Here is a 72,089-nt window from a genome sequence, read left to right on the forward strand (position 1 = left end):
TTTTTGTGTCAGTCTAAACTGAATTATACCGTTCTATATATATCATCACCATTGGCGTATATGTGACCTTCTTTATTTATTATTCAATTAATTACATTGCACAAAGTGCCACTGATTAATATTACTTCAATCAGAGCCCTTGAACACTCAAAACATTTTACTGTGTTTCAAGTTTAGAACTAGAGGCAGAAATTTTTAATCTTGTAACACATGAATATTTGGCTTTATATGACAATGATGGACTTCTCTTCAACTAGATTATCAGTTTCTTGTTTCCCAGTCGGTTATGAAAGCATACATCAATTTCTAATATCCTAAGTGATATGCTGCTCTTTACCTTTGGCATCATAGTGCTATTATAATGGTTATTAATTTTTGCCACTTGCATAGGAAAATATGGGGGTCACACTGTTACGTTGATTTCCATTTGTGTGACTGCTACTGATAAGACGCTTGGTCGGTTTGATGCTCCCTTTGGCCTAGATGTCTACTGTCTTACTTGTCACTTAGTTCTTCTGTGCCAGTGACTCTACTGTTTGATTTGGCAAATGCACAGTGAAGAATCATACTGAGAGCTTAAGAAATTCCATTTTAATATGTTAAGGAAGAGTACAGTCATCAGTCACATTGTCTATGTTTTTATTAAAAATGTGTAAAACCACAGCACAATCTTCACACTTTATTTCCATTCTTATTACTTTTTTATTTAAATTGAAAGACACAGTTGCATGTACTTGTCATATGCAATGTGGTTTTGAAGTATATATACTTTTTAGAAGTAATTAAGAGATGTATTATCTCACAGTTATTTTTAAGTGGCAGTTCTTTACAGTCACTCTTAGGATCATTCAAGAATATAATAAATTGTTACTGTACTCAGCACAATGTACAATAGATTCCATAAAATCATTTCTCCTGTCAACTGCTGTTGGGTGTTCTATGACTAGTGTCACTCCAGTCCTTCTCAGTCCTTGCTAACCATCACTCTACTCTGTTTCTATAAGGTCAGCGCTTTTATATCTGACATGTAAGTGAAGTCATAGAGCATTTTTGTCTTCCTGTGCTTGGCTTATGTGACTTAACATAATACATTCTAAGAGGTTCACTTACCACATTTTCTGGATCCATTCGTGCACTGATAGACACTGAAGTTGATTCCGTGTCTTGACTATTGCCAAGAAAGGCAAAATGGATGTCGACACGCAGATGCCCCTGTCACATACAGTTTTCTTTCTTTCAAAAGCTGTGGGATTGCGGGGGTCACACAGTAGCTTTATTAAGTTTTCCAAGTTCCCCTACACTGTTCTCCACAGTGGTTATGATAACCACCATTCTCATTAATGGCACACGAGACTGTCTTAAGTGAGTCTAAGATGACCCCCACATGTTTGTATTTAGGAATTGGGACAAAGCAATAATTAGTCCAGGTCAAGGAGAAGAAGCAGTTTAAATGGCAAATGTGTTCAGAATTTGAAGACCAACGGTAGAATTGTGAAATTAGTTTAAAGGGCTTTCTGAAAGCACAGAGTGGAGTTTGTTTAAGAGATTGAATGCCATTAATGAAACATTTTTTAGACATGAACTTATGATGTTAATGGAAATATAAATTTATTTTCATGTCTCTACTATTAGTGACAAAACCTTTCATTTTACATATTCCCTAAATGTATTTTATTGATAGCTTCATAAAATAAGAAATAAAATCGAAATGGATTAGCAGAAAGTTTGGTTAACTCAAATTCTACTGGAGACACTGCAAATTAAAGCTTCATTCTGGAAAGATTGTACAGAGAAAACAGTAACTTTAAATACAATGACATGATTTCACCAAGTATTCATCTTCTAAATTATTAAAGGATCAGACCAGATTACATTACTGAAAAAACAACCTTATACATAAGATTTATGTAGCAATCAGAGTGTTAAACGTTATGTGTGGAGACTTTTGCAAAGTAGAAAAGTGAAGATGGAAGAAACATGAGAAGTTATTGAAATTGATGTTAAAACAGCATCATAATGATCATAATTGTATGTTGTGGAATCTTATTTTAACTAGGCAAAGATGTGTTAAGTTTGTTTATACTGTGGAATATTACTTTATTTGAAAGTGTGTTACATTTGTTTCTGCTGCCTTTGTTTTTTTATAATTTTTATTTTTATTTGTTTTTTTAAATTGTTTTTATTCAGCTACATATTTTTTTCCATTCCCCTCCCCTCCTACCTTCTCTCATGGTCCCCATGCTCCCAATTTACTCAGGAGATCTTGTCTTTTTCTACTTCCCATGTAGATTAGATCTATGTATGTCTCTCTTAGGGTCCTCATTGTTGTCAAGCTTCTCTGGGATTGTGAATTTATAGGCTGCCTTTTCTATTTTCTTTTTGTCTAAAAGTCAATTGTGAGTACTGTAACTCTGTAGTAAAGTTTGAAGTCAGGGATTGTGATGCTCCCAGAAGCTCTTTTATTGTAAAGGATTGTTTTGACTATCCTGTTTTTTTTTTTCTTTTCCATATGAAGTTTAATACCACTCTTTCGAGGTCTGTGAAGAATTTTGCTGGGTATTGTACTAAATCTGTATATAGATTTTGGTAAGATTGCCATTTTTACTATGTTAATTGTACCTACCCAAGAGCATGAGAGATCTTTTCACTTTCTGGTGTCTTCTTCAATTTTTTCTTCAAAGATATAAAGTTCTTGTCATACAGGTCTTCCACTTGTTTGGTTAGAGCTACTCAAAGATATTTTATGTTATTTGTAGCTATGGCCAAGGATGATGGTTCTCTGACTTCTTTCTCAGCCCATTTATCATCTGTGTGAACAAGGGTGTCGCTAGCACTACTGAGTGGGCCTTCTGGCCTTACTTGGAGGTCTGCAAGTAAATGACACTCAGGATTGCAGTTCTCTGCTTTGTCCAAGCTAAGTTTATTGTATAGGCACTTCAAGATCTTACAATCATTCTGGCACAGCCAATAAGCGAGTATCACTATCACAAACAAAAATGTAATATCACACAAGTACATACTCACTTCCACTTCAGTCCTATCACACCAAGGTGACATTCCTCAGCCAGTATATATTTCTAAATCCTAGGCAAGGCATTACTATATTCTATCTAATAAGGCATTGGGGTATACGACCTGATGGTGGTTTGTGGCTCGCAAAGTAGATCTCTGGATCAGCAAGTCTTGACCCGCAGGCAAGAGCTAGTTCTCTGGCTCTTGGAAGATCTCTGATTCAGTGTCTCATTGATTGATTGATTGATTGATTGATTGATTCTCGATGCTGTAGAGGTTCTCCGGCGCCTCTCCGACAGAGTCTCTAGCAGATCATCTTGAGAATGTCTTCTGGTCGTTTCTGCCCCATATTTATACTACTCTTCAGCATTACCTCACTCTTGTTTTCGTCAGACTTTTGATTAGCACTCCTGTCTGCCTATCTATATTACTACGTCACTCTTATCATCACTGCACACATTTCTACTAGTGTCGTTTCTCCTGGACTTGTCCTAGACTTGTCCTTCAGACTCATCACAAAGGGCTATGGATTTTTTTTTGTGTGTGTATTAATCTTGTATCCTCTTACATTACTGAAGGTGTTTATGAGTTACAGACATTCCTTGGTAGAGTTTTTGGGGGTCCCTTATGTAAACTATCATATCATCAGCAAATAATGAGAATTTGACTTTTTCTTTTTCAATTTGTATCCCCTTCATCTCTCTCTCTCTCTTTTTTTGTCTTATTGCTCTAGCTAGAAACTCAAGTACTATATTGAATACACATGGAGAGAGTGGACAACCTTGTCTTCTTGTTCCTGATTTCAGTGGGATCGCTTTGAGTTTCTCTCCATTTAGTCTGATGTTGGTTATTGGCTTGCTGTATATTGTCTTTATCGTGTTTAGGTATATTCCTTATATCCCTGCTGTCTCCAAGACCTTTATCATGAAGGAATGATGCGTTTTGTCAAAGGCTTCTTCAGCAATTAATGAGAAGATTGTTGGTTTTTTTTTTCAGTTTGTTTATATGATGGACTACATTGACAGATTTTCATATGTTGAACCACCTCTGCATCTCTGGGATGACCTGATCATGGTGGATAATTTTTCTGAAGTGTTCTTGGATTCGGTTTGTCAGTATTATATTGAGTATTTTTGCATCAATGTTCATGAGTGAGATTTGTCTGCTATTCTCTTTCTTAGTAATGTCTTTGTAGTTTGGGTATCAGGGTAATTGTAGCCTCATCAAAAGAGTTTGGCAATGTTTCTTCTGTTTCTATTGTGTGGAACAATTTGAGGAGTATAGGTATTAGTTCTTCTTTGAAAATCTTGTAGAATTCTGTGCTGAAACCATCTAGCCCTGTTTTTTTTTTGTGTGTTGGGAGACTTTTGATGACTGTTTCTATTTCTTTAGCAGTTATAGGTCTATTTAATTTGCTTATTTGGTCTTGATTTAATTTTAGTAAGTGATATTTATCCAGAAAATTGTCTATTTCCTTTAAATTTTCCAATGTTGTGGAGTATAGGTTTTTGAAATATGACCTAATTGTTCTCTGAATTTCCTTCATGTCTATTGTTATGTCTCTCTTTTCATTTCTGATTTTGTTAATTTGGATATTCTCTCTTTGCCTTTTGGTTATTTTGCATAAATGTTTATCTATTTTGTTGATTTTCTCGAAGAACCAACTCTTGGTCTCATTGTTTCTTTGTATTATTTTCTTTGCTTCTGTTTTGACGATTTTTGCTCTCAGCTCTCAACTCGATTATTTCCTGCCAGCTACTTTTCCTGGGTTCTGTGGCCTTTGTTAATGATGTAAAGATGTGTTACATTTGTTTGTGCTGCATTTGTTTTAATTATGTAATAATGTGCTGTCTTTATTTCACCTTGTCTGCCTAAGGCACCTCATTGTTCTTATAAAGAGCTGAAGGGCTAAGAGTAGGCAGAAGAAGGATGGGCAGGGCTGACAGGCAGAAAGGGAAGTAGAAGAAATCTAGGCTTGGGGAGAAAAAAGGAGAAAAGGAGAGAAAGAGGGAGGAAGAGAGGGGCACTCCTGTAGGGCCTGGGTCTGCTCCTGCTCTTGGGGTGCATCTTGAGGACAGGTTCTGGTCAGCCAGTTAAAACATTCTGTTTGTTCCTGTGCTCCCTCTGCCCAGCCTGGTGATTAGCTGTAGGGCATTGTTTACTCCATCTTTGATGTGGTAATTTCCCACCTGCGGGGGTGGGGGGGTGAGGGGGGTGGGGGGGAGGGGCGGGGTGCAGCAGCTGAGGTGCCTGAGGATTTCCCCAAGGTTACATAAAGGGCATTCCGCTGATCTCCTTTAGAATGACAAAGGTCTCTTGTGTGTTCTTTCCATCTCCAGGCCCTTGCCTGGCTAGCCGGCAGTACGGTGACACGCAAATTGTACCAAGAGGGTAACACAGAATAGTGTGTTACATACTCCCAGAGCCAGAAGCCAGGCAACCACCAGTCAGACATGAGAAGCAGTGAATGTTAGATATACAGAAGGAAAGACAGGTTAAGAAGCCCCAAAGAAAACATAGATGAAGAGGAACAGGTTAAGTTATAAGAGCTACTGAGACAAGCATAAGATAAAGCTGAGAATACATAGCTAATAAGAAGTCTCCTTGTCATGATTTGGGAGCTGGTTGGTGGCCCAAAAGGAAAAAGGCTGCTACAATTTTGTGAACATATGAATACAAATAAAAGGAAAGCTATTGGAATTTTAATTTTATTTTTTTATCTGTAGGTGCATCTACTCACACACCTGTGTTCAAGTACTCATGGAGGTCAGAAGAGGACATCCGATTCCCTGGAGCTGGAATTACACGTGGTTGTGGACCACACGACTTGGGTGCTGGGAGTGAAACTCTCTGTTAAAAATGCTGCAAGATTCCTGGAGGCAGTAGGCAGGAGGCCCACAGAGCAGTTACTCCCAGAGACGGCAGCCCAGCCGGGTCCCTGAGTGGTGGGCTGGTCCCAGACAGGGAGATGCATGGCGGGCGGGCTGGTCCTAGCGAGCTGGGGGTGTGAGCAGGCGGCAGGTAGATGGCACATGGATAGACACATTGTACAGAATGGAACTGGATATTTATTACGGGGGGGGGGGGGAGAAGAAGAGGAGAGAGACAAAGAAGGGAGCAGGAGAGAGGGAGCGAGTGTGCGCAAAAGGGAACAGTGAGAGTCAACATGGCGAGAGGAGGGCAGAGGGCGCCGGGGAGTGGGCGTGGCTTGTCTCTTTTTTATTTTTTATTTATTTTTTAATTAATTAATTTATTTATTAAAAATTTCCACCTTTTCCCCCCCGCTTCTCTTTCCCCTCCCCCTTCCCACCTCCCCCTCCCTCTCTAGTCTTAAGAGCAGTCAGGGTTCCCTGCCCCGTGGGAAGTCCAAGGTCCTCCCCCCTCCATGCAGGTCTATAAAGGTGAGCATCCAAACAAACCAGGCTCCCACAAAGTCAGTCCATGGAGTAGAATAAAAACCCAGTGCCATTGTCCTTGGCTTCTCAGTCAGCCTTCATTGCCAGCCACATTCAGAGTGTCCATTTTGATCACATGCTCCATCACTCCCAGCGTGGCTTGTCTCTTAAAGTGACAATTAACCATAACACGCTCATCTTTTGAAAGAGCAGCAAGTACACTTACGCAGAGATCCATCCCTCCAGCCCCCTTGAAAGTGCTAGTATTCTCTCACGTTCTTTAAAATAAAACTGTAAAACGAGTTTTCAATAAGCTTAAATATATTTGTATGTGTTTCCCCCAAACAGCAAACATGCATAGAGACATGTCATAAACACTTATTTAAATGTTCCTCCTCCAGTAGTTCGAAGTTGAAGAAATGGGGGTAAACTGAGTCAGGGCAGAGGAGAAGAATGAGGAGAAAAGGCAGGTGAATCCAGGGTAGCTGCAGTGTTCTTTTGCTTTCCTGGGGAGTCAGGCAGGGCACCGGGAGCTGCTGATCTGTGGTTGGAGAAGCTTTCTGTCACCGGAGGCAGGTGGGCTGGACCACAGTGACCACACCACCTCATTTCCTTTTCCCTGTTATCACACTGAGCCGTGTCACTGGCTAGCCTTTGGGACGGAAGATCTGACTTTAGACCCACCACCGCTGTGAAAGATACAAGAACATTTCGTCTCATGCACACATTTGTCACATTAACCACATGGGGGGAGGAAAAGGCCACAAAGTATCATGTTAGTATGAGCACAGCCAAGGTACTTGTGTTTAAAGAAAAAAATATATATCATTAGTGTTGCAAAGACTTTCCACGATTCCACACCCGCCCTGAAAGCCCCCTTTCACCACAGGAAGTGTGCTGACCAATGGGGGCAAATAAAAGGGGTTCCTGGGGAGTCTGGTCCACACTCCTGCACAGCGCAGCAAGACCTCAGCCATGAGACTTCTCCTCCTGACTTTCCTGGGAGCCTGCTGCCTCACCACGTACTCTGTGGAAGGTAAGTTGAGCAGCTGTTGACGGGACAAGGACCAGGTGGGCTCAGATACTAGGTATGATTGACTTGGGTTTTGATTAGAATAAGCTCCTTTGTCCAGGGAAGCCTCAAACTTCCCATATGCACAAAAGGAATGCTAGTTTCAATTCTCAGCCATTCCAGGCGTATGCTTATTTACTTAAAATTGAGTATTATATTCTGTCTATACACTGAGCACTGTGAACTGGAATTAAAATGGAATAAATCTGATATTTTTTACTGATGACTATTTAAGCGCATCCAATCTCCTTATAATGATATTTTATTAATGCTGGCAATGATTACAAATGGGTTGCTTGCTTTTGTTTACTTCATTTTGATCTGATAAATTCTCAGACTCTTTAAGTTTCATCACACTGGGGAATGAGGTCAAGACGGTGTGTTTGGAAGCAAATCTATGTTTTCTACTTGAAAACATCAAGCATAAAGTGATCAGGAGCTCATATTTTCATATTAAGAAAATCAATATTATCTTCAACTAAATAGAGGAGTCTGCCAATATTGCTGTGAATATTACCATTTATGATAGACTCCTTGAGTTTGTAAGACAGCCTCTGATACTGAGTGGAACAGATAATCCACACTCTGTTGACTAACGAACCTGGAAGATATGTCCAGGTGGGATGCAGATGCACGGAGCTGTAGCTAAACGTTTCAGCTCGTGTTTCCTAAAGGGTCACCTTTTCCTTCTGGCTGGAGTTAATTTATAGACCTATTTGTATTCTGTTCTGCACACTTAGACTTTAATACCTTAACTTCATCATAGATTCTACAAGCATAAAGGGAATAAAGGGAACACATTCTGGAAATCCTTGACATTGGGCAAAAGAAGAAATATTGATGCAGGGGAAAAAAAAACTTCAAGAATATTCAGTTAGGTCTCATGCTGCTAAAAGGCTGGCATTTTTTGCTGAGATGGGAGGTGTAGCTCTCCCCTGATTTTGCTTGTTTGTTTTCTGAGAGCTGCTGGGGCTCAGGCCAGGGCTGGCTTGATGGCAGTCTGCAGAAGCTAGGGAACTGGAGACTTGCTCTAAGATTCCCAAGCTTTCTCCTTGCAGGAGTTTTAAAAACCTTGCTGGTGTCTTAGTGATGTCAAAACGGGCAAAAATGCATCTTTGCTTTGACTTAATCCTGCAGCAGGTGTGAAGCAATGCTTTGTCTTCCCCCCCCCCCCCCCACACACACAAGCGCTGCTGAGAAGCTGTAGAAGTCCTGGTGAGGACAATAGGGTTCTGCTGGCCCTTGGCATCCATGTACACTCGGCTCAGAGACATGTTGTTCTTAAACGGTGAAAGAAAGCTAAAAGAGGCCAGATTTTCTCTGAGTCCAGAGAAGTTCAGCATAAAATGATATTGGCAGAGGGCAAAGAATGGACAAGTTGGCACTGAGAACAAAGCAAAGGAGCCTTGAAGAAAAGAGGTGTGAGCACCCAGCCTCTAGTTCCATATTGTAGACAAAGGCCTTCCTGTGGCGGCAGCGCCCAGTTCAGACTTGATCGTTATCAGGATGACTTGAGGTCTCCTCTCAGCAGCTGTGGGGCACACAGCAATAGCTCCAGCTACTAAGGGAATTAGCACATAGAAACTTTGCCTATTTAGATGTTACCAACTCCTTAGTCTCCTTGACTCTCCCGGGAGAGTTTTCCTTGTGCAATGGAGGGTAGTGTTAAGAACTCCAAGAGTTTAATCCCCCCTCGGTTGGGTCCTTTAATGGCAAATCCTGAGGAAACTCTTCCATCCCATGTCTCAAGTGTGACTATTACAAATGAGAACATGTATATTTGTTCAGGCAAAAATGTACTGGGTTCTTCCCTTGACTATAACTTGCTCAGATCACCCTTTATTGCAACACTCTTATCTAATTTACAGCAAAGTTAGCATTTGACATGATTTCCTTTGTCTCTGTTTTCCTGGCTACCTTACTATAATGTGGACTCCATTAAACAGGGTCAGTGCCCATCTGAATTAGTGCCTTTGACTTTTGGGACACAAAGGACACCTCTAAGTAAGTAGCTGTTGAGAGTGTCCCGGAGTACTCTGCTGTCATAGCTATCTTAATGGAAATATACAAAGATGGATACCACCCTGTTACTATGTATTTATTTTTGAGACAATGCCTCCGGGACACAGTTCTCACTCTGTAGACCACACAGAGAGTCACCCACCCACCTCTAACCCCCATTGCTGGGACTAGAGGAGTGCACCACCACGCAAGGCCACCTTGTTACTTTTGCTAAGAAATTCCTGAAACAATACTACTGATCTCTTAAAATCAGCCAGACATTTACCTCAATATGTAGTGAACAAGAGACCCAGGATGCCAATGGGAATTATTTCTTCCCCAAAAGAACAAGCCATTTTATACTCCTGGTATATTTTAGAGTAATCTAATAAGTGACTCTGAACTTGATACTTGTCGAGTTGCAGTTTTATTTATGTTTTCATTTTCTTTTTCTAGGCGTGGGGACCGAAGCCCTGGAAGAGAGTTTCTGTGTGAGCTTAAGGACCCAGCCGCTGCCCGTTCAGAGAATCAAGGCCTACACCATCAGGGAGGGCATACTGAAAGCAGTTATGTGAGTGTCTACTCAAAGATGTTCCTATCTAGAAATGCAATAGGAAGAAGTGTTGCCCCCCCCTCCAGGAAAAATAGAGCACCATGGAGGAACGCTCAGCATAGCCAATAGCCCATTCTGTTTATATTAATCTTGTTTTTCACTGTCCTGTCCAATGATGATTATTGAAAAAAATAAAAGAACACACATCCCCTTTTTCCTCTTTTGCTCACCAGATGAGTCTGACTAGAAAATAGATGGACACTATGTCCAGTTCTGATAGTCAGCCCAGGCTAGGACTTGCTCAAAGAGCCAGACTAATGTAAGATACTTACTGTGTAGAACGGCGTACCTTATATGTGGCTACACCCTAAGGGAACACATCCAGAACTTTCCTACACTGCCTTCCAGAGTCCCGTGCTCAGAGGGAGCAGCTTTCTCTCTGATGCATGCTTAGAGTTTTTCTCTTAGAAACTCATGGACATTATCTCTAATTCCCCCAAGGAGGTGAATAGTTCCAGGCTGGAAAAGGAAGGAGGTATGGATCAGCTGAACTAATTGGTCCTAGGAGTCCACTTTAGCTCCAGTGTTTGGTTACACCCGTGAATGACAGCCGCCAACAGCTGGCTGTCACCTGGAGATTTCCCTCCCTTTCCTAAAACAAATGACGGAAGGAAGGTGCTCATGGGTTGTTTCGGGGTTTGAAAGATGGTTTCTTCGGCTGACTTCCGTCCAGATCTTCTTTCATTGGACAGTACGGCTAACATTATCTTTTCCTTGCTTCCTAGCTTTGTCACCAGACGAGGGGTGAAAATCTGTGCTGATCCACATGCCAAATGGGTGAAAGCAGCGATCAAAACTGTGGATAAAAGGACCCGTGACAGAAAGAACATGACTGAAACTAGTCCCACGAGAGTCCAGCGGTCCACCAGCTCAACCATGACCCTGTCTGGGTAGTGGTCTCTGGGACAGTGTTCCCTCAACAGCCGAGTAGCTCGTCTCAGTTCGCAGGCTCATGGACTAATTGTGCTACATTTAGTTTTTACGAAATGTTGCATGAATAAAGTTGTTTTATTTTATTTTTTATGGCATTCATTTTAAATGTTATAAGTAATAAATATTTATTATTGAGGATGGTTCTATATTTCATTTATTATACAAAGGGAAAGGTAATATATCATCTATTTCTGTCTCTTTGGCCTCTGTCCCTCCTGCTCTTTGTCTCTTGTTCCTCTGGTTTCCATGATGGGAGACATTTGGGCAGTGTCTATTGGAGATGAAAGCCGTCTTCATCACTCTTGGATTCAGCGCACAGTAGTTCTCTGCCAGTGAGTTACAAATCGTAGTGTGCCAGTGACAGTCACCATCCAGTTCAGTCTCATAGTAGTGGTGTTTATCAAAGTTGTGAGAAGCCATCCAGCTGTCCTCACATTACCATTCTGAGGTCTCACAGCTCAGAAAGTGGCTCCACTCTGCCTTAACCTGAGCAAATTCCCTTACCTCTTGGTAGGTTGATCAAGCAAAAGCCGATGTATTGTAAAGTAGGCAATTATCTCACTACCTTATGATTGGTTCTCTTGTTGGCACTCTGCTTACCATTGTCTAAGCTCTGCATTCCTACCCATGGGCTCTCAATTCTCCCAATCCTTGTCACGTGGGATCTCTCTCTCTTTCAATGGGATCACAATTTACAGATCACTCAATACCCCCAAACTATGCTCTTCTGTGTCCTCATTAAATGACTGATTTGATTCCAGCTTATGGTTCTGGCATCCAAGAAGCCAATGATTTACACTGTGTTTGTTAAGCTGTCTGAAGAGCAAGAACTGACTTTATCCTGGTAGTTGAGTTGAAGAAGAATTGCTGAGAGATGCTGTGCAGTATTAAGACCTTAGGACATTGCCTGAGGACATCTTGCTGGGCCACTTTATTTCTGTCTATACAGAGACCCAGAGTAGAAGCCACTAAACTGTCGCCTCCCAGTGGAGATCCAGCCACCTACTCTTTCCCATTGCCAGTAGTTCATAGTGATTTTCAAACGTGTGTTAGACTGATGTGGGAGAATTGTCTGTATTCTGTCAATCATATTTTAATAAAACGCCGATTGGCCAGGCAGGCAGTATAGGCGGGAAAACCAGACAGGAAGTAGAGGTGATGCAATGAGAACAGGAGAATTCTAGGAAGCAGGGAGGTTCCTCTGCCATTCATGCGCAGACCACCGAAGAGGCAACATGTAAGCTGTCACACTGAGAAAGGTACTGAGCCCGTGTTGCTAACATAGATAAGGATAATGGGGTAATATATGTTATAAGAGTTAACAAGAAGCCTGACCTAATGGGCCAATCAGTTTATAACCTTATGGAGTCCTGTGTGTGATTTTTCTTTGTTGCTTGCCGGTTGTTGGGGTACCAGGAGGGACAGAAACCCCAACAAGCCGGCCCTCATGTTACATTAGACAAGACAAGGCCTTAGTAAGCAGCAACAGCTTCCTTAGGAGATTGAAAACCAAGCATCTCAGACAATATACAGTACTGTTTTGATCTTTAAAAATAGTTTATCAATCATTTTTAATTTATGTATACAAGTGTGTGGGTTTTGTGAGTTTATGTGAACCACATGTGTGCAGAGGCCTAAGGAGAACAGAGGGCATCAGATTCCCTGGAAGTGAAGTTGTAGGCAGGGCTGAGACACCTGATGAGGGTGCTTGTCAATGAACCCAGGTCCTCCAGAAGAGCAGCAAGGTCTTCACCAAGCACTACACCACTGTACCATCTCTCAGCCCTTGATTTTTCTGATTTAATTATATATGTGTGCTTCCCAAATGACTCCCAGGCCCTAGGGGATCATAGTGGTAATGAGATGAATGAAGAAGATGGATTAATATTTGCTTTCTCAGTTTTAAAGAATTTTAACAAACACTTTATTTTTTTATTAAGCAATGGAGGGTACTTTTCTTGCTTAGCTAGTGATGGAGCACCTGGGCACATGACAAATCTCAATTAAAGACAAAACAATAGACATGAAATATTCATTAGTTTTCTTAAGGGCCATTGCTCATTAATAGGCAGAATTCAGATTCAGCAGTTGGAAGCAAGGCTTCAGGTATGGCCTCTTGAGCTGTTGAAGCTGCCTTCTCCTCAGAAGTCACTTCTCCCATGACTATCCTATACAGGAGGGCATAACAACCAGGTGACTCAAGTAAACACAATACTCTTATGCATCCTGCTGCTTATTTTATAAGTGAATTCATTTGATAATCACTTACTGAGGCTCTTATATGCGCCAGAGCTGAAAAAGTCCTCTTTTATCCTCATGAGTTCTCCCCTCTTTCCCTTCACTCTGGAATAGGAGGCTTCCTCATCCAGCTACCCATTAGCTTGTGCATCCCAGGGCTTTCCTGAGCACAGCAATGCAGAACTTAAACAAGACATCTTGTCCTTGTGCCCCAAACTGCCATAGGCTTGCAGTGGGGAAAACATTAAAGTATGCAGGATAATATGTGAACTTGTAGAAAAAGCAGAGCCTTGGGCGCACAGCAGCAAATCTGTTTAGGTGTTGCCGTGTAGGGGATGTCTGGACAGCTTTCACCTTGAAGATAATCTGATACCAGAAGGACGAGCCAGAGTTGTTCCGTTCCCTCACCTTCCAGGCAAGGAAAACGAGCATCATGTATGAAAGATTGCGGAGGAGAAAGACCTTGATGTGCTAAGAAAGTGGAAGCATTTACTACACCTGAGAGACAACATGGAGGCAGCAAAGCAATGCAAAGGGGCAAAGGGAGGTTGGAGAGACCCTGGAGACCCGGGAAGATCCTGTCTTCCAGACCCGTGAGTATATATTTCATTTTAAAGTCACTGGGGAACTCTACTGACTGATCAGTTTACAAGACAAGGGCCAAGAAGCCAATTAGCAGGCGACTATGGACTTAGTGACCTTTGAACTTGGCCCGGCAGGCTCAGCTGTCCATGCCAAGTGCCCAGGTCAACAAACTCCTCTTCACTTTCTTCTGCTGCATATGACCAGGATCAGGATACAAGAAAATCGCACATACGGGTTCTTAGGATTTGCATTACTTACTGGTTATGATCAGATCTGCAAGAAAAAATTGAAGCTAACTACCCGGGGGAAGTAGCAGTTAAGATTGAGAAGGAAGACACCCAATATCAATGTACTTACAGAGAATCCTCACCTGAGTCTGTTTTGATTTATTCAATTCCTGAATGTTCGTGGAACTCCTACAGAGTATGTGGGACTAGGATCTACTTAGCTGTCATGAAGCAGGTGACTGTCATCAGAGTCATTCCCAGTTGGGTGTTTCAGATAATCTCATCTGATGTCATCTGGCTAGGTGAGGTCCCTCTCAAGTGCCCAATCAGCTCCTAGGCCTCTCTCTGTTACTGCTTGTATTGCCCTGAGCATCATTTTATTTGATTTGTCTTAGTAGTTGAAATTTGAGGCCGTGGACTTGATGTCTAGCTAATACTTGGTAAAACATCTGAACATGATAGGTTTCCAATTAATTTTTATGAACCTCTCTCTCTCTCTCTCTCTCTCTCTCTCTCTCTCTCTCTCTCTCTCACACACACACACACACACACACACACACACACAACTCATACACACATCTATCTAATAAATACTCAATACTCAATTTAGAGTGGTAGAGTGGTTGAAAAAACACAAAAGAACGAGCTGGACCCAAGTCAGGAGGTTGGAATATGACTCAGGTTTTAGTACCGAGAAAATGATGTAGGTCGGATCTCCATAATAACATAAAGGAGAGTTGTTTGGTGTGTGAACTTAAATAAACTCTTGGAAAGTTAAAAAATAAAACCCTGCAAAAGAGGTGACAAAAGAATTGTGCTTTTAAGTCCTAAAAGATACTTGCCAGGAGTAAATGGCAGTGTGGGTATTCTTGCCAGAAGAATCGCATGAAGGAAATCATGGAAGCGCCCAAGGGAAACTGTTTATGGGTGGGTAGGGGTTAGAGAGCTCAGGCAGGAAAGGTGGCTTGAGGCCAGGTCTGAGAGGTCCCGAGCAGAAGGGTAAGAGCAAGATTTAATAGGGGGTGGGGGTCCTCGGGGGGACAACATGATGCATCCAAGTTTAGGGTAGTCACTTAGAGCAGTGGTTCTTAACTTGTGGGTTGCGACACTTCAGGGGTTGAATGGCCTTTCCTCAGGGGTTACCTCAGACCATCAGAAAACACAGACATTCACATTACAATTGAGAACAGTAGCAAAATTACAGTCATGAAGTAGCAATGAAAATGATTTTATGGTTGGGGGCCACCACGACATGAGGAACTGTATTAAAGGGTCATAGCATTAGAAAGGCTGAGAAACCCTGACTTAGAGGCGTGGGTTTATGCACAAGACTGCAACGGTCTGGCTACCTACTGGATATATCATGAACTTGATAAACTGAGACTCCTCTGAAGTCTCAACAGAGAAGTGGCCACAGAGGATTGATAAGATTTTGGTCTAATTGCTGCTGTAGATTCTGTTCTGGTGAATCCATGGCCACCGAAAGAGGGACAGTCACGGGGTGAGAAGCAAGCACCGCAGATCTCCTTGATATGTAAGCAGTTGAGACAAAGCCCAGGCTACATCTTCATTCCCTTTCTCCAGGCAGTCCTTTTCAGAAGAACGGGGCTAGGAAAAGCCTGAGTATCTGTGAAACTCTCTATGCCCTTTGGGGCCTGGGGAAAGGGACATATAATTGGAATAAAATACCCACCACTGAGTCACCAGTGTTATTTTAGAAGGGATTTGTCATACAGCAGTGGGAGGCAGATGGGAGCCAGAGGATGAATCTGTAATGAGAGAAAAGAGAAATGAGGTAAAAGCAAAGGTTTGGAATGGTCACCAGGAATGCCAGGACAGGACTGGAAGGTGGATTTGGTGGGAGGAGGGACATGGGATCCCCCACTTGGTGGGAGGTAGTATACATTAGATCAGAAGGTGAAAGGTGGGGCATGTGTCTTATCTTCCAGTCTGACTGTGTTGCTCGTCACCATTATTGAGACTGCACAATCACCTTTCTCTTTGACTCCAACCTGGCCCCCACAGGCTCATTACGGAAGACTTGGTGGCCGGGTTGTTGGGTTTTGGGAAGTGTTTGTGTTCAGAAGACTGTGACCTAATGAATGGCTTAATCCCTTGATGTGTTTGTGATATGATGGCATTGGAAGGTGTTTAAGACTAGAAGGATACACCCTGTGCCCTGACCCTTGTTTCTGTTTGCTTCCGGATGGCCATGAGGTCATCAGTTCTCTCCCTCTCATTAGCATAATATTCTGCCTCACTTCAGACCCCAGGTCAGGGAGCCAGTGAACCATGAACCGAGACCATAAAACAAAAGTACTTTTCTCGGTCTTCCGAGCCCACGTGTTTCGTGCAGCATGGCGGAGGTGAAGAGTCCCACGAAAGCTGAGCCTGCGTCTTCCGCAGAATCGGCGCAAGATGACCGCCGCGACCTACTGGAGCACAGCCGCGAATTCTTGGACTTCTTCTGGGACATCGCGAAGCCGGAGCAGGAAACGCGGCTCCAGGCCACCGAGAAGTTGCTGGAGTACTTGCGCACAAGGCCGAGTGGTTCGGAGATGAAGTACGCCCTGAAGCGCCTGATCACTGGACTTGGAATGGGCCGAGAAGCCGCTCGGCCTTGCTATAGCCTGGCTCTGGCACAGCTGTTGCAGTCTTTTGAAGACATTCCCTTATGCAGCATCCTGACTCAGATACAAGAAAAATACAATCTGCAAACAGCAAACAAGACGATGCTGAGACCTGCTCTCTTTGCACACCTTTTTGGAGTGCTAGCTCTCTTTCAGTCAGGCCGCCTGGTGAAGGACCAGGAGGCCCTGATGAAGTCAGTGAAATTGCTGAATAGCCTCTGCCATCACAACAACCACTTACAAGGCCAGCCATTGAAGGTCCTGGTGGACATCCTCTCCAAGGTCCCAGAGTCCATGTTCGAGATCCTGCCAAAGGTCCTCAAGGATGACTTGAAAGTGATCCTCGGGTCCCCTAAGTACCTGGAGCTCTTCCTCTTGGCTCAGCAGAGGGTGCCAGCGAAGCTTGAGTCACTGGTGGGCTCAGTTGACCTGTTCTCAGAAGAGACTATCCCCAGCCTAGTGAGCGTGCTGAAGACGGCAGCCAAGTCTGTAAGGAAGGAGCAAAAGCTGCCAGATGTGACTCTGAGCCTCCTCCGCCTGTCACTTAAGGAGAACAAATTCACACTGTTTTGGAAAGAGGTTGTGGAGCAGGGGCTGCTGAAGAAGCTAAGCTGGTCAACCAGCTACATGTGTTTCCGCCTGATGGGTGCATCCCTGCCACTGCTGTCAGAAGAGCAGCCGAAGCTGGTGATGCGGGGAGACTTGATCCGCCATTTTGGGGCACACACGGTGATTTCTAAGCCCCAAAACCTTTTCAGGTTCATGCCAGAGATAACTAAGTATGTGAGTATCTTCCTAGAGGGGTGCCAGGATGACCCCAAGCGACAGTTTGCCATGGTGGTGGCCTTCACATCCATCACCAACCAAGGTCTCCCTGTCATGCCTACCTTCTGGAATGTTACACGGTTATCAAGTAGTGAAGCCCTGCAAAACTATGTGGCCTGGTTGCGGGACATGTTCCTCCAGCCTGACCTGGACTCCTTGGTTGACTTCAGCACTACCAACCAGAAGAGAGCACAGGATGCCTCAATCAATGTGCCAGAGCGATCTGTGTTACGGCTCCGGAAGTGGATCACCCACCGCCTGGTCAGCCTTGTGGACCATCTGCACCTGGAGAAGGATGATGCCGTGGTCGATCAAATAGCCAGGTTTTGCTTGTTCCACGCCTTCTTTAAGACAAAAAAGGCCACCCCCCAGATCCCAGAGACAAAGCAACACTTCTCCTTTCCCTTGGACAACCGGAACCGAAGTGTCATCATTAGTTCCTTCTTCAGCCTGCTACAGACCCTCAGTATGAAGTTTAGGCAGTCTCCAGACTCAAATGAAAGCAGGAAGCCCTGGACTTACTGCCTGGTGCTGTTTGCAGACATGCTGTTGAACCACAGCCGCAATGTGACCCTGGTGACACCCTTCACAACACAGCAGCGCCAGGCCTGGGACCAGATGATGAGTACTTTGAAGGAACTTGAGGCCAATTCTTCAGAAACCAGGTCCATTGCCTTCCAGCACTTGCTGCCTCTGGTGGGCCTCCACCTCTTCAAGTCCCCTACAGAGAGTTGTGATGCCCTGGGTGACATCCAGACCTGCATCAAGAAAAGTATGGAACAGAATCCCCGTCGATCACGCTCTAGGGCCAAAGTTTCCCAGGAACCAGTATGGGTGGATGTGATAGTGGAGATCTTGCTGTCTCTGCTGGCTCAACCCAGCAACTTGATGCGTCAGGTGGTCCAGAATGTATTTGCCCATATCTGTCCCCACCTTACGCCACGTGGTCTGCAGCTAATCCTCGCTGTGCTCATCCCTGAGACAAATGAGGATGAGGATGACAACGTGGTGGTCACCGATGATGCCAATGAGAAGCAGCTGGAACACGGACAGGATGAAGACTCAGATAGTGAGGACGATAAAGATAATAAAAACTCAGATAGTGACGACAGCGATGGTGGAGCAGAGAGTGAAGAGGAAGACCGTGATAAGGATGTGCAGCCAGGCTTTCGCCAGCGGCTAATGGAAGTGTTGCAAGCTGGGAATGCACTGGGTGGAGTAGACAGTGAGGATGAAGAGGAGGAGCTTGGGGATGAGGCTATGATGGCCCTGGACCAGAACCTGTCCAGCCTATTTGCAGAGCAGAAGTTGCATATTGAGGCCAGGCGAGAGGAAAAGAACAAGCTGCAGAAGGAGAAGAAGCTCCGACGGGACTTCCAAATCCGGGTACTAGACCTGATCGAAGTGCTGGTGACCAAGCAGCCTGAGCACCCCCTGGTCCTGGAACTACTTGAGCCACTGCTGAGCATAATCCAGCACAACATGCGCAGCAAAGGCTCCAGCAAGCAGGAGCAGGACCTCCTGCACAAGACCGCCCGCATCTTCATGCACCATCTATGCCGTGCCCGCCACTACTGCCGCGATGTGGGGCCCTGTGCAGAGGCTCTGCATGCCCAGGTGGAGCGCCTTGTGCAGCGTGCTGGCAGTCAGACTGACACCTCTGTCGCCCTTTACTGCTTTAATGCCTCTCTGTATCTACTGCGAGTCCTCAAGGGCAACACTGCTAAGAAGCACCAGGATGGACAGACGCTACAGGGAGCCGACACCAAGTCTGAACCCAAGGACCCAGAGGCTCAGGCTACCAATTGCTTGGACTTGAACTTTGTGACCCGGGTATACTCGGCAGCACTGGAATCTCTTCTGACCAAGCGTAACAGCCCCCTCACTGTCCCCATGTTCCTCAGCCTTTTCTCTCGATATCCGGTGATCTGTAAGAACCTGCTCCCCATCCTGCTCCAGCATGTGGCTGACCCCTTGCGACCCCGCCATCAGGCCCAGGCGTGCACGCTGCTCCAGAAGACCCTATCTGCCCGGGAGCTAAGAGTATGTTTTGAGGATGCTGAGTGGGAGCAGCTGATTGGCCAGGTCTTGGAAAAGGTCGCCCAGACCCTGCACACACTCGGGGAGGCACAGAGCAAGGGAGAGCACCAGAGGGAGCTGTCCACCTTGGAGCTGCTGAACAGTCTCTTCAGGACAGTCAATCATGAGAAGCTGTCTGTGGACCTCACCTCTTTCTTGGGTATGCTGCAGAGCAAGCAGCAGAAGCTGCAGCAAAACCTAAAGCAGGGGAACCACTCCTCTGGTTCCAACCGCCTCTACGACCTCTACTGGCAGGCCATGAGGATGCTAGGAGTCCAGCGTCCCAAGTCAGAAAAGAAGAATGCTAAGGATATTCCTAGCGACTCCCAGAGCCCTATTAGCATGAAGCGGAAGAAAAAGGGATTCTTGCCTGAGACCAAGAAACGAAAGAAACTTAAATCTAAGGACACCACACCAGAAAAGGATGCTGCATCAGGGCAGGATGTAGTGATGGCAGATGCCACACCTGCTGCTGCTGGTAAAGACCAGCCCCCCAGCACAGGCAAGAAGAAAAGGAAGAGAGGGAAGGCCAACACCCCATCCCAGGTGAATGGGACACCTGTCACCAAGAGTCCAGCTCCCAACAACCCCACCCTAATCCCCAGTACCCCTGCTAAGACCCCAAAACTACAAAAGAAAAAAGAGAAGCTGTCACAGGTGAATGGAGCCACTCCTGTGTCCCCCATAGAGCCTGAAGGCAAAAAACATTACCAGAAGGCTCTTCCCACAAAGGAGGTCTTGAGAAAGACCCCCCAGTCTGCTCTGCCACGAAAAAGGGCAAGGCTGTCTCTGATTAGCAGGAGCCCCAGCCTGTTCCAGAGTGGGGTCAAGAAAAGGAAAGTGGCCCGGAGGAAGGTGCAGACACCTTGAGTCCATGGTGTCATCTGTTTTCCCCTGTCTTGAGCATCCCAAGAGACTTCTATTTTTCACCAGTATTTTAATAAATATTGCCATGGTAAAAAAAAAATACTTTTCTCTATTTCAAGGCCTATCTTGTAGCATTCATTTTATTCTGCCCCAAATTATAGATATTTGGGGAATTTTCCTGCCTCAGAAGATTAGAAGCTCTTGGTTTAGTAATCTATACTTACAACAAGGCCGTCCCCATTCTCTGTTCAACACCGTTATTGTATTAGAGATACTAAAAAGACCATAAGAATGTCCCCTGATATGTCATTGTGATAGTAGCTGTATGTGGACATAGACCTAAGCACAAAGGACACTGATACCACATAGTAAGTAAGTGGAATGGACTAAGGATGATAGTACATTTTTTCAAAGAATCTGTTCCTCTTGATTGGTAGTGATTGCCTGACTTTCTGTGTTGCCTGAGATCTTGTGGTTACTTCCTGGCTTAGGGGAAGAATTCTGTGATCAATTGCTGATGCCTGTCTTGAGCTATGAGTTACCTGTGGTGGTGATTGGCACTTTGATCTTTCTGTAAGTTTGGTAGTCATTGATGTATGAGCTCAGCGGAGGTTCAGATCATGGTGGAATGGATGGGTTGGTCAGCATAAATTTAGATAATGAGGTTCTTAGCTGGGTCATGGAAGGTAAGATTTGAACCTAAATAATATGAGAGAAGTAAAAATTGTGATAAAAGAGACCAAGATAGGTATATTGTTTATTTGAACAATTTGCCTCTCAGATTATAGCCTTCATAAGCACAAGGCTCACTTTTTATTTGCTTATGGCACAAGGCAAATTCAGTAAATGTGCACTGAAGGAACACATGGCCAGCAGAATTAAGATGACATCTAGGTAACAATAAATAGCAGACAAGTATGGGATAGAAGCAAGAGTTGTTTAGGGAAATATTTCTGAGATTTAAGTTAACTTTACCTCATAAGCATTTTAAATATTATTCTTAAGTGTGTGTATATGGTGTACCACCTGAGTGTTGAGAACCGAACTCAATTCAAATTCAATACCTTTGCAAGAGCAATACATGCTCTTAATTGCTGAACTATCTCTTCAACTCCAAAGAGTTGAAGTAGTTTAGGGGAAAATTTCAGGTCCATGTTGATGTCAGGGGCAGTTGAGGAGTTAGTCTGTGGATGAAGTACGGTAGGAATGTAGAGTCATTTTTTTGTATGGTTGGCTTCATGATAGAGTCACATGCCTTTGTCTTCAACAATAAGATCCACAGCTGGAAGAAACTGTGGATATCCTGATTTTGCAGACACACAGTGAGGCTGATGTTCCAGATACCCAGGACAATGATGTCTCAGATAAGCAGGCCATTTCCTGATAATCTACAGACCTCAGACATACATTGACTAACAGAGAAACCTAGGACTTGAATTCTGTTTCCTACCCTCACTGACAGAGATGCAGCTCCTTGGAGCAACTTGATGCTGAAATTGTCTATACCGCAGGGCTAGGAGGTGTACGTCACTGTCCTATGTCACTATCTTACTTAGGGTTGTTATTGCTGTAATGAAACACCACAACCAAAAGCAAGTTAGTGAGGAAAGCATTTATTAGGCTTACACTTCCACATCAGAACACATCACTAAAGGCTGTCATGACAAGAACTCAAGCAGGGCTAGAACTTGAAGGCAGGAACTGATGCAGAGGCCATGGAGGGGGGCTGCTCACTGAGTTGCTCGCCATGGTTTCCTCAGTCTGCTTTCTTGTAGAACCCTGAACCACCAGCCCAGAGTTGGTGCCACTCAATCACTAATTAAGAAAATGCCGTTTGCCTACCACTGGATCTGATGGAGGCATTTTCTTGACTGAGATTCCCTCCTCTCAGGTGACTTTAGCATGTGTCAAGTTGACATAAAACTACCCAACACAATCACTAAATGGATGGAGAGGAGAAAGTGCTTGTTTATACACAGGTACTTGACACTTGCCTTAGCATTGTTACAAAACTTGTAGGATAGGAAAGTTGATTATTAGTATAATGCCACATTATCTGACTTATTTTTGTGGTTCTTCTCTTATTCCTTGACTGAGATTTCTCTATGTTGTTAGTATATTATAACACTCACATTTTATGCCATGTTTATTTAGAAGAAGTTGTCTTGAATCTCAAGGAATCAGGATTATCCAAATATTTGGTTGTTAACAGCGGAAGTGTCTCATTCCTGCAACTGTTCAGACCAACAATCCCTTGATATTTGTCCGTGAAGCTGTGCTTTGCATATTTGGTCGATAACTTATATTTACACAGTCAAAAATGAAGATATGGTTCTGTTTTGAATTTAAAATGTTCCCCAAAGCTCACATTGGTGCCAAATGAATGATAAAATCCTGGTCTCGAATGCAGCTGTGTTCAGAGATGAAAACTTTCAGAGGGAAATGGATCCTGAGGGTTCTGATCTCATTAATAGTTAGTCTACTGACAAATAATCAAATGGGACTTTGGGGGGTGCTAGAAACATTGGGAGGTAGGAGCTGAATGGAGGAAGTAGGTAATCGGAGGCATGCCTTTGAAAGGTCTTGGTCACTTATTGGTCATTCTTGGCTTCTAGTTGCTGTGAGATAGACAGCTTTGTCCCACCAAGCACTCCCCACCTTGAAGGCTTTCCATCACACATGTCCCGAAAATAAGGCCCAGTTGCCATGGTGTGAAACCCCTGAAACATGAGCCAAACACACTTTCCTGCTTTAAGTTGATTCCCTCAGATATTTTGCCACAATGGCAGAAAACTGGCCAGCACAATTACAAAAGCTTGCATTTTGTGTGACAGATTTGCATTGGTTGATACGGGAGTTGATGGATGCGAAATCCACAAATGTTGTGGAATATTATTTTAACTATGCAAAGATACGCTATATTTGTTTATGCTGTGGAATAGGACTTTAACTGTGTGAAGCGTGTTACATTGGTTTCTGCTGCATTTGCTTAATTATGTAAAGGTGTATGACATTTGTTTCATCTTGCTTGCTTAAGGCACCTGATTGGTCTAATAAAAAAAACTGAACAGCCAATAGCTAGACAGTAGAGGGATAGGTAGGGATGGCAGGAAGTCAGAATAAATAGGAGAAGAAATAATCTAGGCTCAAAAAGAATGAGAGAAGAAGGAGAGAACCAGGGAGAAAGAGAGGGACACGCCCAGGGCCAGAAACCAGGCAGACACGAAAAGCAGGAATGAATGTAAGATATACAGAAAGAAAGGTAAAAAGCCCCTAGACTAAACAGATAAAGAGAAACAGATTAAAATAAGAACTAAAATCGTGCCAGCCATTCATATTTAATAACAAGTCTCCATATCATGATTTTTGAGCTGTTCTGTGGTCTAAAAGAAAATGCCTGGTACATACAAGTGAACTGCATAATGTGGTTTAAGTTTTGTTTTTGCTCTGAAGCTACTTCCACAGGCCTGTTGATATCATAAGATTCACCTATGCCTGTTATATGCACGCTTTCTGACTTGCGTATTGTATTTTAACAAAAACTCTAAAGGGATTCATTGTCTGATTCACCACATTCTTCCTCATGCTCAAGACTGGAATTCATTAAGCACACAGGAGAGCTGAAGGTGACAAAACTGAGGGACAGGCAATTATTTTCAAGGTGGAGGGGAGTTAGAAATGTAGAGAAGCTAATTTTGAGTCATACTTACTCGGAAAAAATAATTTCATGGAGTCAGTGTGCTATTAATCATAATCACCTCTGCGCTTCAGATAAAGCAGAATTGTGGGTAAAGATGAAAGATTAAGAGTCCTTTTCATTTTACCCGCTGATGTGTTTCTCCATCGATCTTGTCAATATGGAGCAAGGTCAGTAAACAAAAGAAAACTGCACAGGCTCCGACACACCTTGCAGGTCCATTATCTTGACGCCCTGACAGTCAGGACTCCCCCGTGCCCCTGTCTACAAGTGTTTGTTGGACCTGGATTAATTCACCAAAGCTTCCCAGCAAAAGGCAGGCGGGATGAGGTAGGAATAGCAGCAATGGTAGTGTTTACATAGAGAGAAAGAGAGGTGAGCAACTTGTCCCAGGCTAAGGAATCAGGATAAAAACACAGTCATGATGTGTATGAGGGCTTGTATGCTGTAGCATGCACGTGCAGGTCAGGCCAGGCTAGGGGGTGACTTCTGGGAGTCAGTATCTCCTGCCACTTTTACACTGGTTTGGGGATAGAACTCATGTCATTGGGCTTGCAAGTGACAAGTGCCTTTACCCACCGCCATATTGCTGGTCCACAGTTTTTCAATTATACTGCATTAAGTATTTGTTGTGTTTTAAAGATTTATTTATTTTTATGTGTGTAAGTGTTTTGCCTGCATGTATGTAAGTGCCCACTACCAGTGTACGTGGTACTTACGGAGTCCAGAAGGACTGGGGTTACTGCTATGTGAGTATTGGAAACCAAACTCTCTATATCTCTATCTCTGTATTTATTATTTTTATAAATAGAAAAGGTATGTAAGTAAGAGTTGCCTAACAAAACACATCCACACACCTATATAGATCTTCCACTATTTATAAAGGAGAATTCCAGATGCCTTAACATCAGACATAGTCAATAAACCTTTCCTGATGATTTGTGATCTCTTCTTCCATGATAATTTTCTCAGAAATTAGAGTGGGATGGGTTTTGCTAACCATAAGAAAACTGAAATAGCTCTTTGAGATACTGGGAAAAAATTCTGTGTGTGAAACTTGGATGATCCAAGACACAGAAGTTCATGTGCAATGATGGGGAATTACTTAATTACCTCTTAAATAGCACAGCCAGATCAAGTGAGTAGATTAAGGATAACCCAGTTACTGCGAAGAGGCAATGGGTTCTGACAACAGCCACTAACAAGGTTGGTTCCTGGCTTTCTGTCTGAATGTAGTTTCCTTTCTTCTCTTGCTGGGAAAGATTCCATGATGTCAGCCTTTGCCTTCAAAGCAGGCAAACTCTGAGGTGTCCTGAGAGAGGAACCCTAGAAACTCCATGTGAATATTATGTAAAAAGCATAAACCATTTTATAAAGATAGTTGTAGGCTAAGAACAGGAAAAATGATCTCTTTTGGCAAAGAGTTCAGTAACTCTGAAATATATAATCAGTCTTTTCCTCATCAGCTATGATTATGGCATGATGCACATATATAATTAAGCATCGTGTTCGGTTTGTGCCAAATTCTTACTTAAGGGCTGGGATTGGTTGGTTGAAGGATGCTCACTCTTACTCCAGAGGTAACCATAGTGATGACTCTCAGTTTCAGCTCCATTATCTTATCCCTCACTTTATAAATATATACTATTTATTTTAATATATTTAATATATTATATTGCTTTATATATAATATAATATATAATATATTTAAATACGTAAAGAGATGGAGGAAGATTTTGCTTATGTTTCTACAGAGCTGGTGGGTCCTGAAGGCAGACCATTTTCTGTATAAGCCTATATTTGTAGATCCAAGACTTAGTGCAAGCACAGCCATTACACAGAAGCATAGTAATGGATTCTTAAGTGAGTTTTGGGAGGTAGACCATGCTGTGATTGCCATGGGTGCTGTCCTTTTCTTTTCTTTTCCTCCATCACTAAAATGATCAGGCTATCTGAGGATCACTGTGTCCCTGGTATATCTATATATTGTAGCTATTGAAAATACAAAGACACTGGGGATGCAGCTTACCATGCAATCAAGAGGATCCGAAAAGGCCATTCATGAGAGTGATTGATGGGTGTGATCTTGTGATCCTGGCATAGAGGAGAAACAGGAGGATCTTCGAGGCGTGCTGGCTAGACAGCCCAGCCTACTCAGAAAGCACCAGGAAAATGGGAAAACCTGTCTGAGTAAAGAGGATGTGTGGTTCATGAGAAATACCCTCTGGCCTACACACACACACACACACACACACACACACACATACACACACATAACATATAAGAAGACACCGAAGAAAGGAAACCCAGAACAGAGTCTCTTCACACGTAATGAGAGTGGGTCTAAATAACATTATAACTTTCTTGATTACATTTTGTATTTACAGATTTGAGCAAGGATGCAGCTTTGAAAGTGCACTTCTCTTCTCATTACACAAATAAATCACACAGATTGCTATGAAAATATGTGATGTATTAGCCGCTGAAGGGAGAAAAGAATTGTGAGGAACTGTGGTCATATGTCTTTCTCCGCCCATATGACCTTGACGTTCAATTGGACTTGAGAGTGTGTGGAATGTTCAGTGCTTCTGAAGTGTGTTTACTTCAAGCTAAAGGATGATAGGGGCTGGATTCTCAAAAGGGATGGATGTGGGGAAGCTAAGCCATTGCAGTTTCTTTGTGTTCTACACAGATCTTGAAAACGTGCAATGAATCAAGGAATCCAGAATCAGGAATGCCGTTAAGTGTGATTTAACGGGGACAGAACAACAGAACTTTGTTTAGTGGGATCTGGCTTAGCTGATTTTCTTTGCCTGCTGTCTTGGTGTGATGTTCATTGCCCTTGATGCAGTGAGTGTGACTTATGGAGTCAGCTAGCCTGGATCATCACTGGCTGTGTTACTATTAATAGACTGCTTTATGTGCTGGGCCTAGTGCCTTCTGTAAACAAGATGGCCTAACTGCCATGGTGCATACGGGCATCCAATGAGATATGGGTCAAGACAAAAGTCAATGACAGGTAAGACCCTTGTTCTCATGGGACTTTTGTTCTAGAGGAATAGTGAGAAACACACACACACGCACTTGCACACACACATGCCTGCCTCTCACTAAAAATGTTTCTGAAGGTAATGGATGTTACATAGAAAGTGAGAGAGCAGTGGGATAGGGCAGAGATGTCATATGGGGATCTAGCAAGGTGCAGCAGTCTATTAGAAGTAGCATAGAATCAGGATTGATCCTCCGGGAATAATCAGGTTACTAGAATGAAGTGAGAGTGATCACAAAGATATTTCTAGAAGCCAAGTGTTGTGGGAGACAACTGTAATCCTACTATTCAGGAAGGTGAGGCAGGATGATTACCTCAAATTAAAAGTCAGATAAATAGTGAATTTTAGGCTAACCTGGGCTACAGAGTAAGACCTTGTCTCAAAAAGTAATTTCCCAAAAAGGAAAAGGTCTATCTGCAGTAAACTTTCTAGGCAGAGGAAGAATCTGCAAAGGGTCAAGTCAGGCGCCTGGTAGGTAAAGCATGCAGGGCCTCACTGGCCACAGAAAGACTGAGGTTCATTTAGAATGAAATGAGAAACCATTACAAGGGTTTTATATTTTAAAAGTATCCTTCTGCTGATTTTGTGAAGCATAGAGCCTACAGGATAAATAATGGAAGCGGCGACTCTAGCTAGACTATTAAAATAACCTAGGTAAGAAATGGTCATGGATAGGGTGCTTAGCAGGAGACAGAGTCAGGAATGACCATATTCTGGACTTATTTTTGCCCATAATTGAGAATATACTTTGTTGAAATATAATCTATAGATCACAAGACTCATCCACCTTAAATGAAGAATAATGAGTTCAGCAAGTTCATAAGGTCTGTAGTAAGCCTCGCAATTCAGTTGTAGAGCATTTCATCATGCCAAAAGCTAAGCTCATTCCGATATGCACTTAATTTCTACCCCTGCTTCCTATCCAGACAAACATGAATCTCTAGGTTTACCTCTCCTGGGCGTTGCATATAGCTGACTCTGTTGAGTCTTGATTTTTCACTTAGCATTGCATCTTCGAGGTTCAGCCAAGTTGTAGCATGTGGTCATCTACTTTCACCTCTCTATAGTCTGAATAGTATCCAATTGTGCGGATCTGCTAAATTTGTTTAGCTGCTCACCAATTGATCAGCATTTTGATTCTCTTACTCCATGTCTAGCATGACCTCTTCAGTCTCTCAAGAGAGTTCTTAAAACTTGAATGTCTTACTTTTGAAATTCTTTCTGTGTCTTGGTGTTTGCTCTACTCCAAATCCATGGTAAGATTTATTGTTGCTTTTGTATGTTTTGAATGATTCTCAGTCTCTCTTGGAACATGTGAAACATTCACACACACACACACACACACACACACACACACTATTACATACAAACACCACACACACAAAACAACTTAAAAATTAACATTTCCTCTCAGAATTCTCTTCCTGTGACTTTTATTTTCCTTTTGTCTACAATATCACAACCCAGAAGAGGGATGAAGAACCACGGATAACTGATCTTCTCTTTTCTGATGTTGCTTTCTCTGACATCTCAGGCAGAGTCAAGTATTCAGTTCTACTACTGCTCCAGTAGATCGAGGCTGGCTCTTGATCTCACTCATGAAAATAGCACCTGGGACTGCTGCAAAGCTCTTTCTACAGTGATCGCTGCAGCTCTCCAGGGATCCTTTGCAGCACTCCAAAAGCCCAACATGTGTCTTGCTGTGGTCTTTGCTCTGTTCAAACTCAATTATTCTGTGACCAGTTGAAATAATGATTCCATTTGCCCTACAAAGTATGCTCTGACCTGACAGTGGCTTTCTTCTGTTAGCCCTGTCATCTCAAGGTATAAAACTCTCATGGTGATATACCTGGACCTGTGATATCTTTGAGCATGAGAATAAGAATACACACTCCTCTCAGATATGCTTATGTCCTGAAATGGTCAAGGGAAGCCTACTGGGCAGTAGGTTCACTTATAACCTATACTAATAACTTTCGTCATTGCTGTGACCAAATGTCCAAGAGAACCAATTAGAAGGAGAAAGAGCTTGTTTTGGTTCATGGTTTCAGAGGGCTCAATCCATGGGTTTTTGGCTTTATACACTTGGGCAGAGCATCAAAATGGCAGCAATGTGTGGTAGAGGTGATCTTTACTTTTTTAATGGTGGTAGCAGAATAAAGGTCATCTAGATAGAGGACAGTTTGAGTATGGTCCCAAGGAAATTCTGCTTGTGGTCCATTTTCTCCCTCAAGATCTTCCCTTCTAGCCTCTACCACCTCCTAGCAATGTTAAATGTTGAGAATCCTTCAAGGGATTAATCCACTGATCAAGCCAAGAACCTCATGATCTAATTGTCTCTAGTAATGTCATCACCAACTCCACTGACTTCTTTAATACCCTAGGGATTTCTTAATTCAATCAAGCTGACAATCAAAATAAATGACCTTGGAGCCCTTTTCCTACCATATGTGTAACAGGGCTGTGGAGTCAAGACAAGTTCCAAGTGTCAGCCATCACAAAAGGTGTGGAAGTCATGACTCCATTCTCGCTACTCTGGTTGAGTCCAATGTTCCCAATTTCAGATTCTGTCCTATGCCTGCTATTTCTTGCAGCAAGCTGACTTTAGTGCCTGTATTACACCCTCCAAAGCAAAAGTAAAGACTGTTAGCCAGCTTGGCATGCATCTCAATGCAGTGCCACTGGGGGACACATAAGATCCCCCTTCCATTTCTCATTTTTCCTACTTTAGTTCCCTTCAGGTTGGCATTGCCCCAAATCACTGGGTATACATCTATTTGAGAATACCACATCCACAAAGGGCAGTTGCCAGATATACCATTCTGCTTCTGCTACACAAGACCAGATATTACATTTGACTTCAGCACAAACCTACAAACCAATAAAAACACTTAAAATACTAGCATAAAACCCTTTATAGGGAATGGGGTAGAGCCTAGGGATATTTCATTTGACTGAACTACGGTAAGATATTCAGTACTGATACAAATCAGATTCCTTATACTATTAGTTCTTATTGATCACATGCCTCAGTAACTCTGTATTTCCCTAAAGTTTATGGCATTGTGTGTGTGTGTGCTGTGTGTGTGTATGTATGATGAGTGTATACATGAAGGGTTCCCTTACCAGTATGTGTGTGCATGTTGAAGTCAGAGGTAGCTATTGGCTTCCTTCCTTGTTATTATCTACATTATTTTTGAGCCAGGTTTTCTTACTGAACTTGAGCTGGTCATGCCAGCTAAACTGGCCATCCAGTAGAGTCCTTGGGATCTCCCTGTCACTGCCTCCTTGTAGTAATGAGGAGTGGCAGGCTGTGTCCCGCCACCCGGCTCCTGGCTGCCCAGCTAGATTAGCCCCTGAAATAATTACACAGAAACTGTATTCATTTAAACACTGCCTGGCCCATAATATCTAGCCTCTTCTTGGCTAATTCTCACATCCTGCTTTAACCCATATCTAGTAATCTGTATATCACCACGGGGTCATGGCTTACTGGGAAGATTCTAACCTATGTCCGTCTCGGGTTGGAGAATCATATCTAATAATCTGTGTATCACTATGGGGTCATGGCTTACCAGGAAGATTCTAACCTATGTCCATCTAGGGTTGGAGAATCATGGTCTCTGCCTGACTCTGCTCTTCTTCCCAGCATCCTGTTCTGTCTACTCCGCCTACCTAATTTTCTGCCCTATCAAAAGGTCAAGGCAGTCTCTTTACTCAACCAATGAAAGCAACACATAGAAAGAAGACCCTCTTACACCACCTCTTCACACAATCGGCTGCATTAGACTCCTATGTGGGTCCTGAAATTTTCAAATCAGGCCCTCATGCTGCTGTAGTGAACATTTTTATTCGTGGAGCCATCTTTCTAAGCTGAGATTTTATGTTTTTAAAGTACATTTTCTCCCTCATATACTTACAGATTTCGTCCTTTTCCTAGGACACAGAAGTTGAAAGTATCATTATACTAGTAAACCTAAAGAATGTACAACCGTTAAACAAGAATCCTCTAATTCTATCATTTATAGATATCACAGAGTTGCTACTATTTCTATATTGTTATCCTACTACACCTTTGGGATCCTTAAGATAGAATTGGGATCATACTATAGTAGTGCCCCCTTATCCATGGAGATATGTTCTAAGGTAACTAACTAGTAAATGCCCAAACCTCAGGTAGTTTGGATCCTGTACTCAACCCCGGCCATCAGGCAACAGCCAAGCTGATAATCATGATGGTTTTAGGTGACCAGTGGATGAGTAGCATAGACAGGGTGAATTCACAGGACTAAAGGGTAATTCATGTCCCAGGCAGGATGGAGCAGAAGGGCATGAGTTTCATCAAGACACTCAGAAGTATATGCAATTTAAAACTTGTGAATTGTTTATTTTTAGAATTTTTCATTTTGCATTTTTAAACCACGGTTTGCTGGAGGTAACTGAGTCTTCAGAGAGAAAAAGGAGACCACTGCAGTTTTTTTTACTTATTCTAAAAATATTAAATTACAACTACATATTCCTTAAGAAATTAGTATTATTTTGATTGAAGAATTGCAAAGATAAAAAAAAGTAAGATTATACTGGAAATTCAGAACAGCTTTTGCCACTCTTCTCTTGGAAGGAAACCTGGAATCTCCTTCTGAGACTAACTCCTGCCTGGTGAAGAGTCTGACCTACAGCCAGGAGAAAAATAAAAACAATAAAACAAAACTTCTGAGTTGATGTTTTTCAATTTCCATCCGTCCTCAATGTAATGGAAGTCCTTTTCCTTCACTTCTTGTGAGTAAGTGGGCAGTTGCTATGATTGGTGAGGTCTGCATGTCGCTGGAATACAAATCACAACTATCTGTCACTCAATGATTCTGATGTTAGTGAGATTTCTAGCTCTATCCAGAGATGTCTACAAAGTGATTCATGGCTAGCCTGAACTGGCTTGTCCGAATCCTATTTCAAGAGAATTAGGAAAGGGGATTTATGCTGACACCATCTACCTATTTTCCAGGTTGATGGTGACAGCATTTTTATTTTTATTTATTTATTTATTTAGTTTTTTTTTATTTGAGAGCAGCAAGTTTGGCTGCTATTCATTTCCCTGGAAGGCCTTTGACTTTCTTGTGTCAGGATCTCTTCATGTAAGAAATTAGCTAACCGGCTTTATTTTGGCAAGAGATTCAGGCACAAAGATCTGTTGTAATAAGAAACCATTAATGGTAATTTCGCTCAGAAGCATATATTTGCTTTTGGAAATTATATAACAATGCCAATAGGTTTGTTAGATAAAGCATCCTGCACATTGATTCCTTGAACGAATGTGGTCCCACTGACCCTTGACATTTTGCTATTTTAACAACTTCTCTGTACTTAGATTGGGAACAGAAATGTCAAATTAGGCACCACAGGTACAACTATTCATTTGGTTCAGCAGGAGCTGAGGCCAATGGTGCGTTGACAATCTGACAGGGAAAGCTGGCTGCCCTTTTGAGATTTACTGCCCAATTCTTCAGCTCAAATTGGATTGGGTCAAATTTGTACCAAGTTCACTTTGGTAATAACAGGAAAAGTGTCCAGACTGGAGGTGCTCTTCTTGTGACTTGAAGTATTCCATGCATTTTCCCTTCTTTGCCACTCCCAGGCCTCTCACAAGTCAAACTCAGATAAGGCATGTGCACATAAGGAGACAGAGCTACCCCATTCTCTCCTCAAGCCCGCAGGACACACAGTTGGTGTATTTTCAGTCATTTGACTGACACCACATACACACAGACACACACATAGACAGACACACGCACGCACACACATGCACACATGCATGCATACTCTGTTCTATCCTCAAGCTTGAGGCACACAGTTAATGAGTTTGCCATCATATAACTGACATCACACACACACACACACACACACACACACACACACACACACACACGGTGCATCTTAATGCCCCCTGAAAAGTATGTAATTAATGGTTGTTTCTGCTTTGCAATTTCCTACTTAATGTTAATTCCAAGAGCACCTCACCAGGATCCGACATTTCTGCAACCAGTTTGGGCTCTCGTCTCTCTCCTGCTGCTGTTCTCTCCAGGAGCAAAGGCTCCACACTTCTAAGAGCTGTGAGTACCGCTGCCTCACCAGGGAAAGGCACCATCCAGACCTTCGTTCACAAGGCATCCCTTGTTCCACACAAGTCTGTGTGCTTCGTTCAGGATTCAAGCCCCTGGGACTCTTTCCTTCTGTGGTCTGAAGTTGTTCTGCTGTTTCCGTGCCTCATTAGGGGTCCCAGAATTCCTACTGGGTACCAAAGCATCCATCAACATATTGTAACACTTCTCAACAAAACAATCAGGAAGCTCTTCTCAATTTCCAATGTCTAGTTCATATCTCAGGTCCTTCAGGAGTCCTCTCTTGTGACCCTAAAGGCAGTTTGTCTTTTTTTCATTTAAAAAAAGTATAATACTCATCTCTAGCAGTGATTATGCACAGAATTTCTTTCTCTTTCTATGAATCTATGCAGAACATTACAGAAACGAATTTTGTTCTCTTTATATTCAGATTAGCGTTGATTTGTCTACGAATAATCTGGTTCTGTATTTTAACATCAAATTTATTCATGCTTGCTCAGAGAGTTGAAGAAAAGCCACTGCAGATTGTAGGAAGGGTATGTGAAAACATGTCTCTCTCAAACACACACACACTCACACAAACACAACTGCAGGCTGGAGGGAGGGTATGTGAAAACACATCTCTTTCTTGAACACACACACACACACACACACACACACACACACACACACACAATTTCCCTCATAGTATAGCATGGTAAGTCCAAAGGCAGTATTTTTGCAGGCATCTTCCCTTTGTTTCTACCAGCATAAGGTCCACTGGCTCATCTAATGGGTGGTAGCCCTGCTAAATGGTGACCTAATTCCAAAATACAATGAAGATATGAAAAGAAAATTTGAAAAAAAAACTGAACATAAATTCCTATCAAACATCTCTCCTGAAGATGTGATTGGGACACAATGTCATGAAAGTGATTGATGGGTCTGTCCAGAGAGTGGCTGCCCCCATCTTTCCTCCATTAGTAGTCCTTGGTGACAGTTCAACTTGCTCCACCACAAGTTCTTTCCATTTCTACAAACGCTTGCTGCACAGCCTTGAAGATGAAGAGAGCGGGGAGACCTGCTGTGAGGTTCATTTGAAGGTCTTAGAATGGATCAGTGCACGTGCTTGTTAGACGTAGACAGGAGCAGAGAAACCATCATTTTCTCAAAGGCTCCTGTATAAAGGAGGTTCTTGAGAAGATACCCTGGTTGGAGGAAGAAAATAACACCACAGTAGCATCAGCTGGACTGGAAGTAAGCTTCAGCCACTCACGTCAAGACATTCACCAACAGAGACAAAAACAAACCAGCGGCTGTTCATGGGTAGTTAGGGAGCAACAACGTGCAGACTGCTGGATCCAGACATCTATTCAAATCTAGGATCTGGGGGAGAGGGAAGGTAGGGGTCAGCAGGGAGGAGTGGAGGGAATAGAAACTGTGGTCAGGAAGTATTGTATGAGAGAAGAATCTATTTTCAGTATATATATATATATATATATATATATATATATATACACACTCTCTCTCTCTCTCTCTCTCTCTATATATATATATATATATATATAGAGAGAGAGAGAGAGAGAGAGAGAACAGTGCTGAGAACAAAAGCACTATTCATAACTGTGGTGTAACAGACGAAGGTAGGGGTCTGAACATAGGCCACATTAGTCTTTCAGGACCACCAAAGGAATTAGAAAGAATTTAAAGTCTAAAATGTAAAGTCCCAGAACTGTTCCCCAACCTGGGCTTTGCTGTTCCCAGATCTGCAGCAACATTTACTCGCTCTTCCTTCACCTGGTGGGAAAAGTGTTTTATAAAGATGGTAGAATTTCCTTGATGAGGATACAGAATTGGTCGGGTATGTTTCGTTTCAGGAGGCTTTGGGCTTGTGGGAGATTCTGGGGATTGAATTTATACTTGAGTCATTTCTGTAAGCCATTTCCTAACATCACTTGTATGCTTTCTGTAGAGCAGCACTTATATCGTTGTAAATAATGAGAAAAACACAAAGGAATGTACTAAAGAAAATATCATCTGGAAACTCAGTAGTGAGGAACTTAGTTGCTGAAGATGTTGGATATATATTAGTAAGCCCAAGATATTGGTATATTTCCATATGTGTATTTTAGATAGTTAAGATTAGGCTGTATATGTATTTTTTCTCCTTGAATCTGAAGTCATTGTATTTTAATTTTTGTAATGTTCAATTATGACACCTCGTGATTGTTTATGAATGGTCTCATACACACACACACACACACATATTTGATCAGATCCATGTGACAGGCCTGTTAAGTAGGCGCATTTGCCATTTTACATATGAAGGAACTGGGTTAAGTATGATCACATGGGACCTTGCTTAACATTTCATTACAAGTAAATGCAGATATGGTATTTGAACCAAGTCTGAGTAATACTGTGGCTCAGGGCCTTTAGCTTTAGGCAGTGTTGTCTGACTTCAGTTACAAAATCAGACTCCATTTCTTGTCGTTTTCTTTTTAAGCCATGAGTTCATACAGAGAACGGAGGGCTTACGCAATGATTGTGCTTGCCTCCTGTACTATTATTCTCTTAAATGGACATAACAAGAAGCTTCTTAAGCTCTTAGCAGTCTAGCCATAGTTCCACGGATCTCTCAACCCTCATCAGAGAAGTTTATGTTTATTCCATACATGTTGATTGTACAGAGACCCACAACTGGTCAACATACAAAGAAAAAAATACAAAGACTGCATAGTGTTATTATCTAAAATTGACAGCTACATTACAAGGGGGTGGTGATGGTGGCGGAAAGATTATAAGAACCAATGGTAATGGATATGTGTAGCGAAACAGCATTTGCAGGGCATGATAGTGCCGCTGCACACGAGAACTCATGCCAGCTCTGACTGTGTGCAGAAGGCCTGTCAAGACTAAGACAACTGAACTCCCAGCATGGCTGGGAAGGAGCCCTTGAAGCCCTACCCTAGCCCTAGAGAGGAACTATTGGCAGATGTTGGCTGTGGGGTAGAGAAGGAAGTCGATTTTCTTCAGAGATGCAGCCCCTGAGAGGTGACACATGTACCAGTACGTTTCCACATGCCCCTGCGTATGAGTAGCACTGTGAGGACTCAGTGGGCTTAGGAAAAGAGCACGCGGAGTCGGGGAGGACAGAGGAGGAATTGGAGGGAAGGGAAAGGGGTGTGAATTTCATCAGAAAGCATTGTGAAATTCTCAAACAGTAACCAAAGAAGGAAACAATGATCGGGAAGGGCTTAGATTGAAATACATGAATATTTCCAAGAGCTGCTTCTTCAGTTGAGCATAGCTGACTGCTGGCCCTGAAAGCTGTCTAAACCCCAAGTCTGTCCTGCACTGACACCTATACATATGAGTAGATCTTCCAGTAGAAACAGAGGCCCGTTGTACTTCTGCCTGCTGCACCCCACAAAGTACCACTTTCTGAGTGTCCTCAAATGGACATTTGTGCCCTGGAGATGTGAATGATGACAGAACAGGAGAAAGCTGAGAAGAATAGGGAAGGAAACCGAGTTTCTGTAGAAAATGGGATCACAGGTTGTGAGGTAAATTGTGATTCTCTGAGTATCCCCCACTGGCCCGTGGCTTAGCAGAATAGAGCGAGGCTGGGAAAACTAAACTGAATACTGGTAGGAAGAAGGCAATGTCAGGGAGAAGCTATGTAGCCCCGCCTGAGACAGATGCCGGAACTTTACCCGGTAAGCCACAGACTCATGGCAATACACAGATTAATGGAGATGGGTTAATTTAAGATATGAGTTAGCCAGAAATACGCTTAAGCTATTGACCAAACGATATCGCAAATGATGTGGTTTCTGTGTGATTATTTCAGGGCCGAGCAGCCGGGAACAAACATGCGGCTTGCTACAACACCCCACCACAGTATATCTATCTAGGTTATAGCCCCTGTGGCTACACATTTAATTGGCTCATCCCCCTTCCCATCTGCATGCACTGTAGCAACTCATCTTATTTGATTTATAGCAGGAATGATCTGGTTTGTGGCTTCTGGCCCTTTAAACATGTGTGCTGTATGCAGAGCCACTTGGGGGCAGCACCAGCTCACGGCCACTGCAGCGGGGGCCCACCACTGTGACGCTGTCTCCAGGCAGGCATCTTCTTCTCAGAGCTGCAGATCCCCGGGTTGCCTATGGATACCTCCAACCAAGCTTCTTCTCCCAGATGATGACTTCTCTACACTGTCTTCTATTTCAGCCCTGAGCACTGAACAGCATTGCCTTGTTATGGGAATAGCTTCTTTGGCCTCTGGGTAATTCTCTCCCTGTTGTAAGAAGGCTGCACTATGGTGTGGGTGGGAGGCAGGTGCTTTGCTGTCTGCCATTCCCTTATCTCAATCTCCTTTCCATCCTCTCAGAAACCCTTTCTTCATGAAAGCCAACTCATGGGGAAGGAGGATGCCAGCTAACCGCCAATCTCACACTTCTGACAGATGTGTTTATTGACTGAATCCTTCAGTGCAGAAATTGTCTCCCTACCTAGGGCTTCAATGACAGTTTTGAACACCACTCTTTCCCCACATGAGTTCTTTAGAGTGTATCTCTAAAACCTCAATTACTGTAGAACAAAGAATGATGGTTTTAAAATTGCAATGTGTATTATTAGCAAGCTGATCCCCAAAGTCGCATTGGTTTATATTTTAGCAGTCAGTGACAGTTCTTGAATTTATTCCTTGGATTGCTATACTCTATGCTGCATAGTACCTTACCTATCTATCTAGACATCATAGTGTGTGTGTGTACGTATTTCTCAGTCTGCTTTTCTAACCACACTAGAATGAGTCATGCCTCAATTGTTACATAAGTGTATCCCTGAGAATCTAAAACACTGTACCTTCCATATATATGTGAGAAAGACAGCATGCCTGACATACTTTCTCAGTTGACTATAATTGTTATCATTGCAACTGTTGGATGAATGAAAACCTTTCTTCCAGAGACTGAAGGGATTCAGCACCAAGGAATAGGTTTGTCTGTAAATTACTGTAAGTCCAGAGTTATAGTTTGTTTTGCTTTTTTCTCCTTGGAAATATATGTCAGGGGTCACTCAGGCCAAGGCGGGTGTAAAATCCTTGGAACGCAGGCTTTTCATTGTCTATTCCCAGGGACATTTTCCAGAAGTTGCATATGCAATCTCAAAGTATAGTAGTCTTGGTAGGCTCAGCCCTCACAGAAGGTTGAGGAAGACAATCTTTATTCCAAGTGATCATTTTCCAACTAAAAAATGAGGAAAGCTAAATAAAGAACAGGTATAAAGGAAAAAATAGAAGCATCTATTCTAGAATCATGGAAGAACAAGATGTGATATCTGTTCTTAAATTATTCATGGTTTCCTTTTTTCCTGGAGTGCCTATGTTCCCCCTTTTATATAGTAAACACAGTGGTGTGGACGACGGACTATTTTTCCCTTTCCTTTAATTATAGTCTGCTTTCCCATTGACATAGATTATAGCTTCAAGATGCTTAAAATTCATCTTGGACTTCAAATGGCTGTAAGTTCTCACACCCCGCTTTCTGCTCCAGTCACACGCCTCCGCACTGCGATCAATTGATCTGAGAAGAAGCACTCCAAGCGGCTAGAGAGTCGCGAGTCTGCTTTCTGTGACAAAAGAAAAATGAAAATACATCAAAATCTCAGGAAGCAAAAAAAGAAATCAAGAGATGAGGAGTGGAAGACAGGCGGTCTCCATGCAGGAGACAGAGAACGAAGAGAGATGATATTCATGAAAAACATCTCAGTTATAATAATTTAACTTTCATCCCCCAAATCATAGAAGCTAAAGTCAGCCACTCATGTGGACTTTAATGGAAAACACACACCGGTAGATCTATAGACTCTGGAATTCAACCTCAAAGAGTGCACAACTAATAAGCAATTACTTTAATATAATTTTCCTAGTTACTTTCTAAATGAATAAAGACAAGTTTTATAGATTAGCACCATATGCAAAAAAAAACAAAAAGAAAACAAAAAAAAAAAACAGGTTTACACCCTAGGAGTCTTGAGTTCTTTCTCAACAACTATAGTTACTGGCAACGGTCTTTCTGCTGCACGATTAGTTGAGTCAAACTTTCTGGTCAAATTCCACATCCATTTTCATCTCCTGCTTTCTCACCTCTTACCCAAGCTACATAGACACTATGTCTTCCACAGAGGCATTTTTCTGAATATAGTTGATTCTCAATTTGCATACATCTATTGATTGATGACTTTTACCTACTTGCCTGATTTACATGTGTTAGTGTGCCTTTAAAAATCTGTATGCCATTTATCACTATACAAAGTAAAAGCAGAAAATAATAGGTGTTGGCCAGGGTGTGGAGAAAATGGAAAGCTCCTGTTGCTGGTGGGAATGTGAAATTATTTAACTCCCATGGGAAATAGTTTGGCAGTTTCACAAAGAGCTAAGCATAGAATTATCATATGATCTAGGTAGTGCTCCTGGAAAAAGGATTGAAAGCAAAATTTGAACTGATGCTCACATGCTGATGGTCACCATAGTATATTTATAAAAATCCCCCAAATAAAAGCAATTCAAATACCCAGCAACCAATGAATGAAAAGAAAATGAAAGCATTATGCCAAGAATAATAATCCAGACAGAATGTAACAGATCTTATTAGTCTGTTTCTAGTAGCTAGAATAAGCAAGTTCACAGAGACAGGAAGTAGATTAACGGTGCCTGGGGTTAAAGGGAGGAGGAACTCGGCAGTTTCAATGCAATGAACTGGTAGTTTTTGTTTTGGATGACAGTGAGAAGGTTAAGGGAAAAGATCATGGTGTTGTTTGCATAATAGCTGAATATAATAACACTGATTTATACATTAACAGTAGTTATAGCTTTGTTATATATTACCACATAGTTATTTATCTTGATCTTTTAAAGTACTTATTTATGTTTATACGCCTTGAATTATGTGTCCTTGCAAGCACACCCATGGATGCCAGAGAAAGCATTGGGTGGCCTTTTCTATGGCCCTTTTCCTATCTTTGAAGTAAGGTCTCTTAAGAACTAGCAACTCTGGTTTTCTCAGCTAGAGTGGAAGCCATCAGGAGCCAGGAATCCTCCTGTCTCTGCTCCCACTCCCTTCAAAGCTGGTTGCCAGTTTGTATGAGATGCCTAGCATGTTGTATCAGCACTGGGATTCAAGCTCTGGTCCTTGCCGCACAAGTACCCTTCATCACTGAACCATCTCTCTAGCCTCCATTGACTGTTCACATATAAATGGGTTCTATTGAATCATTTATGATGAATTGTGTCACAATCTCATTTAATACTGGTGCCCTCTTGAACTGGACAGAATACTAGCCATTTCTTCCATCCAGCCCACCCAATCCTGCTTTGATGCTGATAGAGAGTTTACACCCTAAGCTGAAAAGACAGCCTACAAAACCCTTACATTCTTGGCTCAACCATCCTATGCTGATTCTTTTAGGGATTCAAGGCCCAGGAAAATCTACCAAGGTCTACTGATCTCTACAAGTGCCCCTGCTGTGGTCTGGTTATGAATGGCCACCACCCACTGCTCAACTGGGTATCTGAAGATCTGGATGAACATTGCTTAAGGGGTGTGAATTCAATCCACAGAAGCTTAGGAAAAAATTTAATACCAGAGTAAAAGAGTTCTTATTTAAGAAGATGAAGATGTACAAAAAGAAAATACAACAATCAAGGATTTACCTACAGTGGATCTATGACTCCCAAAACTGGGAAGAAAGCAAGATATCCAGGAAAGCAAGGACTTAAGACACCCTAAGAGTTGTTGGATATGGTCTATGGCATTACAAATAATTGGAAGTCAATTTTTTTTATCATTTAATCCTCACAATAATGGAGAAGAGGGGATGAATCGTCCCACATTTTATAGTACATCTGAGAAGGTCAAGTACTTAACTAGGGGTCACATTGTCCTAGGGACCAGCCTGAAAATAGAACTCAGGTATCTGACTGTAGGCCAGGGCTCGTTCCATGATGGTGCATCTGGCTGCTTCCAAGAGACGACATCTGTTGATGCCCAGGAAATGCCACACAGGAGATGGTTGTTTCTATTCTAAGTCTCAGGTGGGGGTAGCGGCAGCCAGGGGCATGTGTGGGGATGCCATCCTGGATTTGGAGTTCTTTTCTATGCCTGTGCCACTTCAATTGGCACAAACAAGGCATAGCTGAAGATTAAATGTCCCGAACATTATTAGTCCATTAGACGTCTTGACACCTACGACTAGAACGCTGCTCTGTTTACAGTTCCCCTTCAAGTTCTGCCGATCAACTTTCCAAAATGCTCACATAGCATTGTCTTCTGTCTTACTGTAATTCCGCAGGGAGAAAGTACTCTCATTTATTTTGAGAAAGAAAAGAATGTCTTTTTAATGTAGAGCTCAAGTTTCTAAGAGGAGAGAAAGAAATCCATTTAGCATTCTGCCCCTGCCCTGAGCTTGTCCCAGTCTGCCCATGACATTCCAGGCTGAAGGTCCCATGTCCTCTCCTTAATCCAGGGTAAATTGGGCAGTCCTGATTTTCTGTACCAGGTCCAAGTTATCCCTGTCTGACCCTGCTGGAAAAGAAAGCTTGATAATAGCAAATAGCAGTCCTGGTTCTTAACAGAGGGAGATGACATTTAAAATAAAAATTAATCGATAGTTTATTTACGTTTGTGTATGCGCTTGTTAATGTGTGTGTTCTGGTGTGTGTGTGTTCTGGTGTGTGTGTGTTCTGGTGTGTGTGTGTGTGTGTGTGTGTTTGTGTGTTTGTGTGTGTGCCACAGTACAGATGTAGAAGTCAGAGAACAACTTGTGGGAGCCAGTTCTCTCTCTGTGGATCCCAGGAACAGAACTCAGGTTGTCAGACTTTGTGGCAAGCGTGTTTACTGCTGAGCAATCTCCCCAGCCTGGAAAAACATTTTTTTGTGGTTCTCTTTGCCTGAGCAGGATGGTATTGATTAGGAATTCCTTCTTTCTCCTTGGAGGGAATGAATTACACATCTGTGGTTTGATCTATATCCTTTGCTCTGCCAGGCAAAAATGGAGGTGAAAGGCAAAGGATTTTAGGGTCTGGGCTGCTTGTGGCTGAGAATCCAATTCCCCTAGGAGTAGAAGAAAGCAGCTGAGGCTGGCTGGAGGTGAGAGAAGGTAGTGCTACTTATTTTTGTTAGCGTGAAATTGGGACTGGCCTATTGCCCCAGGGGAAACTCTCTCTGTGGTTCCACTGAACATTCTAGAAAAGCTAGAAGAGAAGGGTGGAGAAATTACCTACAAGGTCGGTCAGTAAATGAAGTGAGGTAATTAAGAAGAACCAGCACCAACCAGTTGGTCCTTCACTTTTCTTGACAAACTGTGTTTGATGCCCTTGGCATTAGCAGAGGTCAAGGCACTTACTGCCATGCCATGCAAGTGTGGCTGTTTTCTTAGGAAGAAGAGTTCGCTGTCCATGGTAAGACGATTTCCATCTTGCCACGGGGTACTTCCTGCTCTGGCTTCGCCATTTCAGGACGTGACCATTTGACAGCTCCTGCGGGGTGTGGGGAGCAAGCTGATAGCGGTTCAGCTTTCACTGTCTCGGAGGGAGTTCCATCCCGATCCCCGAGAAGATGAGCTCTCTCTCCGCTGTGTGTGCCAAGCTTATGTAAACTGTGGCTGCGGCGGCGCTGCGGCTGTGCAGAGCTGCGGGGGCGGCGGCACAGCGCGGAGCTCCCAGCTCTAGGAGCTGCAGGCGCTGCAATGCTGCAGTGCAGAGGCTCGGGGAGCCCGTGGCGGCCTCCCACCAACCGAGTGATGAAGCCCAGAGCCCTAATCCCACAATGCTCAGGCATGGGAATGGGGGTGGGCTGCCTTGTCGCGATTTGCTTATTGACGATGGAAGGGCTGTACTGTATGAAGCAGAGTGCAGAGGACTCATGGAGTACATTCTGCAGGCGAAATTGGGCTAGGTCCTTCAGGGCGCGCTGCTGCCCTCTAGGGCTTAAAGCATAAAGACAAGAAATAGGACAAGGCCGGGATAATAAAGCCTCAGCAGAACACACTACCTGAGAGCCTTGGGGGGAACCGCAAACCTGTGGGTTTGTGTTTTTCTGGAGGTTCGCACACCTATCGCCTCTTCCCCGGCAGCTGCTTTTCTGTTTTAGGGGAACAAGGTGTGGAACATTTCCTCCGGTTTCTGCAAATCTGATGGGGTTTTCAGTAAGGCAGAGGCTATCTGTACACCTCAGCGTTTATCCAAATCAATATAACTGCTCTCTTTTTACCATGGCAGAGAAAGCTTTCCATTAAATTTACAGCCTTGGCGACAGCAATTCTCATGACCCTGACTTGCTTGGTGTTGGGAAAGTGGCTTGACTTCCCGCCTCGTCTGCGAAATGACCTTTTATCTTTTTCTGGCACTTTTTTTTTTTTTTAAGAAACTGGACCTGAAGTTGCTACAGTGAATAATGATGTAATTTAATAGCTGCCAATATTAAGAGGAAAATCTGTGCTAGAACATGCTTTTTAACAGGGTAAAATCATGACTCACATACAAATGTACCATGACTACACGACAGAGATTTCACATAACCCATTAAATAATTAGGGAATGAGCAGTATATCAAACGAGTTCAAAGGAGAAGTACAAAGAACATACATGTGCACATGCACACAAACACATCAATACCCTATAGTGGGATAAAGTAGAATGTTTGAAATGGCTTTTGTATTTTCACAAGATGAAATCAAATCTGTGCCAGATAAAATATTCATTTTACAGATGAAAAGTCATTTACTTTGCAGTTAAATCTTAAAACTTAACTTCTAATTCTTCAGGGTTGTAAAATTAATAGGTAAATTACAGCAGCCAGGATGCGTAGCCTATAGATTCAGTCCCAGGAAGCCTCTTGGCCAGTGCCCACACTGCCACTGAAACAGGCCTTCATTGTTAAAGATGAGATGGAAGATAACATGACTTTGGACTTGGAGACAGAAGGATAGTCAAAGTGAAAAGCATGCTGATGGCGTGACTGGAGGAGAATCTGTAATTGTTATGTTGCTACCTTAAGAAACATTTTTGGGTGTCTAGGAGCCAGACCACCATCACCATCCTCACGATGTGAGGCAGTGTAGAACTCTCTGAAGTTGGTCTTTGCTGACTAGCTTAGAGAGATACTGTTCATTTCTCTGTAAGCACTGCAGCCTTCAGAGAGATCTTGCCAAGGTATGGGGGATCCAAGGCAGGGGAGATTTAGACCCCAGACAGATGAATCAGTACTAAGCTAGTGGGTCACAAACTAACGTAGCTTCCTCTTCGTTGAGTCCCTGAGCCATATTTAGCTAGCATTTCTAACCTCTGCAGTCTCCATTGTGTGGATCCTGAGCTGTCCCCACACTTGGTTTCCATCCCCTCGGTGTTTATATTAGCACCTTCAGTCTCTGTCATGGAAGGGCAGAAAACTATTGTGACTTTGCATACCGCTTTGACAACAATTATGACTACAAGAGATGCTAAAAATTAGACCAGTTAAGACCCTTGGGGAAGTTTTCCCCTAGCTTTAAAAACCAAGCCACAGTCACACTGAGTGTCACTCACAGACTGATGGACATGGTGACATTCAAATAACCAGTAGGCTGAACTTTTACTTTTCTTCCTGCTTTTGAGATAAGACCAACTAGTTCCTCAACACCGCCACTGGGAGGATTGGAGAAGAGGAGCGGCCAGCGGGCAGAGGGGTTACAGTGCTGGGTGATGTGACGGAGTTGGGCGAGATCAAGAAGTGAAAGAAAACACACCCTGATAGATCAAATCTGATGTATGCATGGACAGGCAAGGTGATCTCTTTCCCTTGCTTGGGTCACATAATTAAGTCTAATTAATGGAACCCGATCGCTGAGGGAGTTCAGAGCCTATTTTCGGTTGTCATTATCCAAAGGCAGCAATCAAAATGCAGATGATCTATCTCTGTCCTAGCCCAGGAGGGACGTGGGTTTTCTGCTAATGAAGGGAGGATGGCAAATGGATGCTTGCCATGCGTTCCCTGTCTTCTGGCTTCTCAGAGTGGCAGGACAGGTACCGAGGGCTGGCAGACATTTCATGTGCTGAAACGGTGCCACCCAAGTATTGACTGCCTTTCTCCACCGGAGTCTGAGTGCTGCCCTAATGCTGTCCTCTCTTGCCGCTGGCAGAGAGGCAGGGAGCCAAGGACTCTCTCCTTTCTCTCTCCTTTGGCCCTAACCTGACCAAAGCTAAGTGGCTTTCCCAGAGTATGCGGGCCATGGAGGATCTTGAACCAGAAAGGGCGCTCTGGGGCATACAGTTTGGCAGCATTAGTCATCCATTCTCACTCTGACCTTCAGCCTCAATAATTAGAGCCTTCCTGTCTAACTGAACAAGAACGATCTGGGGCAGTGTGGAACAGAATTAGAAATAACCCACCGGGTGATCCAAAGTCACCCCAGCGAGGACAGCCTTGAGCTGCAGCCTAGTGGAGAAGACCAGCCTGCTGGGGGCAGGCAGTGCCATCCTGAGCTGTGTGTTTGTTTGTTTGTTTTTGTTTTAATAGAAAAATGGCTCCCAACAAATACCCTGACATACAAATCATCTTGGATGAAATCGAAGCGTACCCTTTCCCCGGCAAGGGTGGTAAATTAACCTGCTGCTGCCGCAGCTGTGGGGTCACCACTCAGTCTCCACCCCGTCCCGGGAGAGTTTCCTTCTCCTCTCCATGCCAGCACTGCTGTATTTAGCTCTTCCAGCATGTGCACTGTCTATATTTAGTGCCTAAAAGTCAGAGTTCAGCGTGCACTTCATCAGGCTATCGGCCGTCCCTCCATTCCATTCACACGTGTAGAGAAATCCTTCCAGGAGACTGCCTTGCTCCTGGGACGTGGGGTGGTGGTGATGGTGGTGGAAGCCATCCTAGGAAAGACAGGTTGAACTCATAGGCCAGAGGGGGTTTCCTGCTGTCTCTGGCATGCAGTGAATGCCGGAGAATGCCAGACCCTGAGCCAAGAGTCAGGGGATGGGTGTGGCTCCAGAGAAGTCAGATCCTGCTGTGCTTGTGTGGTCCCTGTTGAAATTGCAGAAAATTTGGTCATGGTTCATTAAGTCTCCTACTTAGATGCCACCTTTGGGTGCATGATTTCCATGAGACCTCTCAAATTAATTAGGGGCCTTCCCACTGTAGCGTTTTCCTCCATGACTCTCTACACCAGTTCCACGTCAAACTTCAGTGTGCAAACAAATGGCTTAGGACATAACTAAAATTCAGGTTTCAACTCGATGTCTCTGATGTAGGCCTCTGGTCCTGCCTTTTCAGTGAGTTCACCAGAGATTCCCAGGCTGCAGACTGAGCCAATGGTTCTGCTGTTACCTTCTGGTTATGTGCTGTCTTAGAGCATAAGTTGGTGGTTCTCAACCTATGGGTCATGACCCCCTTGGGTCAAATGATCCTTTCACAGGGGACTCATATCAGATACCCTGCATATCAGAAATTTCATAACAGTAGCAAAATTGCAGTTATGAAGTAGCAGGGAAATAGTCTTCTGGCTGGAGGTCACCACAACACAAGGAACTACTTTCAGGGGTCACAGCATTAGGAAGACTGAGAACCACTGGAAAGGAACCAGAGAGTTGCTTTGAGGAAGAATTAAACTCAGGATTCCTGGCTGGTAGACAGCATAGGTAGGGCTTCAGGAGCTGAAAGTGTGAATTCACTGGTGACAACATTCCTGAACATGTCTTAAGTGTTCTTCATTTCCAAGTCCCCCCACTACTGCCATCAGAACTGCAGGCCAGTGTGATTGCGTGTCTGAAGGAATGGTTTCCCCATCCTGGTGCAAGACTTGGGTTCTTAAGTTTCGGTTCAGGTCCTGAACTGCTCACATTTTTCCCATCTAGAGACCTCCTTTTCCTCGGAATATGAACTGCTGCAAAGACTCCCTGTCTGGAGGTGAGGTTGAGACCTGCATTTTCCTACACCTTTGGAATAACCCACGAGAAAGCAGCCTGAGTCTACAAGAGTCAACAGCACACAGGCTGTGAGTCTACAAGAGTCAACATAACAGCACAGTGATCATGAGTCTACAAGAGTCAACAGCACACTGGCAATAGAGTGGGACAAATTAAAATGCGCCATTCGATTAAGGAAGAGGAAGTGACCGCCACTGAGAGGAATCAGGGGGAAGTTAGTTGTCTTTGAACATTCAGACCATCCGAGGCCAGGGCCTCCTTTGGGTTGGCTATTGTGGGAACACAAACTTGTGCAGGATTTCTGAGAACCACAGACAGAACAATGGGATTTCTTCACCTTTGTTGTTTCAAGCACCCAGCTTGTAACTCCCTATAACTCCAGCTTTGGGGCTTTAGGGGTTCTGAAGCCTTCTTTGGCCTCAGATCTTTTGGCCTCTTTGGGTTTCCACAATTATCTGTAAATAGACACACACACACGTGTGCGTGTTCATATCCATGCTTGAAAATGAAATAAAATCTTGGGGTTGGAGAAATGATGGCTCAGTAGTCAAGCGCCCATGAGCTCTTCCAGAGGACCAGGATTTGATTCCCTGAACCCATATGGCAGCTCACAAACATCTGTAATTCTAGTTCCAAACACTCTTTTTCTGATCTCCTTGGGTACCAGACATACACAGCAGTACCCAGACATTCATGCAGACAAACTGTCCATATACTTAAAATAAAATAAAATATTTTTTTCATGAACAAATAGTTTTAAAATTTACTTTAAAATATAAATATCTTCCAGTACTTAACAGGTCAAGAAAATAATATATTGATTGTATATGGTTGTTATATTTTTATTATTTGAGTAATACAGACTAAAAATATTTACATACCTACTTCTTTTACATCCACAGCTTAGCATTCTTCTTTGTACAGCTTCAAAAGTTACAGTATAAAATCTGTACATGAAGGATTATGGAAGAAGATTTCATTCAAAACAATAATTTTTTTAAAAAAATAAAATCTTTTATATTTTATGTGCAGTGATGCACATGCCTTTAATCCCAGCACTTGGGGGAGCAGAGGCAGGCAGATCTCTGTGAGTTTGAGGCCAGCATGGTCTACACTGTTCCAGGACAGGTTCCCAGAGTCACAGAGAAACCCTGTCTTGAAAAACCAAACCAAAAAGTAAATAAATAAAAAATAAAAACTTAAAAATAATGTGGGACAAAATTATTGTTTGAGAAAGTTTATAATATGTGTATACAATACCTAAGGGTCACTCAGCATACAGTTTTTTTTTTTTAGGGCTAATAGCCTAGTTATTACATAATGAAGCTTCTAGTGCCTTTTAAATGGCCAAAACAAGATTACCTTGTTTCTCATCATGAAACTGTAGTAAATATTGTAGTATCAAGGTGATTATTTATAAAAGTATGTAAACTTATGCTTACTTTCTTTTATAGAAGACATTGAAATAAACTGCCAGGCTGCACCATTCAAACCCAGCGTAGCTTGGCCCGGACATGAGACACAGCCTCTGGTTCTGTTGCATCAGAGCAGGACAAGCCGTGTGTCTAGCACACTTTCCTCTTGGAAATAGACAGACAATTTAACCTGTGGCCATAGCCCTTTACTCCAATTCTTTAGTTCTTCATTTTCTCTTCTGAAAAAAGGCACTTAGCTGTTGCTCATTATAAAATATGAACTGTGGAATTAAGAGGAAGCCCGTGCTTGCTATTGACTCAACAACAACAACAACAAAAAGCCCTAGAGGACATATCAAGCTCTAAATTCTTTGAAGAATTAAGAATTAGTCAAGGAAGGAGGGATGAACTCAGTAAAGAAGGGAGCATTTGTTCATGCATTAATTATGCTATGCAGTACACAAATAAGTTTCATGTAAGGTAGAGATGGGATAAGATGAGATCAAGTCAGATAGTTATACCAGACAGACTCTTGTGACTTAATCGTCCCTGAGAGTCTGAATTTTATACTAAAGGCTGTAGGAACCTGGCAAAGGGTGGAAATCGGATCAGTAGAAGCAGTGGGGACAAGGATTACAAGAGAAACTGAACCCTGGGGAAGATGGTAGTGACCTTGTGGAGAAGTACTCCAAGACCACTTGAGACTGAGGTGTAGTCAAGAGAAATAAAGGAAGAAGAATCCACAGATACTAATGATATAACCGATCAACGATACATAAAAGTTGAGAGATAATAATGAAAAGTCTCATAGGTTTTGGTGTCTAAAAAAAAAAAACTCTATGAGGAGTACTTGATTTGCCAAGACTGTCTTATGAGGATTGGGACATGTACTAGAATGTATTTGATGACGAGCATCTTGCAGAAAACCTGCACCTGCGCATGCTTCCTAATGCTTTTGATTAGCCTGCTGGATTTCCATTGGATTGGCCTTCCAATGGCATGGAAAACTCTGGTTTGGAGCAGAGAAGTGACACAACCTCCTGACATCTCAGAAGATCACTCTGGCTATGGATTGGTGAGCAGACGATAAATGAACAAGGATGGGAGAAAGGAGACCAGTCTTTGCAGTGTCTTTGTGAGGGTTAGTTATGGGCATGGACTGATTATATGCAAAGGTCAAGTAACATGTGACTAAGAATACATGTAAATCAAGAAATAGTGTAAAACTCCACAATTTAGCCTATGTACTGAGTCTCCAGCATGCTCGTTTGAATCCAATTGTTGTGTAGTTTGTTCAGTTACCTGGGCATGCTTATGTATCTGTCTCACAACCTAAAATATTAATTATTTTCTTCCTCAATTTTCAGTATAACAATGTAAACATGGCCCTGGTATTCTCAATAAAATGGATCCACTGACTCTCAGAGTTTTAAAAATCACACTCTTGTAAACATTGCTAGTTCTTATTGTTCTGTAGATCCCTTGCTAAGTTAAAATACACACTTCACAGTCGTAATATTGACAATTACATTTAATAAGAGAAAAATACATCCAGAATTAAATTTTGTTTTAAGGTAATGATGTTTGCTTGTTAATAGTTTGCTATAGGTATTATAGTATATTGGGTTACTCTATGAATATGATCAATATCAGAGACATTTTTGACTCATACCTCCTATTATCTTTGGCACCTTCCCCTACTATAAATTATCTATATTCCATCAATCCTTTCTACCTTTCTGGCTCATTCGAATGCATGCCCTGTCTCCTGCCTGAAACTCTCAGTTTCAGCTGAGCCTCTGAGATCTTCTGTTTCCTCGGAGGTTGGACAATAACTTCCTATATTCTATTTTCAGCCTCTTACTTTGTCTCTTTGTGTGAGTGAACTCCCTGTCAAACTGAAGCCACTGTCATCAGCTACCCTGCTTTTTAACTTCTGTTTATGGCCAAATTTTTCTGCCCTTCCCCCTCCATTTTTAAAAATAATATTTTATATAAACTGCCTCCGTTTGATCACCTCAGATGAACTCTTCAGTACTTACGATTTCTGGCCTGCCTGTCTTTTCAAATTTATCCTTACTGTGGTTATATCCACCTTTGCCTGTTCACATGAAGTAAAGAACCTGGGATTTTCTCTGAGACGGGAAGCTCTTCAAGGGCTAAAGCAGGAAGGATGTGGTGCTACTTACATTTTGTTAAGGTTACTCTGAAAGCTGTAAGCAAGTGCAAACAAGAGACCAGCAAGGATGCTACAAAACAGTATAGATAAGGTGGACCATAGCAGCTCAGACGGAGGTGCTGGAGGTGGTGAGAAGTGATCAGATTTGTGGGATAGTTTGAAGATATAGTTGATGAGACTTGCAAGTAGAGTAGAGATTAATGTGAGAGGGGCCACAAGGGTGATGGCAACATACGGACAAAGAGGTGAAAGTAGTATTTCCCATTCTTTCATTCTAGCCATTACATAGGAAAAAAAACCCCTAAGATTATGTTGCTATGTGGCTGACCTATTACAGATGGTAAGAACATTGAATTTTACTCTGTGACATGCGATGAATGAAGGTTTTTGAGCAGACAAATGACATGACCTGACTTACACGTTAGAAGATCATTCTGACTTCCACCAGCAAGTGGACTGTGCACAAGGCTGGAGGGAAGGAGGTGAGTGGGACAGCCGTATAGCAACGTAGTAAAGAGCTAGCGATGGGTAGAGCTAAGGCAGTGAGAGGGGAAATAGTAGGACCCGTTCATGTTCTGGATATCGGAGAGAGAAACTGACACCTGTTGCTATGGAAGAAAGGAGAAGGTGAGAAGCCAGGGATTATAATTGTGAGGGTCGAGCTGGAGCGACTGGAAGAACAGAGCTATCATTCACTGGAACTGAACTGTCTAGAGGACAAACAAGTGTGAGGGGACCACAAACTAAGAATTCATTATTTTCAATATGAGGAATTTTGAATACTTTTTACAAGTCGAGCTATAGATAATCATTAAAAGTTTTATTTATCAAGATGGAGGTTAGAGGAGTTATTAGAACTGAGCTATAAATCAGAACATTATTGGGACAGATATAGTGCTGAAATCCACAAGAACAGAGGAAGATCACCAAGGAAGCTCAAATGGTGAGCAAATCCTGGCCTCAGGTAATTTTAGACGATGATCATGTAAGTAGAAACCAATAAAGACTGGGAAAGAACATCTAATGAAGTGGGTAGAGGACCAAGAAAGAACAATGGTGCAGAAAACAGAAACTTCAGGAATAGAGCCATGACCCTCAGGGTCAAATGATGCTACTAGGTCAAGAAAGACCAAGTATGAGAATTAATTTCTTAATGTGTGTATGTGGAGGTGGAGGACAAGAGGGCTTGAGAGAGGGGAAGGATGGCATTGGAGAGCTTAACAAGAGCAGTTTTCAGGGGTGCTGGGAAGCACAGTCTGGATGCTGTGAACTCAAGCGACAAGGAAAAGAGAAGATACTGAATAGACATAGGTCTGGATGTTTGCTATTATTTGGGGAGCAAAGAAATAGAGCAGGAGCTAAGGGTATAAATGAAGTTGAGGGATGGATTCTGAACTATGAGAAACACTGTGTTTGCTCATAGGAAAGAGATGAGCCATTGGATGGAGCAAAGTCCTTGAGAAGGTTCCAGCGGATAGATGCTTCAGTGTAAATATAGGTTGACTCCAGCTAGCAGTGTAGAGGTTCATACACTGTAGTGGGAGGACCAGGCTGCTCATTTAGGTGAAGCTGTGGGTAGACTGTTAAGTGGGAGCACATGGAAGTTACTTTACTGATGTAATTTCTTTCTAATTTCTGTGGGAAACCAGAAGCTGGGTCAACAGCTGAATCTGAGATAAGGTATGATGCGCGGCGTGAAGTTCAAGGTGATGTCAGGAGGGAGGCAGGGAGGGGAATGTTCTGAAATAAGGTGGGAGGGACGCACACAGGTTCTCAGAAGGTTAGTCATTCACTGACAAGACAGTCAGCCTACAGGGCTAGAGGCAAGGGGTTTGGGGTGGGGGAGGGACCAATTTCTCATTTTTTTTTTCTGCCGCATAAAAAGCACTTGGGTCTTAAGGCTGTGTACTCGGATTCGGTCCTGGATGAGAGCCAAGGGTCAAAGGCAGAGAGCATTTTCTTCAGGATGGCTGCTCTTCCTGTCAGTCAGCACTAATCTTGGAGGCTGACCTTTGACTCTATTGCCATTTTAAGCTTTCAAATGTGACCGAAGTCAGGGCAGCAGACAGCAGCTACTCTGTGTAAGATGACCATTTCTCCTTATACCGTAGAGGACTCTGGGACCCTCAGAATCCTCAGTCCAGCAGAACCTGGTGTGAGAAGCACTGGACTTGTTTGCCAGAGGCAGGCAGATTTGTGGCTTTCTCTTTAAAAAATAAAGTATCAGGAAAGGATCTGTAGAAAAAGTAAAGTTTGCTTTTGCCAAGAAAATAGGCTTAAGGTAAAGATTGTCCTTTCTCCCATCAAATCTCATAAAGTACTGAAGACAGATCCGTTTATGATCTCTGGTCTTGATGTGTGTGTTGATGTCTTCATCTCTCTAAGCAGGAATGGTAGTAAGAATAATGGCTTTGCAGTGTGGCATTAAATAGGACACAGTTGAAATAACCTGTCAGAGGGCAAAGCTCCACACAGACTAGAGTACATAATAATACTGTTGAATTATTTTTATTATTACGATATGACTAGGGCTGAACTAATCCTTGTCCCTCTTTTCAGAATGTAAAGGAAATATTATGTAAGTAAGGAACAAAACTTAATGGCGTGATTGATGTGGATTTTTCACAGGGGTGGCACCTGTGCCCGCGAGCATATCACAGCGGTGACGTGGAGACATGTGGGTGACAGGAGGACTTGGGGTGTCACATGAGATTCTTCAGCCAAGCCATTTTACCTTAAAGAAACCTTATTTTTTGAAAAATAAATAAAATTTATTTGCTTAAATAAATAAAATTTATTCTTGTCTTGCTATGTAGCCCAAGTCAGCTTTGAACATTGGATCCCCTTATCTTAGGTGCTGGAGACTTACAGGCATGCGCCACCATGCTTAGCTAGAAACTTACTATTTTGACGTGTGAAAGATATAAAATAATATCTATCCTTAACAACTGCAACGGAAGAATTAAGTAAAGCTATGTTTATGCCGTACCTTGAATGATGTTAAGTATGCCTGCAGCAATGCAGACTGTGATGGAGAATCTTGATTCTGGAAGTGGAATTTTGGCTTTTCAATGTGTTCAGAAGTCCTTTTCCGGTAGGGCCAGTGTGCCTATAGCCTCTGCAGGGCTCCATCCTAGACCATTCCAGTGTCTTCTTCTGCGTGGCTATTACTCTTTGTTCGTGTTTCTGTTCCTTCAGTGAATTTTGGAGCTGTTTTTCTCTGATGTCTGTGTCTTGAACTAGTGTTAAGGTTTCAACACGTCTATCATCCTCATAGAACAAAACAGATTTAGCGAGCGAGCATCCCGCAAATGTTTATAGAATTGAGAATTCTTTCCAATTTTCAAAGCAGAGAAAGCAGCCAACACTTGGAAGGCACTCATTTGTCTTGTCTCCTCAATTTTATCTGTAATAGATGGAGGAGACTCTGTTGTGGGCAGAACTCCCCTAGAATTCTGTTTCTGCAGCTGGCGCAGCCTGTATCACAAGCAGCTAAGATTAACTTACCTATTATTGTCTCCGCAGATGTCACAGTCGTCACTAGCACAGAGACCTTGCCCACCCTGCTTATAACCTAGGGAGACCAGGAACACATACAGAAAATGACACCTGCACATGTTGCCAGACTGACATTTACAAACCCTCACTTTATTCCACAGCACAAGGTTCGGACACTCAGTGCCAATCAAGAAATCAAAAAACTCAAAACATTCTTCAGGCATGACCAACGAGAGCTGGCTGTGCCTACGAAACCCTACACTACTTCCTATACCAGCTGATCAGAGGAAAGAGCAGGTAGGCGGCCCGCAAAGGTATGAAAACAACGGGTGCCGCCTATTTCCCAGGTAGGGCAGTGTGTTGTAACAGTCCATAACACTCTGAGGACCGGTGTTAGTCACTGGGTCTTGGGGGTCTCAGCCTTGGTGCAGACAATGACTGTGAAAGAGAGGGCCAGCGGGAAGAGACCCCTCTGGCACCGTGACTGCTGCTGGGGTTTCCTCTGCTACAGCTGAGGCTCACTTTATCCACATGCAAGAAGAGAGACTGGAAGCTGAACACAAGTGGTTCAAGCCCAGGCTTTCACACACACTAGCTCTGTGGCTGTTTTTGGGTTAATCTCTGAGGCTGTCAGCCTCCTAACGATGTTGATAGGACTGGCGATGCTGTAACAGACCTACCGCATATTTGCAGGCTGGCGACACCATTAAGCCCTGTAAGGCTATGCAACCCATTCTTTCAGACCACAATTAAAAATAATTAACCTCAAACAGGACCCTTTTTGTTAAAATGGTCCAAGCACATCTAGTTTTGAGCATGGGCTTCCTACACCTTTTGTTGGCCTGCATCAACATCTTAGGAATTGGTAAAGCTGTTTCCTTCTGTTCTAAGTCTGCTTCCTGTATCTCAAGTTTAAAAGGGTCTTGAAACCATCCTTGTGGGCAGAGCTGGGACCTGGGAAGACTAAATTATCCACTTGTTTCTACTGTGGAGAAACCTGGTCAAGGGCACTTGTCCTCCAGACAGTGGGTTAGTGATGTCATCTGCCTTCACAAAGAATAACTTATTAATATCTCGGTGACTCACGCTGCGCGACTCTCCAGGCATTTGCTGAAGGGTAAGCATAGGAACAGATGAACAAGGATACATAGGGAGGTGGACAGAGGCTGGATGGAAAGCCTTTTAAATGGGGGCAGTGTCTCTCAAGCTTTGAGAGATGAGAAACACGAAGGTCACAGGTGGGCTTTGCTGAAGGCAGGAGAGGAGGGGGGATTTGAATGAGAATTAGAAAAGGGCAAGGAAAAGTAAAGATATAGATTCAGAGAAGGAAGGGACAATAAATGAGAAAGGAAAAAGCGACCAGGGGAAGGGAGGGAAGGGGTGTCATTATCTAGGAGTGAAACCCAAGTTATGGGGATGAACAATAAAGGAAGTTGAACTTGCCAAATATATCTTGAGGTCAGAGCAGCCCCAGAGGGAGGATGTTTAGGAGTATCTAATTTAGGGGTGAGATGCTTTGTGACTACAGTGAAATCCATGGTAAAAGGATAAGTTTAAGTTCCAACTGTTCTGCACAGATCTCAATATTGACCTGTGGGTCTGTCTTAGGAGGCCTTGGTTTGCGCAGGTGTCGGTACACATCTGAGATAGCAATGAGCATCTTATCATGCCTGTCCAGGTAGGTCTAAGATCAAAGAATGTAGTTTTCACATCTTCTCCATCAGTTGTCAATTTTAAGTCTGAGATAATGTTCATATGCTGACTTTTTTGATAACAGGAATGATTGTTGGGAGTGCAAACATACCCAACACACACAAACATGTCCATGCATATAGACACATACACAAACACATGCCTGGTGTGTTGGTGCATACTTTTAATCCCAGCACTTGGGACTTCAAAGTCAGTCTCTGGTCTACATATTGAGCCAGCCAGCACTCACAGTGAGAGCCTGCTTCAAACATACAATCCCCAAAGTCCTGCACACACACAATACACACATGCACACATACAATACATACATGCATGCACACAATCACAAGCATGTGCACATAAACATACACACAAACACACAAAGGCACATAAGTGCACACACAGGCATACGTACTGAAATGCATGCACACATACAAACACATATGTGTAAACACAAAACCTCACACATACATGCACACAAAAGTATAAACAATAAATACACACAGCAGATGTAAACACAAACCCAGACACATACACAAATACATGCATGCAAACCACCATAAAAGGATACACTAGCACACAAAAATATACTGACATGTACACAGCAAAACATAAACACATGCACAAACACCTGCATACATTAAAAACACATTTGCACACAAGCACTCATGTAGAAACACACACACACCAAAACATACATGAAAAATCATTGATATGACCATATAAATACACAAACATACATACACATACAGAAACACAGACACGTAAGTACCAACACACACCTAAACACAAATATACACATATTCACAAACAAATGCACAAGCACATACTACACACAAATGCATATGTGGAGAAGCATAGACACAAACATGAACAAATGCATATATACACATCACATACCCCAAAACACACACGAATGCATAAACATGCATATACAAAGAAACTCACATACAAATACTCATAACATGCATGCATACAGATAGCAGATACGTACACAGATGCACATACAAAGAAGCACAAACATATACACATATGCACAAACACATACAAAAGCATGCGCAAAAACATATACAAAGGCATGCAATCATGCAAACACACATAGACACACACTGACACAGGCATGTACATATTCATTAACTCTTGCATACTAATACGTGTACACACAAAAGATACACATAATCACACATGCAAACACATGCATGCACACACAGAAGGAGGCCCATATGCACACACATATATGCAGACATGAACACACTAACAAACACAAAGTCAGACTTATAACAACACACAAACATACCTCAAACACACAAATAGCACACATATATGTATACACATAAACACACTTAGCAAGCACACATGAACACAGATCTATACACTCATCACTTGTATGCACGTGCACACACAAACACATACATATGCAAACATACACACAAAACCACATGAGCACATATATACACATGAATAGACATGAACTCATAAACATGCATGCACAATTAAACACAAAGAGACATACACACACAAATACACTTTAAAGGGCTCAAGAGTCTTGGGACAAATGAAAGGCTGTGACTTTTAATAACGTTTACTGTTTGGGGTTTAGACAACTCAAGACTGAACAGCAGCGGTCTACGTGTGTCTCCTCAAGAGACTGTTTTCTCTTTTCAAATACAAATTTCAAATTCCCCAGGAACTAAGGGAAGTAAAAGTTGCTTTCCAGGTTTCCCATGAAGGAGGAGGTGTGTCAGGATAGCCAGGCTCACTAGACTGCTAGGAAACTGGACCGTTTAGAGCTTGGTGTAGCTCACATAACCTGGCTTTCTTGTCTCTACCGCGGCAGCAGGTGCCTGTTGACCCCCCCTCTTGTTTCCCAGTGTGGGTCTCTGTGGCACCACGTGGCACCCTCTGGGCTCTCATCTTTCTTCTGAACAGATACTGCCTGCTTAACACTTTCACTGACACAGCCTTTTCCACATTTTTGCCTTCTTTTTCTTTTGAAGCACTGACCTATAGGAGGGTATTCCAGACCACCGTCAAGTCACTGGTAGGTCCACTTTCCCCATTACTTTTGCGGCCATCCCGCAGTGGCTGCTCCTGAGACCTGTGTCCAGCCCCACTCGGCCTCAGTGTCTATCACAGCTGACAGCGGAGCATGCGGGTTTCTGTGCAACACATATTGGACTTTAGAGGGTTTTCAGAGTTTGACTTCACACATATTGTGTCTATATATATTGTATTTGTGTAGTGTGTGTATGCTTGAGTGTGTGTGTGTGTGTGTGTGTGTGTGTGGACAGAGACTAATGCTGGGTGTCTTCCACATTTATTCTCCATCTTTTTAAAAATGTGTTTTATTAATTATTATTGCTATTACTATTAGCTCTGTATGATATATGTGGGTGGATTAGGAATTTGAGAAGTGTCATGGAAGTGAAATGACTATTTTGAAAGATGGAAATGTATTCATGTTTGCAAATTGCAGTTAGGACCAGCCCTGGGGAGCCCTGTGAAGCAAGAGAAGAGCATAAGTAGCAGCTCCCCTGGGAAAGGTACACAGGTGCCCAGGACATGTGCTCCTCCACCTGTGAACAATTGATCCCGAGATCAATGTCATCAGAGGTAAAAGGCAAAGTCCTCAGCAGCTGTCAGATGTCTCGAAGGGTCTTCTACCACAGAGCTCCTCAGACCCTAAAGTAATGTACCACAGCTGGCAGGGAGTAGCATCCCCTCCTTCCTCAAGATCATTTTAGGCTGTGTCTTAGGTAGGGTTTCTATGCTGTGAAGAGAAACCATGACTACAGTATCTCTTATTAAGGAAAACATTTAATTGGTGGCTGGATTATGGTTCAGAGGTTTAGTCCATTGTAGTCATGGCGGGAAGCATGGTGTCATGCAGGTAGACACGTTGCTAGAGAAGGAACTAAGAGTTCTACATCGGAATCTGAAGGCAGCAGGAAATCTAAAATCTAAAATCTCAAAACCTGCCTCGGGAGACACACTTCCTCCAATAAAGCCACACCTACTCTAACAAGGTCACACCTCCTAATAGTGCCACTGCTTGGTGACCAAACATTCAAACACACAAGTCCATGGGGATCATTCCTATTCAAACCACCACAGGCATGTCTGTGGTTTGCTCCAGTCCTTAACTATGTCTTTTCTTCTCTGGACCACTCCACACAGTGCCTCTCTCTGATGTAGGCATTGACACTGGGCCAACAATTCCTTCAGCCTTGACATCCGATCTTTCTGTCAAATGAGAGCAATTTGGGATTAGTGTGTAGTTCTTGCTCTCACAAACTGATGAGCTGGTGATGGTCAAAGCTGCATAGGTAAAAGAATCTCTCTGGAAATTTGTTGAAACACGGAGGCTTGGTTTATTTCCACTAAGTGGAATAGCGTGGTTTTCTTCGTTACACTGCAAATGTAATGTGTAGAACCTATGTCTATGGTGTTCCATGTTTCTTAGCATAGTGTCTACCATAGAGCAGGTTCAGGTCAGTTCCCCATGATTATTGATACATCTTGGTTAGTTGGAGCTGGAATCTGAAGAGTCAGGTTGACCCTGCATCTCTGGGCTGAAGGAAGGATTGGGGTATACACAGATCTCAGCGTTTGTCAAGTTCGTGCTTCATGTTGTAAGCAGTGACTCAAAGCATCAAACCTATAGCAGTCCTGAGGTACAAACATCACACAGTTGGAAGAGACTAGCTGACTTCTTCGTGTACTCTAACAGGACTCAATGACTGTGGAAAGTACATTTTGGTGCCTCTGGCTGCCATGACAATCTGACCTTTGGTATAATATTCATCTTTTATACCCATGACAACTAGGACCTATCTACCATGGAAAACCTAACCATTTGGCACATCAGGAATCATTCATGGTCTCCTGAACAATAACCAGAAAGAAGAGATGGACTGTTCCAGACACCATCTTCATAGATGATCCAGAAGAAATAAGGCAATTTTAATTCATTTTTTAAAGGCAACCCCAGAAGGGCATTGCTCTATAGTCTCTGGCTAAACAGGGATGCAGGTGGACTAATTTTTAGAATCGCTTGTTCTGGAAGGAAACAAATTAAACTGTGGAGCTATTGGCTCAAAATAAAATTTTGTCTCTGGCAAACTGTTTCATCATTTGGCATTATACAAAATGAATATGAATCCCTTAGAAGCAATCATTCCTTTTAAAAAATGAAACAAAAAAACCAAACCCCTAATAAATATCTGAGTCTCTTACATTGGAAAGAATTTACTGAGCATCTGCCGGGAGGCGTTCTATTGAGATTCACTTCCCCTTGAATTCCCCACCTATTAAGAAGCAGGATGTTCACTGCTTGAAATGTCAGCAGTACTGGCTGCACCTTCACTTCGTCAATTAAAATCTACACTCTGACCCATTGTGGGGGTATCCATCTGGCTTCCTGATGCTTCTGTGGCTCTTCATGTAGCTGCGTAAGAGAATGCATGACAAGCAGGGGAGTCTTAAAACCTCTGTAGGTTTCATCTTCACAAATAAAAGTAAATGGTTTGAGAGAGACTAGAGAGGCTGCAATTATGCTAAGCCTCTTGCCGTGACAGCTCACCTGTTTGTACCGTATGAGGTCATGTTCCAGCTGAGGACCATTTCATTTAATTAAAGGGAAGACCTGTTGGTGATTAATGTTCATATATTTTCCCAATCGAGGTCTTACTCTAAATAATGCATCTGCAGTGTGATTGGTCAAGTCTTGGTTGATGGATAGGCATAGACAAGGGTTTAATTTTATCACTCCCCTTTCTAAGATTGGGATCTATCTTTTCTATCTTTTTGTCCTTTGAAACTCCCCCAAGGCATATCTAACAGTCTGTGTTCCTGAAGAATTCTTCCTGATGTTCTCCATGGCTTAGGACTTTTTCTAGCTCCTATGAATGCAGGTTTAATTCCCTTACACTTGTCCAAATGTTCTTCCTAACTTTTGGCTGTTATGAGCTACCTACTAGTAGCATGTGGTATGTAGAAGGGGCATATGGATTTTCAGAGATCAGGAGACAGGGCTGGGTTGATATCCCAGAGAGATATGTTGGGAAGGTAGGTGAGAACCTTGTTACCCTTCAACTTTGAAGGGCCTTCTTCATCTGCCATGAGAAATGTCTGTCTCAGATCAACTCAGGCACATGAAAAGAAGTCTCTTCCCTCAGCCCCTCCAATGTTACTCATTCATCCATCTTACCACAGACAGACCACTGAATGTCACTTGGGGTCTCACCCGTGTTATATGCCTTTGCTACCTTTCCATGAACAATGCTCTAAAGTTATCTTACTTGGGGGTCACAGTTTGGGCCCTAAGCCAATTTAGTCGCTTGTCCTTAGTAAGTCAATTAAAAGAACCAAATTAATAAATGAAAGGAAAAAAAGGAGATTTCTTTAATATGACCAAATTAGGAAGAGGAACAAGTAGATCCAGGAAGCCCCTCCCCCAAATCTGTCTTCGATTAGATTAGAAATGAGATTAAAGTTTAAACAGAAGGCCAAGGGTATGTCCATCTAAGCAGTCCCAGTCAAGGTGTGGTGCTGCCTGCCACACACCCGTCCTTGTCTGAGCTTCAGCCCATCCTAGAGGGTGGTCTGAGAAGTCGTTAGCACTCTGAGAAGTCAACTGGAGGGAGATGAGTTCTTCCTCTGGCTCGACCTTCTCCTTCCCCCAGCATAAGATTCCTGGGAAAACTCCAATTTCTTTGGGGTCTACCGTTTCAACAGTCTGATATTCAGATTGAGAGACATATTTTCTCTTTGGAATATCTTCATTCCTCCAGGTCATAATACTAATCACTTGCTTACCATCCTTCTTGCTCTTTTGAAGCTTCCTTATGGCAGGATTATATCTACATTCCAACACCTAATGTAACACCTCTGATAGGTAGTCAGTGGCTGTTTGGTGAGTGAGTGAAAGCATGCCTGTGTCTCACAGAGACAATTAAAACCAATTGTCGCTGACATTTCAGGAACTCAGGAATAGGTCAGAAAAGAACAAGAGGGTTTTTGCTCATGAGTTACAAATGATGGTTGGCTACTCAGGCTAGTTCATGAGTCTTCTATTACTCAAAATATTGCACCAATAATACTATTTCAATTGTATCACATGATGTACATAATGTAATCACCATGCAAAAAATTACTTAGAGCTCTAGGTAATTTATGTTGATGCTTTTACTACAGGATTTTTTTTTCCTTAAAGAGTAGTTCATCTATTGCTGGTTTTATTCTTGGTGCTTCATGTTGATTTAACTATGTCATCATTCTTTGATTTAGTACCTTTATCCCTAATCTTCTTAAAGTACCAGATCAATGGTTCAAATGCAGAAGACACCATGAAAGTGTAGAGAGACACTGTTTTGAAATTCCTAGACTTAATGATTGTCTGTCCAAATAAAACCTGACCAGAATCACTGAGGAGGAGAAATGAAGGAAAGAGGATCATGGGATATTTGTTAGAAGTAGACTCGTGTGTTTTCTAATTGCCGTTGGAAAAATAGCAAAGACAGCCTATGTGAGTGTTGGAGATAAAGATTCTTTTAAAGACTGATGTTAAGTGGGGGGGGGGGCGGTCTATTAGCATTTTTGTGGCTGTATAGATTGCGTCATGTTTTTTGAGGGCTTCTAGCACAAAACAATCCTCAGAATGGCTGCTGACTACATTTATCTTCTTAGATAAACATTCTGTACTTTCTTTCTAGTGACTCTGGAAAAATGAGCTGGGATGGAAAGCTATCCTTAATTTGTGAAAATCCTACTTATTTTCATTGAGAAGCATCGGGACTTAGATCAGTTGTTACCTCTGTGTTTCAGGGAGGGAGATAGGCTTCTTCTTCTGAGTGTTTCCTAGGCCAGCTCTTAGGTTCTTGCAGACACATGGTGTATGTATCGATCCCTCTCTAAAGCATCAGTAGAGAGTGTGTGCATGTGTGCACAGGCTGTAGACAGCCACAGTTCTCTTGCTGCTTTCTACAACCATAAGCATGAGGGACAAGAAGTAGCTGCTTCTAAACTTTGTCTGTCCACAATAACTAGCCGAAGGCAGTTTCTGTCTGGATTAGCCACAAAAGGTCAAGCAATTATTGTTTTATTTTGTTTTTGGAGTAAAGATGAGTTTTAGGCTCTTAAATGACACTGCTTCCTGTCACCCCAGCTTTAGGATGGAAAATCAAACATGTCACCAGCAAGAAGGGCCATACAGGTGCCCAGGTTCTGAGCTATTTAGAGTAAAAGATCACCATCTTTTGATGACTGACTGATGATGGTGACTGGGCTATTTGAGGTTAGTGACCAGGCACTGGAGAATTATTTGGAGGAAAAGATAATTAGACTGAATTAGGATGCACCAAAGTGGGACTAATTCTCATCTAAATGTTTTGAATATCATGATTGTTGTGGGAGACTGCTTGTTCGTTTCCCAGCTGCACAGATTCCTGAAAATAATCACACAGAAACTATATTATTTAAATCACTGCTTGACCACTCACTTAAGTGTATTGTTAGCTAGCTCTTACATCTAGAATTAACCCATTTCCATTATTTTATATTTTACCATGAAGCTCATAGCCTACAGGCAAAGTTTCACATCTTTCTACTCTGGCAGCTACATGGTGTCTTACTGACTCTGTATGCAGAGTCTCTCCCTATATATCTCTTCCAGCCTGGCTAAATTTTGTTAAGCCATTGATTGAAAGCACCTTCTTTATTAACTAATAAAACAACACATATACAGAAGACTTTCCACATCATTTCCCCTTTTTTGTTTAGATAAAAAAGAAGGTGCTAACTTTAACATAGTAAAATGACATATAACAAAACAGGTATCAAGCAAGAATTACAGTTACAATATTTATATCTACTTTATCTATTGTCACAACTAAAGAAATCTATAGCTATAACTATCTATTCTTCAACTCCATCAAAGACTCCAGAAGGACATAATATTACCTAAGTAAACAGGAAGTGTATTATAAGCAACTTCCCAAACTCTAGAATTGACAGAGACATCTTGTTGCCTGGACAGTTACTCAAAGTTCTTCTGTACTGTTGGGGCATCCATCTTCAGCCTACAGGCCCATAGAGTCCAGCAGACTTTTCCATGAAGCAGGAAATTTCAAAGACAGTTCCACCTATATTAGCAGTTTGTCAGTCACTTTCTTCTGTGTTCTGCAGGATGTCTGGAAGACTCTTTCATGAAGCAGGAACCCCAAAGGGACTGTCTCACCTTTAAGCAAGTTCAGCAGTCGTCTCCCTGTGGGTCCCATATGTCTAGCTCACACAGCATAATATTAAGCAGTCCAGGCAAGAGCAGTCTCTTGCTTAAATAGCTAACAAACTCCACAAGGAGCCTCTTCAATGCCCATTATCCTCTTGAAGTAGATTGGTGCTGCCAGGAACAGATGTGTCTCATTGTCATAAATAGTCTTAACCTCTTAGAACATTTTAAATGCCATATTCTGAGGGTTTCTGAAAGATTTGAAGAATACCTATCTAACTGAAATCTCTCTATATATGTATCTAGAAAACCTAACTAGCATGACTACAAGCTTGACTATTATAGATGGTTATCTGTTAACCAATATTTCTTAATTATACATTACATTTTAAACTGAGCTGCACAAACATAATACCTTAATCAAGAGCAGAAGTATACATATAATAAGATTGACCTAAAATTTGTATCAATAACCAATATCCATATCAATGCAAATTATTCATATCTATATCATATCTCCCTTTAAATGTAAACAAACATTATAAACAATCATTTAGGGACTTTGGACATAGTTCTCTCCAAACTGCTTCCTGCTTTTTGTTGGACAAAGTAATTTAGGGGGTGTTCATGACAACCTTTTGGTCCATCAAACTGGAAGAAATCCATAGATTCTCATCTTCTGTGGAATAAAAGAAGAACCTCTTTTCCAAAACAACATAATCCTTAGACCCAAATTTGGAAGTCAAAATACCTTTAAAATATGTATGTTGGTTTAGCTTAGCAGTCCATACAATGAATGTTAAGTGGGTGTGGCTAGGGCCAACACAGCCCTGTCTGCTTGTCCTGCCCAGTACAACATGGCTGAGGCATGTTGGAAAAAGCAAGAATAGAGTAAAGAACAGAACTGTAGAAGCTGTGAGAGATAGATGATGGTACAGTGTGAGAGATCATTCTATTGGACGAGTTGCCCATGAGCCAATGGGCTTCCTGAGTTATCCAACTCCTGTTCCCAGCTGTGCTTAAGTGCACATAGGACCAATACCTGCTGGTTGGTGATGGTAGGACTCCTATGCCAACAGGAGGACCACCTGAAATATTCTGAGTGTTCTTTTATCCTTCCTGGCTTCATTACCCTTTTTGGGGGGTACATTTGGGGGAAAGGCCTTTTTTACATCTTGTAGCATTAGGAAGAGACAGGAAAGCTTTTCTGCTTTCTCTGAGTGCTAATAAATTGATACTGCCTGTGAGCTCAGAGTGCTGCAACCTGGGGACACTGCAAAGCTGCCCTTTCGGCTCTGTTTTCAATTTTGGAAAGTCCATTTTCTGTGTCACTGGGAATCCTAGCATCATTTCTCCCAGGACACTGCACTTTCCGGTTATTTCTGAAGGTGACTTATGGTGACGTGTCTGTGCTGCCATTTGTCTTAGTGCAGCATGCCATCCCTTTGCTGGATGACTCCTGCTCCCTCCACAGCCCTGCTCTGTCAGAGAAAGCAGATAAGCGAATGTGTGGAACTTTTGCTAGGCAAATGGGAGTCAAAGAATCAGGGCAACGCAGAAATGAAAATCTCTCATCGTGTAGTCTTTTGGGATTACAGGGTGTGGTTGTGAAATGCAGACCATACTTAGCCACTTTCTGGGTTCTTTCTGTGCCACATGTGAGCTGGAGCATGACCCCTGCCCTGCAGCATTCGATGCTCTTCCTGGAAGAGTGAGTGCCAGCAGAGTCAGAGTGGCAACCTGTGTGCCAGGGATCTGGATCCACCGCTTTTCAAACACTGCCTGTTCTCCTCTGTGATTTAGGCTAGTCTGTGCAGTTTGTTCATGGTCAGCAGTGAAAGTCACATTTCCACTGGACAGCGCTGAGGTTTTCATGTAATGTGGGAAGAGTTCTATGTCAGTCAATATAGGTCAATGGACCTAGGAGAGATGGATACCATTCCCACGTCACTCGAATGCTTTCCAGCAGACTAATCTACCTTGTGAGGTGTAGATCTAGTTCATACCTGGAACTAAAGACTTCAGCCAAAGAATAAATAATAGCCATAATATTTAACCACCCTTATGCTTCTGGTTCAACTCTGTCCAAGTAGACCAAGAGAAGAATTGATATCCATATGCAAGAAAAATGACCTCATCTCTGTAAAAAGTAACTTCATGTGCATCTTTACAGTCTTAAAAACATAAGACCTAAACCCACAAAACCTTTAGAATAAAATCTCATCATCTTGGATGAAGTTAAGAAGGCTGGAGCCAGAGCGTGGGGAATAGTACAGAGCTGGATGTGATGGAGAAGTGAGCATGTCTGGTGTAATCAATGTATCAGGAATATTTCATGAGGTTATTAGGTTATTGAACACTGATACAAGCATTACTTTTGCTTCTGTCTTGATTTATGCTTTTTTTTAAAAAACCTGGATTCTGCTTATCATTTAGGGAATAAATTTTAGCAAGGTAAAAGTGTAGGATGTTTTCGGTTAGGAGGCTACTATTATTGTAGAGTGGAACGAGAGTTATTAGAGATGCACAGAGTGTCTCAACCAGAGTGGCACTGACAGACACTGGGCAAGAGGACAGACGGATGTGTTTAAGGAGTAGAAGGGAGTGTGTTTGCCAAAGTACTGTGTTGGTAGGTGATGGACTCAGGGAAGCTTCTGAATTTGGGCTTGAGCCATCATTTCATAGGACAGACGGGTTACTGAGATGGGGAATATCAATTGCCTATAACTTTATGACTCCCAAAAGTCTTTCAGATATGCTATCCTTTTGGGTTTTAAAATAATCCATATGAAAGAGCCAGGGTATAATTCCCATCTCACAGATAAGTCTCCAAGTGAGTGGTTTCTTTCTGTCCATGTGCTGTTAACTGGAGGGAAGGTGCTGTGTGGGACAACTCAGCCTTTTGATAAAGCTGTTCTATGAAGACACCTCTGTGTGAGCACCGCCGCCATTTCCAGGGACGGTCACAACCTCTTTTCTGCCCCAGATCTATTTCAAGTTCATTTAATGTATTGGCAGCCTCCATGTTCAAAGAGTTGGAGAGCTATTTCAGACATCTATTTCTGCCCAAAGCATCACTGCCCCTGTTCTCAGAAGCCAGGTGACGCAGACAGTAGGTAACCTGAGACAGAACTTCTTGCCCCTTATAAATCACTGACTCACGTCACAGTCAGAGTACTAGGGACCTATGTGTGGTAGACTGACACCTATAAGGATGATGCACAAGTTATGTCCTTTCTGATGTTTCACTATTATTTGCACATAATACATTTACATGACATCATATTTGCTACTTTCCACAGTAATTCAAGACTTGCCATTGTTCATGTCTCCAGACTTCTACAAAGTGAGTTGAGCTCACATTGGTTAGGCCAAAGGCCAGGTTGTTTTTCTCATGATACTACTCAGTGGAAAGAGTTGTAAACCGTCTTTCCAATTGCACTTAGTGTTACCACTCAGTCAGCATTAGTAACGGGAAGGCTGCACATCAGTAAAGGGCTTATAGTCTAGGAGCGCCACAAACCACAACTATTAGTTTTTCCTCTAGATCATTCCTACAGCAGGGACTTTTGGCCTTCTGAAAGCATTGCTTCTATTTATTACTTTATCTTATATGGCTTTCCTATTCCTCTATGCAAATAACATCTGGCTGGCTCTACTCTATAAGGTAAGTGAATTAAGATGAGGTTCTGCCATATGTCCTGGTTAGAAATTTTTGGAAATTTTCTGCAAATTTGTAAAACCAGTGGTCTGTTGTTCTTAGATCTATAGTATCCAGCATTGCCAGCTGACAGTTTTCTCAAGAAGATGGTAGTTAGTGTATTGAAACACTGTGTAAATTAGTTAGCAAAGTAGCCCAATCCAACAATGAAACCAAGAGCAGTACTTAGTCACTTTCAGAAGGAATATCTATCTATCTATCTATCTATCTATCTATCTATCTATCTATCTATCTATCATCTATCTATCCATCCTGTCATCTGTCTGTCTGTCTGTCTATACTATCTATTTAATCTATCTATCTATCTATCTATCTATCTATCTATCTATCTATCTATCTATCTATCATATGATCAAATCTTTATAACTTTCATAAAATTAAAATGTAACTACCATGATTAAAGATAAATTATTGCTACATATAGTTCTATAGGGATATTTCTTATTTTAATCATCCAATAATGGCAGTTGGTTGAGTTTTAGTGGTCGTTTTCTGCTTTGCAGCACTCGGTCTTAAATGGGATGTCGTTATCAAGTCCTGAAGGCTCAGGCATCTATTCAGTAGGGAAATGGAAAGATTGTATGAACCAGAGGTGGTAGATGACTCTAGAGTCTTCCATACTCAAAGGATTTATGAACATATGAACTCACAGAGACTTCAGCAGCACACAAAGAGCCTTCACAGGTTCAAACCAGACATAATACCAGCACTGAGAAGGGGAAGTTAGGAAGAGTTAACCTAACCAAGAATCTGTTTGCAATTGACACCTCTGGGGAAAGGAATATCAGTTTTCTCCAATGGAGAATATCAACCACATTCCAGGGTAGGCCTCATGCCCAGGAGTAGCTGGCCATCTCAACATGGATTTGTGTGTGTGTGTTTGTGTGTGTGTGTGTGGGCATGTGTGTTCACTTTCTGTTTTGGTATTTTTTCTTATTGATCTTTTTTGTTTGTTTGTCTGTTTTGATTTTCATATTTTCAGTGGGCTTATTTTTTTTTTGAGGGAGAAAGAACATGAAATTGGGGAGGTAGAGAGGTAGGAAGATGCTGGGAGGAGTTACGGGAGGGGAAAGGATATGACAAAACTATATTGTGTAAAGAACCTTTTAAATAACATTTAAAAAATAAAAGATACAGAGAAGTGAAAGTCTCTTCATTATTCAGATGGTCTCATGTCTGAATGGTGTCATATTTGGAACCATTGTGGAATCTTGCAGCCGCATGTAAAACTAATCTGAGGGCAACTGAGTCACTCTTGATTTGGAGAACAAACACAGAGACAAATAACCTAGGTTCTCAGTGCTGAAGCAGGCTGGTAAGACTGTCAGCTCTTCAGTCAGCCTTATAAACTACCTTTTATTGCAGCCTTAGAGAGCTATAACATGTAAATACATTGTCTACGCATTTAAGGTGCATGGTTTACACTTTGACATAGGTAAGCATTATGAACTGATCATGGAGACCAAGATAATTAACATCCATCACCCACACCCTTATCTTTTTCTTTTGATAAGAACTTAAGATCTTCCCTCTTAGCGCAGGAGACAATATGTTAACTACTTTAAGTTTATTGAGGTAAATTTGTATGCATTAAATTATATCCACCCGGGTTTGGTGGAATACATCTACAATTCCAGCACTTCAGTGGTTGAAGCTGGAAAATTATGTTTGTGCTCAGCCTCGGTTACCTAGTGATTTAAAGACCAGCCTGGGCTATATAGCTAGAATCTGTCTCAAAATAGAGAGCATGGATAAATAAATAATAAAGCAATGCATCTTTTCCCCTAGAGCTACAAGAGTTTTGGTAACTATGGTTGAGTCGTTCCTTTGTTGTGCATTGCTAAAGCAGCTTCCTGATGAAGTTTCTAATTTTATTCAGAAAATATTCATATTAACTGTACCGGCCAGGTTCTGTGCAGAATTTAAAATGAGACAGACATGGTCTTATGCCTTGGGGAAATGCTCATTTATTTTATAAATAATATACAAATGAAGGACGATTTCATAATAACTTTACTTGGAAAACCAAGTGACTGAAATTTAGTTTTCTTTGTTTTTTTTTTCTCTCCTCCAATAAACATTTGTTAGAAGCGTTTTACATGCCTGTCTCTGCAGATATATAGATTGATTAGACCACACGATCCTCGAAATGAGGCAGAAGTGTACGTTAAACTTAGACTAAAATAAGAGCTGCCCTGCCCAGAGTTCCTGTGGGCCTTTGTGTCAGCACACTGGTGGCAGCCCAGGTAGACTCGCACTCTGTAGTAGAGTCTAATCTATCAGAGGGAGTTAGTAATCAATACCTTGTTTCTCCTTTTTGTGATCCCAGAAAAATTAGAGTATAATCTTGCCATAGGAAAGGCTCAAAGCAAGCATTTGCTGAATAAATTAAATATCTGTAATATAAATGAAGCAATTTTAGTGAGCCTCGAAGGTTGCACTGTATTTTCCCTTAAAGCCTGGATTCTCTGGCTAATGTAATATGATTAAGCAAACATCAAAGGCACAAATATTCATGGAAATGAATTTAAATCAGAAATTTGTTCTTCACAACTGTTTTGACTCTGGTCTTCTCAGCTATCATTTAAAATAAATCAAATTCTCTCTCTCTCTCTCTTTCTCTCTCTCTCTCTCTCTTTTTAGAGGAGGATAATAAAGAAGAGAAAGGGGGGAGGAAAAGGACAGAAAAGAAGCGAGGAAAGGAAAGGGAAAGGCATTTCTAGTTTTTCTTTTTAAAAAAAGGTGAAACAGCCGTGGGTGCTGGGAACCGGACTCTTATATTTTTGGTTGCGAACCTAGCCTTTAATGGTTGAGCCATCTCTCCGGCCCGCATCTCTAGTTTTTGACAAAGAAAAGTCAAGTACTTTATCTTACTGACATTTTGGCAAATTTTAATTCTATCCTATTGACCTTCATGTATCTTCATGACCTTTGTTTGTCACATCACCTGAATCTAACCTTGTCAGATACCTATATATGTGGCAACAGTTTAGTAGAGTTTCAGAACTCCCACAGGAGTCATGGTCTCCCACTATGCCCTGTGACTCTACCTAGTTTTAGTAACTGGTATTTGAGGACCTCTTACGTTGCTAAAATATAAATAGTATGATTTAATTATCATAACAGTCTTTCTAAATTTTTAATATCCTCAAACACATATTTTGAGAACTAGTAACGCAGACACCGCACCTCTTTCAAAACGGTCTGTGCGCTCCTACAGGCCTGTCTGTCTTCTCCAGGCACTCAAAAGAGAACAAGGGGATGAGTTTAAATGACACAGGCAGTGAACTAAAGCCTTCTGGTTCTTCCAGTAGCTTCCAACTTGAATAGCCTCTTGTATTCGTGTGGGTGAAGGTGCCAGAAGGGGCCTCCAGATAACGTAGGAACCCCTGGAGCCAGATTTACAGGCTTGTATAAACCAGTCATGGCGGGTGTGGGAACTGAACTCGGATCCCCCGAAAGAGCAGCGCTCACCCTCCACCACTGAACCAACTTCTGGCCGCAGTTTTCAACATTTTACCTTTAGGGACTTATTAGGCAGAACCTAGTTCACATACCATGTCATCTACCACTGTTCCCCCATCTTTGTAAGAGGTTTGGAGGACTAAGGATTGAAAGGGTCACCTTGGGCTATAGAAGAAACAGATTCTGTCTTTCTTGCTTATGGGAAGGGAAGTTATTCAGCAGTTATTAAGTTGTGGATCCTAGACACACACACACACACACACACACACACACACACACGCACACCGGTCTAAGCGCTGTAAAAACTAGGAACTTCTTCTCCTCACCCCTTCACTTCACTCTTTTCCCCCTCGCCTGAAAAATACAGAACATGCAGAGGCAACGTACTTGAGTTCATCTTTTTACCCCCAGATCCTCGCTTGCCACAGACATTCTATTCTGAGCCCTGAGGGAGTACTGAGGTTGGTACTGAAGGCCACCGATACCCCATAACCATAAAATTATTCCACTGTCTCTTTGTAACTGTAATTGTCCTACTGTTACAGATTATAACATAAATATCTGATATGCAGGATATCTGGTACGTGACCCCCAAAGGGGTCGA

General features: G+C 42.4%; 1 protein-coding gene, 1 long non-coding RNA gene and 1 pseudogene across 6 annotated transcripts in view; 2 read left to right on the forward strand and 1 right to left on the reverse strand.

Annotated features, from left to right (window-relative positions):
* The window catches only part of LOC125391731 (uncharacterized), an 11,557-nt gene extending 8,205 nt beyond the window's left edge, over positions 1–3,352 (reverse strand). The window contains exons 1-2 of one of the 2 annotated variants that reach the window (XR_007229230.3): positions 2,624–3,352; positions 1,111–1,212 (exon numbers count right to left, since the gene is read on the reverse strand). This is a non-coding gene — a long non-coding RNA (uncharacterized LOC125391731). The remainder of the gene's footprint in view (positions 1–1,110; positions 1,213–2,623) is intronic. The other variant, XR_015001343.2, reaches the window with a different exon arrangement.
* Positions 3,353–7,232: 3,880 nt separating this feature from the next.
* Positions 7,233–11,162, forward strand: LOC125391896 (lymphotactin). The gene is made up of 3 exons (XM_048421549.3): positions 7,233–7,443; positions 9,937–10,051; positions 10,819–11,162. Exons 1-3 carry the CDS (start codon positions 7,383–7,385, stop codon positions 10,985–10,987), a joined length of 345 nt encoding a protein of 114 aa, XP_048277506.1. The 5' UTR covers positions 7,233–7,382; the 3' UTR covers positions 10,988–11,162.
* Positions 11,163–12,187: 1,025 nt separating this feature from the next.
* On the forward strand, positions 12,188–50,142 carry LOC146894918 (myb-binding protein 1A pseudogene; annotated as a pseudogene). Of its 3 annotated transcripts, none has more exons than XR_015001345.2 (3): positions 12,188–12,285; positions 13,680–13,857; positions 47,217–50,142. The product of XR_015001345.2 is annotated as a myb-binding protein 1A pseudogene, transcript variant X3 (transcript). The 3 variants fall into 3 exon arrangements; XR_015737892.1 differs by lacking the exon at positions 47,217–50,142 and adding an exon at positions 16,343–20,577; XR_015001344.2 differs by lacking the exon at positions 47,217–50,142 and adding an exon at positions 14,687–14,974.
* Positions 50,143–72,089: the final 21,947 nt, after the last annotated feature.

Source organism: Myodes glareolus, chromosome 5 (assembly GCF_982192425.1).
Source record: "Myodes glareolus chromosome 5, mMyoGla1.1, whole genome shotgun sequence".
Taxonomy (NCBI): Eukaryota; Metazoa; Chordata; class Mammalia; order Rodentia; family Cricetidae; genus Myodes; species Myodes glareolus.

Bases quoted from the DNA above. Each gene is read 5' to 3' on its own strand.
- LOC125391896 (XM_048421549.3), top strand. From the start codon at position 7,383: ATGAGACTTCTCCTCCTGACTTTCCTGGGAGCCTGCTGCCTCACCACG. The intron at 7,444-9,936 runs GTAAGTTGAGCA...TTCTTTTTCTAG, and splicing joins CACCACGTACTCTGTGGAAG to GCGTGGGGACCGAAGCCCTG. The intron at 10,052-10,818 runs GTGAGTGTCTAC...CTTGCTTCCTAG, and splicing joins GGCATACTGAAAGCAGTTAT to CTTTGTCACCAGACGAGGGG.